This window comes from Megascapheus bottae, chromosome Y, assembly GCF_031878675.1.
Source record: "Megascapheus bottae isolate mThoBot1 chromosome Y, mThoBot2.hap1, whole genome shotgun sequence".
NCBI lineage: Eukaryota > Metazoa > Chordata > Mammalia > Rodentia > Geomyidae > Megascapheus > Megascapheus bottae.
Window position 1 is genome coordinate 6969123 of NC_143548.1, and position 72089 is coordinate 7041211.

At 42.3% G+C, this 72089-nt stretch overlaps 1 protein-coding gene and 2 pseudogenes across 1 annotated transcript; 2 read left to right on the forward strand and 1 right to left on the reverse strand.

Moving 5' to 3' along the window:
- Nucleotides 1–24821: 24821 nt before the first annotated feature.
- LOC150040258 (testis-specific Y-encoded protein 9-like) lies at nucleotides 24822–26419 on the forward strand. The gene is made up of 6 exons (XM_090327334.1): nucleotides 24822–25038; nucleotides 25154–25254; nucleotides 25693–25770; nucleotides 25878–25989; nucleotides 26076–26221; nucleotides 26330–26419. Exons 1-6 carry the CDS (start codon nucleotides 24822–24824, stop codon nucleotides 26417–26419), a joined length of 744 nt encoding a protein of 247 aa, XP_090183460.1.
- A 1301-nt stretch (nucleotides 26420–27720) lies between these two features.
- Nucleotides 27721–45997, forward strand: LOC150040259 (hormonally up-regulated neu tumor-associated kinase pseudogene; annotated as a pseudogene).
- A 21375-nt stretch (nucleotides 45998–67372) lies between these two features.
- On the reverse strand, nucleotides 67373–69387 carry LOC150040260 (pinin pseudogene; annotated as a pseudogene).
- Between the last annotated feature and the right edge of the window lie 2702 nt (nucleotides 69388–72089).

Sequence of the window (72089 nt, forward strand, 5' to 3'; positions counted from 1 at the left end):
CTCTTTTATTGGTATACACATATAACTAGGCTTATAGGTACACACCTGTGTGCATATACATACTGTATAAATGTATTTATATATGCATAGTTCTTCATTACACAGAAATAGGGAAGAAGAAATGGACAAACTAAACACAGAAAGACAAGGACATATACATAAACCAAGTGAGAACTTTATTTCAACTAGCATAGTGTTTTGGTTAGTTAAATTTTTTACATTTATAGTATTCCTGTTAGATAAATATTATCCTGTGACATTTTTGTGGATGGACTTTCCACTGGCATTTTGTCACATCTTGAAGCACCCTCCAATTACATCTCTAATCACTCCAGTAATCTCTAGAGATTACTACTGGGTTCAATGGCTTTTCAGTGCTCTTAGGCCTTTACTGATAAAGGACTTTGAATATAGAAGTGAAAGTATTTGTGGTTAATGTGTAGATTTTTTAATTTGTCAGAAATCCCTGGGTGAATTCCATATGCAACTGGCTCATTAGTCTTGATTTAGGGCCAAAAAATCAAATTCGAAGAAAAAGAATAGCACCCAATGTTTTCTCCTTCTTTGGGCTGAGGAGCGTAGAAAATATCTATATATTTTCTATGATTAGCCATTTGTATTTTTATAATTGTATTCATTTGTACAAGGTTGGACTTGCGAGGGTGAGCGAACTAGGCACAAGCCTGTCCGCAGGTTTTCTCCACATATTGGGTCTGTCCCTTCACCCGTTAGTCAGGCCCCTTGTCGGTTTTTCTCCATTGATCACATAGTGGGTCTGTCCTTCACCCATTAGACAATCAGTTCAAAGTGCAACAGCTCGGCCTACACCGACCAATGACTAGTCACAACCTTCCTCCCGTTTTGTATTGCGCCAATCATTCAATGGAATGATTACTGGGACCTGCCCCCCACAAAAGAATGTATTAAAGGTGCTGTAATTTTGTGCACTTGGCCTCTGGTCTGCACTCGACTATCAGTGCGCAGAGACCCATGCTCAAGCTCCTCAATAAACGACTCATTGCAATTTGCATTGATCTTCGGTCTATGATGTCCTTCCGGGGGGCTTCAAGTTTCTGGGCATTATATTTGGTGCATGGGCCCGGAAGCCCTCCCTGGGATACCCAGTCACCCGGTGACTGAGTCGCAAGGGACAGCCCGTAAGTTGAAAGGCCCTGCTAATCGGTATTGGTTATAACCACTCTGTATGATTTTGGGTTGCTTGCAAGCTCTGTATCTGTGCAAGCAAAAGCCTTGGCAGATGCGCTAAAAGGCAGCTGGCGGGGCCAGTGGGAGACGTCCCCTGCGACTCCTCTGTTTGGTGAGGTTTGCCGGGGGACAGAAGAGCCCCTCTGTCTGCGGCCTCTGTCTGTGTCTGTTTGGTGAGGTTTGCCCGGGGACGGAAGAGCCCCTCCGATTGCTGCCTCTGCCTGTGTTTGTTGTTTAGCTATGGCCTAGGACTGCTCATTGGGGGTGGCAGCCTCATCGAGTGGTCTTTTAGACTGTTTGTCTGGTTGTTGTGAGTCTCAAAGGGACTGAGCTCCCTGTTTCAATTCCTGTTGCAGACTCTCGCAGTCTTATCATTAGATATCTGTTTCTGTGTGGATTGCGGCTCAGTTTCCTTTTTGTGTGCTCCGGATACTTGTTTAATTTTACTCTTTCACCCTGGAAGCAGCAGGTGACTCCACCAACCTCCTGGGGGGGAAGACTCCCACCCTTCTCCTAAACGCCCGGTATTTCAACCTTTCGGAATAATTGACCCCCCTTACAGGTCCAGTCAATCCACCCCCGCCCCCCGCCTCCCCGCGCAGACTCTGCGGTCCAGTGTCCCTACGAGTACATTTTCAATCCACACTGACGCTGGTGGTGCAGGAATTTAACCTATTTTTTCTCCTTCCTGTATATTGGTGTGATTGGGTGCTATATTATACAGACATGGGTCAGAAACAGAGCTCTCCATTGGCCCTCCTGACCAGTCATTTTAGGGATGTAAAAGAAAGAGGACATAATTTAAGCCTGAACCTCAAGCGAGGCAAACATTACTTTTTGCCAATCCGAGTGGCCTACTTTTAATGTTGGTTGGCCACCTGAGGGAACTTTCCACCTCCCTTTGATTCGAAAGGTAAAAGAACAGATTTTCCTCCCAGGGAAGGCGGGCACCCCGACCAGATACCGTACATTTTGGCAAGACCTGGTGGAGGACATCCCGCCTGGTTGTTGCCATTCCTTCCCCCCCCCCCCCCCCGGGGAGCCCGCCAAGGTATTAGTCCTTAAGAAGAATGAGACCGCTCATCCAACTGTCCCTTTACAACCCGTTCTACAGGACGGAGGAGCGGATTCTCTCCTCTTTGACCCTCCTGCCTACCCATCCCTGCACCCGCCCCTTCCCCAGGAGGGAGAGGTGGGAGCAGGAACAGTGGAGGTGGGGCGGGCGGGAGCAGCAGAGGCGGCAGCGCCAGAAAGGGGAGATGCTGCTGTGGCTAGGGGAGGGCCAGGACTTCTAGCATGACCCGCCAGGGGAACCCGAAGCCGAACACAGCGAGCCGCGAGCCGCCCCACCCCCCGCCCCGGGAAGGCCGCAGGCTGCTGGGCCCTGCGCTGACCCCACATCCCAGACACCACGGTGGCCCTTCCCCTCCGGGAGATCGGATTTCTCGGCGATACTGGGGACCCCAGGTCCACTACTGGCCCTTTTCCACCGCCGACCTGTATAACTGGCGTAGCCAGAATGCTAAATTTTCTGACAACCCCGAGATTTGATTTCTTTGCTAGCCAGTGTGATGAACGAGACAGAGGCAGGAAAGCTGGTTCTGGGCAATGTTGGTCTCCCAACTAATAATGTTGAAATGATTAATGCTATCTTTCCCCTTGCTAGACCCTCTGACGCCAGATGGGACTATAACACTGAAGGGGGTCGGGGTAGGCTACTAGTCTATCGCCAGACTCTGATGGCGGGTCTCCACGCAGCAGCCAACTAATTTAGCTAAAGTATATTCAGTGATACAGGATAAAGAAGAAACTCCTACAGCATACTTAGAAATGTTGATGGAAGCCTTTAGGCAGTACACCCCTATGAATCCTGAGGACAGGAAGAACCAGTCGGCAGTTGCTATGTCCTTCCCGGCCCCCGATATAAAAAAAGAAGTTACAGAAATTGGAGGACTGGGAGGAAAAAATATTTCTGATTTATTGAGGATTGATCAAAAAGTGTTTAGTAAAAGGGACCCCCCCTTCTGGGTTTCTTGTTGGTAACAGGGCTTGTCTGAGAGTCCCACCAGCAAGATATGTCTGAATCTAAATAAGCTGTTTGGTGAGAACATTCTTCTGAGTTCATGTTTTTGTTAAGTGCATCTAATTGAGTCCAATTTTCTTGTTTAAGTCAATGTCTGGTTTTGTTTGAGAGCCTTTTGTAGGTGGGTTAGAATGACTTCTGCCTGCCGGTCACCAGGGAATGGAAAGCTTCAAGGGGAGGCACCCCCTGAGAAGTTTCATCGCCCCAAGTGCCTTCCTCCCTGTGACTGTTGCCAGGCATGCCATCAAAATTTGGGGGTACTTAAAGTCTCTGCTTCTGTCTTGCTTTGTGAGGTGTTTTTTGTGTTGTCTGGTTTTGTTTTAGAAATTGGTACTAATCCTAAATATGGATCCTTGGGATTTTTGTGTGTATGTCATTGTTATTTATTTGAACATTTCTAGGCCTGGTATGGCCGCTCTGGTGTGTCTGCAGTTGTAAAAAGCCCTGGAAAAATAAATTCCAGCTAAGTTGCCTTGCAAAAAGTTTTGTTTTGAACCTGGTTCTCATCTGCAAGAGTAAAATTGGCAAAGCTCTCTTGACACAAACTTCCGGAAAAATGAACGGCCCATATTAATTTTGCATGCTTTTAGATCTTTGAGTATGAATGTGTGTGAACGGAGTGAGTGAACATGTTCAAGGTTAAATTGTCAGCATGCTGTATAAAACAATGGATTAATTTATGCTTGAAACAAAAAGGCAATTGGGTGAATCTAATTTTAAACTTCAAGAAAAGTATTAGTGTTAAATGTTTCCAATGTCTCAATGGATTACTGCATTGTTTTAAAGAGAAACTGGTAAGAAGTATTTTTCTAAAGTAGAAAAAGTATTTTCTAAATAAAATTTGCATTTAAAATAAGGTTGATATTGTAATGCATAGAGCTGTTTACATTGTAAACATTGTATCCTGTTTAGTACAGAAAAATAAGGAATTTGAAATTTATTTCCTTAAGTTAAAGTTTGGAGACTTTTAAAACAGTTTGGTAATCAAATGCAAAGAGAAAGGACGGGAAAACTTAGGATAGTCCTGTGTGACCATCTTTTGGGGCGAGAGGTGAACTGGCAAAGGCGCAGCTCTAGATTCCCATGGTGGAAAAGGCCCTAAGGGAGGGTCCACGCTGTTGAAAGAAAATAAGCTGGCATGAAGGCCGTTCACTTAACCTGGTCAGATGGACTGAGTGGATCATCTTCGTCCTTTTTCCTTGCAGACTGACATTGAAAATCTGATGGTAAAATAATAATATTTCTTAAACTGCTACTTAAAATGTATTACATTTGGGGGAAAAAAAGAGTTTTCAAAAGGAATGTTTAAAGGTTTATCTCTGTATGATTTGGTTTCATGCTACTGGATTGTAATTGGACATATTTTAGAAAAAAAAGGAAACTAAGTCCAGACTTAGACTTTGTACTGATGATGTTTGTAGTTCTTGCATTAAGGAAAAACTTATTTGGGTTTAAACTATGGGAGTTCTAGGCAGTAATTTTAACTGAAGGAAAGAAAGAAAGAAAAAAAACTGCCTCTTCTAAAAGGAGTCGTGAAGGCAAAGGGTGTTCCTTGAGCCCAAGGAAACCTGGAGAAAAGGGAGTGCCATGGGCCCTTAAAGGTTTTTCAAATGCAAATAAAGACTAAAATATTAAGTGTTTAAGTTAAAAAGTGTAAAAGTTTTAAAGAACATTAGAAATGGGTTTCTGAACAAAATTTAAAAGTGAAGTTGTCATAAATGTTTGTTTCAAAAAAGAGCAAAAAGGAAAATTAGGACTACCAAAATGGTTGCTTAAGTGCTATTTCAGCTTACTCTTGTAAATTATTTTATAGCAATCTCCTGCAGGCCCATGGAGAAGGACAGCAGATCCTCATTCAGGTGTAATTTTGGCCCTCACCAAGTTCCAGGTAAGATCATGCTTAGAGACTATTTCTGAGTTGACCACCTTGTTGCTTCTAATTGGAGTAAAGTGGCCTTTTGTAGGGCTCATTGATCTAAAAGCCGCAGTTTTGAGCCAGCCCGGGCAAAGCAAAGTCCCTGTGAGATTGTGGTGTCTAATCTGGCAGCAGAGTGTTATTAAGGCAGAGTTGCTTTGGAGCTCGAAGTGGCAGAGTGCTAGCTCTGAGCTAAAAGCTGGGGGACAGCACTCAAGCACCAAGCTCAGGACTCACAGTGGCAGAGTGCAAGCCTTGAGCTGCAGAGCTGAGGTGCGGCACTCAGGTCCTGAGTTTGGGACTCAAAAGTGGCAGGGTGCTAGCCTTGAGCTGGAGAGCTGAGGGGCAGTGCCCAGGCCCTGAGTTGAAGTCTAGCAACTAAGCAAGTGAAATGCCAATGGGACATTTATCCCTGTGTGGAGAAACACTACTGGGACACGATGCAGAAAGCCTCTGCTTGGATGGCAGAGATGGTGTCAGATCCTAGAGTCATTTGTGCTTGGCCATTCAATATTAATCAGAGCCGGGAGGTCATAGAATAGTTTGTAAGCATGCCTTACTAATGCCCATGCTTTTCATAACTGGGCAGGAACTTGTCAATCATCTGTGATAGTGGGTAGTTTAAAGCCCTATCTGAGCAAATTCAGGAAAGTTTGTGGACCCAAAGCTATGTCTCTATTGATCTGTTTAGGCCAACACTGGTAACTGAAGCTTTGTTAGGGTCACAGAGATTAAGATCCCCAGACAATCAAGAAAATGCCTTTGCAAATGGATGCTAAGTAAGCTAAACTATTGTTGCCAAAGAAGGTTTGTGCAGTTGTTAAATATTGAATATGATCTCTAGTTCAGAGCAAATCATTGTTCCTGATAGCTAATCCTGGCAACCTCTTGGTAAAATAGGCTAAGCTTTTTAAGGTCCCTGGTCAAGTACAGAGACAACGCCCCTGAGTCAGCTTGAAAAAGTTATAGAAGATGGATCTTCGCCCATCAACTCCCCTTAAGATGAAGGGACCAGAGTCATTTTTGGAAAGTGAGACAGGATAAATTGGAGATATGGAAAAGAGTAGTAACAGATGTGCAAGAGTGGAAACTGCACTTGTGGGGAATGGCTACAGGTTCAAGTAATCCATACTTGTCTAGAGAATCCTAGCCTCATTTAAAGGAAATCTGGTTACTGAAAGTTGTCATCCTGGTATTCTTTTGGAAAAACTAATGGGGTGCCAGTCTGAAAAAATGAGTATGCTCAGGAAAAGCAACCAGGAAATCATTGGGAGACTTCACCAAAGTCAGGCCTTAGGGCAAGCTTCTCTAACCAGTCCATGCAGAAATTTGCAGGCGACCCAGCAGGAGGCGTCACATTCCATTGGAGCTGCTGAGAGACAAGGTTGATGCCACACATCCTGTCCTGCCTGATTCCACCACTCCAAAGCTGCTTCCTGAGAGGACTGGAACTAAACCCTTGGTGGTGGGACATTCTATCTGTGCTAAGTTCAAAGTCCTCTAGGTTTTACAGCCATTATGGTTACTCTGATGAGTGAAGGGAATTTTCCATCCAGTGCTGAACAGCTTAGAGGTGAGAGGTGCAAATGTAAATGATGGCTCAAATGAAAAAAGAGAGAAAGGTTAGCAAAGGTTTTGAGAGAGGAGTTGAAAAAAATGATTTATGGAGGATAAGAAAGGATGTGTTCATGTGAATTATAGAAGGTTGGAGTATGTAGCCAATGGTATGAGTATGTCTTGAGTAAAGCTGGTATGCAGTTAATGCAATAATCTAAATATAGTGCACTGAGGTGAAGGGTTGCTATGCTTGGATGTATATTTCCTAGCTCTGAGGGCTTTCTTGGGTGCAGAACTGGGAGGGCACGCTCTATGCCCTCCAAACCAGAGAATGCTGTCTGCCCCAGTCTGATAACAATTGTTATCCCCCCCCCCATCCATGCATTATCTCAGCTGGCATTGTTAACCAAGATTCAATCCAGTCCTTACAGGCCTTACAAGTTGATCTGGGGACTTGTCCTTCGTCTGGTTTCCAGTACCCTGGCACTCAAGTGAACCTGCGCTGTGATTCCCAGCACTCGGTCCACAGTGAAGGTAGCAGGAAAGAGCTACTGGGTTTATCACTCCTAGGTGAAGATGGCTTGTAAGAATCCTGGACTTTCAGACTCCCAGAAAAATGGACTTTGACATTCTTGGATCCCAAACAGATGCTCACCTGAGATGTGTGCATAAGTCAGTCAATAAGCTCATTTGACTCACTGAGGTCCCTAGCTAAAGTTGTCCTCCAGAACAGAAGATGACTAGATATTGTTCCTAGAGACTGAGTGTCACCCTGGGGAAAAAAATTGTTGCTTTTGAGCAAACCACACCGGGGTAATAAAAGATAGCCTGGCAGCTGTAAAGAGGTGATTAGATGAACAAGAAAGGGAGAGACAGAGGTCCTGAGGATGAGATGAGAGACTGTACAACTGGTCTCCCTGGGCAACTTCTCTAATCTCAGCCATTATTGGCCCTCTGGTGATTATTTTAGTGTTACTGTTGATTGGCCCATGTGTAATTAATGAAATGATGTCTTTAGTAAAAAAAAAGGGGGGGGGTGATCAGAATAATAAAACTGATGATCCTACACCCCATTTGTACTAAGTTATATAGTCAAAGATTTGACTAGGCTAAAAAAAAGGTGGGGGGAATGAGGAGCATAGAAAATATCTATATATTTTCTATAAACCTATGATTAGCCATTTGTATTTTTATAATTGTATTCATTTGTACAAGGTCGGACTTGCGAGGGCCAGTGAACTAGGCACAAGCCTGTTAGCCTGTCCGCAGGTTTTCTCTACATATTAGGTCTGTCCCTTCACCCGTTAGTCAGGCCCCTTGTCAGTTTTTCTCCGCTGATCACATAGTGGGTCTGTCTTTCACCCATTAGACAATCAGTTCAAAGTGCAACAGCTCGCTAAACCGACCAATGACTAGTCACAACCTTCCTCCCGTTTTGTATTGCGCCAATCATTCAATGGAATGATTACTGGGACCTGCCCCCTACCAAAGAATGTATTAAAGGTGCTGTAATTTTGTGCACGTGGCCTCTGGTCTGCACTCGACTATCAGTGTGCAGAGACCCGTGCTCGAGCTTGTCAATAAACGACTTATTGCAATTTGCATTGATCTTCGATCTCTGGAGATCCTTCCGGGGGGCTTCAAGTTTCTGGGCATTATAGGGCCATGTATCACTGTAGGACCCAAAAGAATTTCTGTTTTTAAGCTCAGATGCTTTATGGAGAGAGCATCTACACCCATAATCTCAGTTTGTCGACAAGGGTCACAGGAAGTAAAGAACGTGTCTTCCCATAATTCTCTGCTGGGTAGCCTGGAACGCTGTCTCTCTATTTGACTTGCACACTGTTTGATTAATGTTGTAGAACAAGGAATAGAGCCCTAGCTTCTGGATAGTGATCTGAAAAGAAAGCTGGCAAGGATACACTCGGGTTCTCACTTACTGTATGTTCCATAAATAGTGAAACCAAATATAGGACAATTATTCAACCATTCAATAGAAACTGGCTATATGTGGACAGGTAGGTAGCCAGTTGAAGAAACTCTGGGCATTTGATTGTTGAAGTCCTGCCAGCAACTAAAGACCTTGCATACATACATTTCACAAACCATTGCACTCAGTAGATCCAGCCTCTTCTAACTGTGAGCATTGATATATTCATTGTATTTATGGCAGTAAGACAGGGTTTGGTGTCGAGTAGCAAAGACAAATATGCCTAAGTCTTCCCTACTCTATGGAAAGCACACTGATGGGGGGCAGATTGTCTCTGGACTCCCTGTCCCCTGTGCTCCAGGTATGGCATGAGTTGATAATGCAGACAGGCCTTGGGCTTCTGCCCTTATGTTACCACTGGCAGCTGTAAAGGGATGCCAGGAAAACATTACAACCAAATAAATCTAGACAAATACTAATTTTCTGATACTACCTAGCACAATGTACTTATCTGAGAGCTGTCACTTGACACAAGTGGATATTACCTGGCTACCTAATAGATATGGTGGTTTATGAAAGGGTAGGCACTCACCTTGGGGAAAATGATCTCAAAGGATTTTCTTTTGTGCACTCATGGTCCTAAGTAAACTGGTAGAAATGCAGGCAAGCACACAAGGGAAAGACGCCATGCAGGCAGTATTGTAAGAGGATTGTTTAGCTTTTCACGGAGAGTCCTGGCTCTTCCCAGAGTCAGGAGAGTAAGAGTACTTTGATGGTTTCTCAGAATTGGTGATGGTCTGGATGTGGAAGTGAACCTGTTTCACACTTGAGTATTGTGCATGTACCTTCTTTACACAGATGGCTTTCCCAAGGAAATCCCTAAGGTGCAAAGGACTAAACAAAATATGTGTGAATAGTGCAGGGATGAACATGGCTGAGCAGGTGTCCTTATCATATACTTTGTTATGATGATCAGGATAGATGCCCAAGATGGTATAGTGGGATCGTAGTGGAGGTCTATTTTCAGTTCTGTAAGCAACTTCCAAACTATCTTCCAGAGTGGCTGTACTAGTTTACAATCCCACCAGCAGTGCAGTGGGGTTCCTCTTTCTTCACAATCCCGCTAGCATTTGTCATTGTCCAAGTTCATAATATTGGCCATTTCAATTGGGGCAAGATGGTATCTTAGGGTTTATTTATTTGCATTTCCTTTACAACCATGGATGACGAGCATTTTCTCTTTTTTTGTTGTTTTTGCCATTTTAACCTCCTCTTTTGATACGTCTCTCTTTAGTTCCCTTGGCCATTTAGTGATTGGAATGTTGAGTTTGGAGGGGATTTTTTTCTTGAGTTCCCTGTAGATACTGGATCTTAAGCATTTGTCTGATATATTATGGGTCTTTCCCAGTTGGATGGTGGTCTTTCTACTTTAGTAGCTATGCTTTTAACGGCGCACAAACTTCTTATTTTTAGGTAGTCCCATTTGTCAAGTCGCTCTCCAATCTGTTGTGACACTGGGACTCTGTTCAGGAAGTTTTTGCCTGTTCCTATGAGTTCCAGTGTCTCTCCTACTTTATCGTGTAACAGTTTCAGGGTTTCAGGTCTGATGCATTTTGAGTTAATGTTTGTACATGGCAAAAGGCTAGGGTCAATTTTTCGTATTCTGCATGTGGCTACCCAGTTTTCCCAGAACCAGTAATTGAATAGGCTGTGTTTGTTCTATTGTATATATCTGGCTCCTTCGTTGAATATAAGTTGACTAGAGTATGGTGGTTTTATTTCTGTTCCATTGATTTCTGGTCTATTTTTGTGCTAATACCATGCAGTTTTTGTTTTTATGGCTCTATTGTAGATTTTGAAGTCTAGAAATGTAATACCATCTGCATGGCTCTTTTTGCCTAGAATTGTTTTGTCTGTTCCAGGCCTTTTGTTGGTCCATATGAATCTTTGGATGACACTTCTATTTCAGTAAAGAATATCATTGGGATTTTGATGGGGATTGCATTGAATTTGTAGATCAATCTTGCCTTTCTATTTCCTGATGGCCGTTTTAATTTATTTCTTTAGGCTTTTATAGTTTTCATTAAATAATTGTTTTACCTCTTTGGTTAAGTTAATTCTTATTTTATTCCTCGTGAGGCTATTGAAAATGGGATCCTTTTCTTGATTTCTCTTTCTGTTTGTGTATTGTTGCCATACACAAAAGCAACTGACTTTTGAAGGTTGACTTTGTATCCTGCCACTTTGCTAAAGTGTTTTATTAATTGTAGGAGTTTATTGGGTCATTTAGCCATAGGATCATATCATCTGCGAATAGGGATAGTTTAATTTCTTCTTTTCCTATGTGGATCCCTTTGATATCTTTCTCTTGCCTTATTGCTCTGGCTAAGGGTTTTAGCAGTATACTGAAGAGAAGTGGTCATCCCTGTTTTGTTTCTGATTTTAAGGTAAATGGTTCTAGTCTTTCTCCATTTATTATGATACTGGCTGTAGGTCTGTCATAAATGGCTTTCATATTTTAAACAATATACCTCCTATGCTTTCAACATGAATGGATGCTATATTTTGTCAAATTCCTCCTCAGCATCCAGAGAAATTATCATATGATTCTTAATCTTAGCTCTATTGATGTGATGTATTTACATAAATTGATTTGCTACCGTTAAACCAGCCTCGCAACTGTGGGATGAAGCCTACTTGATCATAGTGTACAATATATTTGTTTCTGGATTTTATTGGCTGGTATTTTATTGAGGAGCTTTGTGTTTGTGTTCAGTAGAGAGATAGGTCTATAGTTTCCTCTTTTTCTGTTGGATCTTTCCCTGGTTTTAGGGATGATTGTAATATTAGCTTCAAAAAATTAGTTTGGTAAGACGTGCTTCTGTTTCTTTGGAAGAGTTTCAAGAGTATACATATTAATTCATCTTTAAAAGTCTTGCAGAATTCTGCAGTGAAACCGTGTGGACCTGGGCTCTTTTGGGTTAGGATGTCTGTGATTGCTTACACTATCTCATTGTATGATATTAGTTTTTAAGATGACTTATCTCTTTTTGATTCAATAGGGGTAGCCTATATTTATTTTCTAAAATCATCCATTTCTACTAAATTTTCCTGTTTCTTTGAAAATAGGAAGTACTTATTGATAAGGGACTCAATTGAGATTGTCCCTGTAGCATCTCTAATCTTGTTTATTTGAGTCTCCCCTCTCCATTTTTTGATTAATCTTGCTGGGGATCTATCGATTTTGTTGATCCTTTCAAAAACCAATTTTTATATATTAATTTTATGTATAGTAGATCTTATTTCATTCTGTTATTTCTGATTTTGTTTTATTTCTTTTCTCCTATTTTAGAGTTAACTGGTTCTTGTTCCTCTAGGTGCTTCAATTGCTTCTTTAGGTTGTTTACATGAGCTTCTTCTGTCTTTTTAATATGGGCTCTTAGTGTGATAAATTCACCCATTAAAACTGCTTTTTCTGTGTCCCATATGTTCCTTGATTTTCATTACATCTTGATTTTCATTACATTTGAGAATGTTTTGAATTGCTTTTTGATTTGTTCTGTAACCCAGGAGTTATTCAGAAGTGTGTTGTTCAGCTCCCAAGTATTTGAATAAATTTTACCCTTTATTATGATGTTTAGAGATATTCTGATTCCACTGTGATCAGCTAGCATGCAGGGGATTTCAACAGTCCTCTTGTATCTACTTAAGATTTTGGTGTGAACTACTATCTGATCTATTTTGGAATGTGTTCCAGTTCTGCTGAGCTAAATGTATAGCATTTTGTTGTTGGGTAGAAGACTCTGTTTCTGTTTATTAAGCCCAGCTAGGTTATGGTGTCATTTAGCTCAGAGAAGTCTTATCTTTTGCTGAGTTGATCTGTCTTTTGGTGAGAGTGGCATGTTGAAGTTTCCCACTATGATTGTGTTTAAGTCTGTCTTATCAAGTAACTCCAAGATAGTCTGCTTGATATACTAAGGTGTTCCCATGTTGGGGTAGTAAACGTTAATAACTGTAATATTCTGGGTATGAATTGACCTCTTTATTAATATATAGTTTCAGTGAGGTGGGTGTTTTGGAGACAGCTTATTGGTGGATCTTGCTTCTTAAGCCAATCTGCTGTTATGTGTCTTTTGATTGGATTGTTCAGCGTGTTCACACTTAGGAAAATTAGGGAGAAGTAGTTAGCGTCCTCTGTCATTATTTATCTTTCCTTCTGTGTTTCTCTCTCTCTCTCTCTCTCTCTCTCTCTCTCTCTCTCTGTCTCTCTCTCTCCCCTTGGTGCCTATTCATTTATAGGTGATAGCTTTTTCAATGCATTTTATTATAATTAATAGAAGGGTTATATTATATTCACCAGATAGAAGGTACATTACTTCACAAACATTGCTACCCTTTCTCATGTCTTGGTCCCCATTTCCTTCTCCTCACCGCATCCCCTCATCTTGTTTTTTCCCCTTCCCTGTCCTATTTCAAATAAACAAACATATATACAATATATCAGATAACAAGGTGAGATAGTTTAACAGTATGAGATAACCATATGACAACAAAAGAGTTGAGAAATAATATGTAACTAGGTTTTGTCCTATTCTAGACCTCAACTAGGAGAGCCCAAGGTTTACACTAATTATTACAAATGAGGGAAACTACTGAGCCTAGGTTCCTTTGAATCTGGCTTATTTCGTTTCATGAGATTTTTTTCTAAGTCTTTGGTGATAGCTTCTTGATAGGACTTCTTGCTCTTCAGAAATTTGTTCTTGATTATTTAATGTTTTTAATGCTAGTTTAGTGTGAATATATTCACATAGCTTCTCTTTCAATAGATGACAACAAGCAAAGTACTATTGCCAAAATTTATGTAATTCCCTGCAAGAGAAAAACAGCTATGTCCCATCATCAGTAGGATTTCTTAAGTTTGAAAGTGGACTCGGGAGCATGATTTTCTGAGAAAGGATAAATGGGAAGGCACTCACCTCTGTGGAAAAGTTCCCATAGCATTTTCTTTTGTGTACCATGCAGTAAAAACAGGCACACAAAAGAAATGCCATGCAGACAATATTCTAACAAGAATCTTTTTTTTGCCAGTCCTGGGCTTGGGCTCAGGGCTTGAGCACTGTCCTTGGATTTTCTTAAGGCTAGTACTCTACCACTTGAGCCTCAGCACCACTTCCAGCTTTTTGCTATGTATGTGGTACTGAGGAATTGAACCCGAGTCTTCATGCATGCTAGGCAAGCACTCTACCACTAGGCCAAACTCCCGGCCCACTAACAAGGATCTTTTCCCTTTCCACAGAGATTCTCCTGGCCATTCACAGAATCAGGATAGTCTGAGTACTTTGATGGTTTCTCAAGGATTAGTGAACCTGTTCCACACATAAGCATTGTGCTTCCACCTCTCCTCACAGATGCCTTTGTCAAGAAGATACCTGAGGTTCATATGACTACACAAATTATTTGATGTATGATGGCCTTCGTACCCATTTTCCATCAAGAAATACCAAATCATTTTATTTGATTTCACAAAACGTATCACAGAAATTCCAGAAATCTATTCCATTACTCAGTCACTGAGAAATCATTCCATATTCTTTCCCTGTACTTTATATAATGCATTGTTAAATATAGTGTATAACTTCACACAATTGCAAGTATTTATGGAGTTTGCATTTCCACTCATCAGAAAATATACCTGTGTGTTCGCGTATGTGCGTGCACACACACACATACACACAGCATTGAGAACATCCCAAATAGCAGGTACTGAGTTAGGTTATAGTCCTGTGTAGTCAGTACTGTGAGACTAAGCTGAGTAGCATCATGTGAGTCTTCCTAAGTGGAGGGCAGAGAAGAAAGAGAGCTATCTAAAACAGGGTTACCTCAGGTTTTAAACACAACCAAGACCCCAACCTAAGAGCTCTATGGAAATATTTGCAATGTTTAGGTTATCTGTCTTTATAAGCTTCTGTCTGTCTCTGACTCTCCCTGCCCCCCTCCAGCCAAAAATAAGTACAAGTTCTCTAGAAGTTGCTGTCCTGGACAGAACCTTTCTCACTTCACTGAGTGGCTTGTGCAGTGGTCACTTTGGCTGGTATAAGAAAGTCCTTTCCAGTTCTAAGCTGCAGCTTGATTCTGGATGCTGCAGGTTGGAAGTAGCTTCCAGGCGGTGGAAGGGCTGATACACGAGGTCTGGCAGGGTTCCTCAGGGAGGTGTTGGAAGATTCTGTAGCCCTTTTGAATGCAGGCCACTTATAGTCTTCTCTGTGAGGTTTCCTGAGCACCCACTGATCTCAAGGTTCAAGTTATTTGCAAGAACCCAGGTGGACCTTTTGCTCACCTGTGACTTTGAATTTCCTTGAGCCTTTGATTTAGGTGTAAACCAGCTTCTCATTAGATTGCATAACTAGTGAACTGCCTTCACTCTCATTACCCTAATCAAGGACAGAATACTGAGCACAGGGCTCTCTCCTGTGTTGCTAATCTCAAACGAAGGCAGAACAAGAACATAGAGGAGCTAAAGAAAATTAGGAAATGCAGAGACAGATGTAGTAGTAGGGTGTGAGGGATCACAGGATTATAGGCACTTGGGCCCTGAGTCTCCAGCATGCAGATTTACTTGCAGGTTCACACAGGGAAGATTACCATGGAAACATACAAAAACCATAGTATTTACATTCATATGACAATTAAAGAAAAAATAGCATTTGCAAGAGACATTTTTTTTAAAATATCAGACTGCGGCTCAGCAACAGTCCAGACACAGGTCTTCTTATCTTGTCCCAGGGCTAAGCTATCAAGATCTCCAGTACTCAAAGCTAAAGTACTCGCCTTTCCAGTAGGGGGTACAGCATTCCAGTTTCATAACCCTCTCCAGAGTGGTCTGAATTAACCCTGGATGGACAGCTTTTCAGCAATCCAAGTGCTATATAGAGGGCAGTCAGCCTCTCCAAACGTTTCCAGGGTTCACAGCTCAGCATCAGTGTTCCTTTACCCTTACCCTTACTGGCTTTACAGCCAAAAATAACATTGAGAATGTCTGAGTAGCTTCTAATCCTGTCTGGGTGTGCACCCTATAATATAGCACCAGAGCCAGAGGAAATCATGCACATGTAGCCTTATCATGTTTCCCAAGGAGCACATGTGATTCAAATCTATTACCATTCCTCTTTCAATGTCAGCCAGAATTAGCTGCCTGATCACATCAAAACCAGGCCACAAACATACATCAGTGGGAAGCAGGGGACACTGCTGCTTCTTTAGCCTTATGTCTAATCTGGCAGATCATGGATTCAGTTTATGCCACAGCCTAGAGCATTGCTGGCTACAATTCCAGCAATGATGTAACCCAGGGTTGTCCATGTGTAGAGATTCTGACCACTGGTAGATGTGATGCTGAAGGCCAGTTCTGGGGTATGGGACTGCTGACATGACGCTGGGACACAGAGTATACTTTTGAGATACTCCGTTTCTTCTTCCTGAGAAATGGTTTGTGATTTTTGGTGAGAACCTCTGGAAGTTAGACCTTCTAGTGTTGAAACAGGGAAAACATTCCAAGCACTCACTCACACATAAATCTAGATCCAGGTGGCACCCAGAAATAATGAATGTGATCTGGAAGTAGGCATAGAAGACCACTCCAAACTGCATAATTATATAATAATAACTGAATGGCAGGTACGGTCACATGGTACAATGCTCTATGAGTTTTAGAAAAGCCAAGCATGGTGCTGGTTACTATTTGTGATACGAGCATTAGGAAGGTTCAGAAAGGACAATCTACAGTTCAAGGACAGAATGAAGCTACATACTAGACCCTGACCCCCCCTCTCCATACACACATGCACACCAATAAAACAGTATAGTTTTCCTTAGTTCCCAATAAAACAGCATAGTTTTCCTTAGTTCCCCAGTAAGGGTCCAATTCCTGGCTCAGCTTCTCAACTTAGTCAAGAGGCTTTCTATTTCAAGGGACCCTTGGAATATGCACATGGGCTTCAAGAGACCCACCTGAGTCAGCTGGCATAGTCACATCAGCAGGGCCACGCAAATCAGCATGCAACAGGCAGACATGTAGGACAGTTGGCATAGGGAAGTGCAATAAAACTGAGAAGCCTACATGCATTTGCTGGCACAGGGACAGGAGCAGGTGAACTAGCATCAGTAGTTGCAACTCTGTGCCTGCATGCCACCACCAGATGTAACCTTTGCCATCCATTTCCCATGGACACAATGGCATGCTTACTCTCATATAGGAACCACAGCATATTGTAGGCAAAGCCCACATGGTGGCCGGGTGAGCAGAAACCTCTGCCCAGTGGTTCTGCTAGGGCCATGCCCATGCTACACAAACACCCTAGGACAGACATAGGACATAGGAGCTTGAGTACGCTCTAATAAAGCACAAAAGAACAAAAAAAACCCAGAAACAAGAAACAGAAGCACACACCAGCATACACAGAGCCCTGCATGTGCGCACGTGCACGCGCACGTGGGCGCACACACACACACACACACACACACACACACACACACAGGACAGGAAATATCAAATATGTATATCGTTACAAACAAGCTCATTTGCAGGCCTCTGTGCCATACCAGGAGGCCCACTCGCAACAGAAACTCCACCTGTACTTAGGCATGCCTAAGTTCACAAACAGACTGCACATACTAGCACAGGCTCTCTTGGATAGGAAGTGCACCTTACTGTTGGCATCCTATCAGACAACACCAACAGAGAGAAAATGTGAACTCAGCTTAACCTATGGGCTTCCTCTCCTGGGGACACTGAGAGGTTGGTCTCTACAATCTTCAACTGCACATAGGCTCCAATAGAGTGCTTGCAGGTAAAATGACCATCTTGATAAGGACTCTACCTGTGCTCTGTGGCACCATAGAAGTGGACAGGGAAAGTCCAGTGAGACCTAGGACTCTGTACCCTGCTGTGACACAGAGCAAGCACTTCCCCTCTCCTGGAAGTAAACTCCTTCTCAAGGAGCCCAGCACTTCCTACAAGACTGCAGCAGTACAGGTTATGCAAGAGGAGGTCAGGAGCTGAGCCTGGGAAACACCTGCCCACAATCCAGTGCCTGTAGTAGCTGCAAGAAGGCAGGCCCATGCAGACTGTGCAGCTGTCCATACACCAAGAGTGAGATGCTCACATCCTGGAACCTGTGGGAGTCTGCATCCCTTTCCGTGGGGCTGCTTGGCCCTGCCCTGGCAAAGCCTGGCCTACTGGAGTCATGGATGATCTGGCTGGGATTAGAGGAGTGGCTCTTGGCACTGTAAAACTACAAGTGGCTAGAAGGGTGGATAGCACCTGCTTCAAATGCCACTAGGCATCAGTACGTGATGCTTGACAAAAGGAGAAGGAGGAGATGCAGAGAGGAGAGTTTTTCCCACACCCAGACACCTAGTCACCCACCCACTTGGTATTGGGATTCCTCCTCATGTTTCCACACTCATGGAGATCAGGCTAAGGTTGATGTCTTCACTTCACTAACACACACACACACCTCCCAACTGAAGCTGGGGTCTGTCCATAAGTGCATGTCTCCTGAAGTGGGCAGGCCAGACCTGCTCTCAGTCACTCTGTGATATGAACTATAGATGGAACTGCATTCTCTTCACCTTATGGAGAGACTGCTTGAATCTGATTCTTGCTCATGGGTCCTCTTCCTCCATCCCCCTGCTCAACCCCACCAAAAGATTCCTGTTGAAATAAAGGATGTCTCCTGAATATAAACCTCCTGACAAGGGGACTCTGCCATAGCCCTAGCAAACTGCTGGCTAGGCAAGCCCTCTTGCAGAGGTGAGGAATGCCTCCTGCTCTGGTTTCCTTTATAGTTTAGAAATATGGATGCTCTTCCCTACTGTATATTATGCCAAGTGAATTCCTCCACTTCATTTACTCTGGCATCCACCCCCATAGAAACTGTGTGTAACAAATGAGAGACAGAGGGCTGGGAGTTTTGGCCTAGGGCTAGAGTGTTTGCCTAGAATGTACAAAGACCTGGGTTCCATTTCTCAGTACCACATACATAGAAAAAGCTGGAAGTGGTGCTATGGCTCAAGTGGCAGAGTTCTTAGCCTTGAGAAAAAGCCAAAGGACAGTGCTCAGGCCTTGAGTTCAAGACCCACGACTTGCAAAAAAAAGAAAGAAATGGGAGACAGAGAACCAACACAGGCTCAAGGCATTATTAGATGTCAGATAAACTGAGATATTCCAAGCAGGAAAGGAGGCAGCAGAGATTCACACATATTGGCAAAATTTAAGCAAAACTGTGGGAGCAGTCACTGGGTACATTACATGGGTTGTAGGAATTAGAGGAGAGTGATGTTCTGAGAAATGGAACATGACTGATGTAACTGGGCTGGGGTGGGCCTGGATGTGAGGGAAGGAGAGGGGAGATGTTTCATTGAAGAAATGCAAACTTAATAGACTTTTTTCAAGAGGAAAGTATGTGAGGTAGAGGATTAAGTAACCAGAAAGCTGATTCTGAGAACTTTGACTATGTTTCATTAAATTAAAAAAAGGAATTTCTTTAACATACAACTGCATTCTCTCATTCTCTAATGGACCATGATATGAAATTTATATTTGAACAAGATGGAAAGAGGCTTGAGGTGGTAACAATTTTGTAGGTAAAGGAAAAATAAATTACCTCCCCTTCAATTGGCCAGGAACAGTTCTTTTTAATTTGTATATTGTAGACGCTCTAGAAAGGAATAACATTGACCCTTAAGGTTTTACAGTAAGTACTCATATAATACATTCATTAAAGTATATGAGGCTATTTAGTTTGTAATGAATTCAGTATGTATTTATTGCCTACAGCTATTCTGTACATATAAATATAAATACCAATTAAATTACATTATTCCCACATGAACTACTGATTCATTATATAATGTCTATAACTTATTCAAATGGCATCAAATGGGATACAGAGACAATTCATCTCAGAATTTTGCTTCCTTTAAGGGTGTGATTTTTCAGTTAGAATGATATAGTATCATTTGTAAAGGAATGGAACACAGGACCTAGAAAAATTTTGTTAAGTGAAGTAAAAGCCATGTTAGAGAGAATAGATGGCTGATTTCCCTCATCTGTGAAAGCTACAATTAGCTCATACATTTGGAAGTAAATACTTTGGTTGGTATGCCAGTGAATACAAGTCTATTAACAGAAATATGGTAGCTTCAAAGAAATGCTCAAAAAGATAATTCCATAGAAAGGCAAAGATAAAGTTCAACAGAATACACAATGGGGAATGGGATTTGAAAGAGGGACATTGGGATACGGGAGATAGGAGGAGATGAATAAAGAGCAGAAGGTAAAGGAGAATGCAGTCAAGAATTCAGTACATTTCTTACAAACTTAAGAGAAGTAAAGGAAGGGGTGGGTTAGAAATGAAGGGTGAGAATGTTGAAAGTGGTGACAGTGATCAAGATGCGTTGTATTTATCAAGTCCTTTGTCAAAAGATAACTACCGTTTCTATGACCTACAAACCCTTAGCCAAATTTGGATTAAGTTCTAAAAACTAAGTCCCAGTGATTGTATATAGAGATTCCCTTCCTGATCACTTGTTTGTTAAACTTGTCATTTGAAATATCATGTAAAAATCAATGTTAATAAATTCTTTAACAACAAAAAAGGCAACTACCCTGATCAACTTCAAGACAGGAAGGAATGTATGTGTGTGGGCGGGTGGGGGAATGTATTTTCAGAACACGTAAATCTAGCTAAGTGGCTTTCATCAGATGGTGATTATATGCAGTTTGGGGATATTTGCAATGCTTTGAAGACATTGCTGATGTTTGCCACTGGGCTTGATGGACAGGGACAGGAATGCTAAGATACCCTACACACCCAGGACACACCCCGAAAGCTTAGGGTAGGTAGGCCCCAAATATCCAATGACAAATAATGGAATCAATTAAATAGAAGACTCTCCTGTCTTCCTCCTTCTCCTCTTGTTCCTCTTCCTTCTCCTCCCGTTGTTTCTCCACTTCCTCTTTCTCTTCCTATTTTTCATTTTTAGCTTTTGCAACGTTGAGGACTATCACTGAAGAGTGCTCTGTCACTGATCTAAACCACCAGCCCTCGAGTTCTGGACATAGGATAGCACTTTTATCCTAAGCTTCTCCATCCTCCTGCCTCAGCCTCTTCCTCATGTCCATATTGGTATGCAGAGATTTTCTTAATGATAAAGAAAGACAAGAAGACACTGTAACAAATCAAACTGCATATCTTTATTAACTGCTAAAATAAAGCCAATTCTATAACAACCTAGATTACAAAAATGGAAGAACCTTTTTCCTGTAAGTCTGGCCTTTCATTGAATCAGATTTTCAGAGAAGGCCAGAAAGGTCTTACACTGGAATGCACCAGTCATCTCTAGAAACATGGAAAACCTAAGAAAAGCCAAATCACACTGTGTGTGTGTGTGTGTGTGTGTGTGTGTGTGTGTGTGCGCGCGCGCGCGTGCTCATGCGCACACATGTATTTACATTCAAAAATCCACCATTCCTTTTGTGCTAATATCCCTGCTTCAGGAGGCAGAAACTTCTGGATATGAGTCTGAGGGCACCCCAAGTAGTACTAGGCTACTACTAGTCCCAGGCTAGTCCATGGAGCAGGAGCTTGTGAGCTGCAGTGGGGGGTGGAGCTACACACATGCCTCATTCCAGGCTAGGCTGGGTTACACAGGCAAGTCTTTCTTTGCCAGGGCCTACCGGCAGCAAATTGGGGTTCCTGAAATAGGGGGCAGGGACTGGAAAGAATAGAAGAAAGACAAACACATCGGGTTCGGTAGGTCTGTAGCCCAGGCAAAAACTGCCGCGCTGTTTATTGTCAACTGCAGGCTTATATTCCTTCTTGAAACCAGGGAACTTCCAGCTGTTACATTCATATGGTAAATCTCAGGTCATTTAAACAGAATAAGGCCATAAAACAATAAGACAATAAAGCCATTGTCTGATGCAAATCAAGGTACAATTTGATTCCACTCTGGCTCCCACCATTTCTTAAAATACAAAATCAGAGTTAGTGGTTTGGTTCCAGTGGTAGAATTCCTGCTCAGCAGTTAAAGCCCTAAGTCAAGCTTTGGGATGGGGGTAGAGATTGTAAACTGTCTGAGTTCAAATATTATTTGAGATCTGAAAACCATCACCTTACCAAACAAACCATTTCCTCTAAAGCTGAAAATTCAAAATACACAAGAAGGTAAATAGAGATCATATGGTAATGCTCATTGTCCTAAGAATAATGGAGAAATACTTCTCAAGTATGACCCCTAGATTTTTCTTAGTAGAAAGGAATAAAGAGTTATACAGATTTCCAAGCACAGTCATAAAAGAAAAAATTGGACTTACATATAATATAGCTTAATTGAAAGTCACTTAAAAAAAAGAAGAAGAATCTATTGGAGCAGTAACCCTGATTATCTAGAATGCTGAGGGCTGAGGATTATGGATAGAAGACAGCCCATGGAGACTCACCTGTGCAATATTCTAGGAAGCAGCTGTTCATAGATATGTGATCCTTCTGGTAACATATCAGTCATGAGTGAACTAGTGAAGTGTGAACTCCAGAAACAGAGTCAAAGCCTCAGAACCAGAGTGACTCACGACAATAACCCTAGATACTTTGAATGCTGACATGTGAAGATCAAGGTTTGAAGTTAGCTGAAGCAGAAAAATCTGAGACTCAAAAATAACATCTGAGACTCAAGAAAAAAACAGAAGTAGAACTGTATGTCAAAGGTGACACTTTAAGCATGAAAAACTCAAAAGAAAGCTTATGCAGGCTCATGCCTGCAATCCTAGTCAGGAGGCTGAGATCTGAGGATCAAGGTTCAAAGCCAGCTGGAGACCAGAAGGACCTGAGACTGTCCAATTAATCTCTAGAAAAAGGGAAGTGGGGTTTGGCTCAAGGATAGGGTGGTGTCCTTCAGCTGAAGAGCTCAGGGAGCACGCCCAGGCCCAGGGGTAGGGTGGTAGCCTTGACCTGCCGACTAGGGACCGTGCCCAGCCCAGGGGGAGGGTGATAGCCTTGAGGTGAAGAGCTCAGGGGCAACCCCCAGGCCCATGTTCAAGCCCTATGACCCACAAAGCAAAAGAAAACAAAGCACTCAAGAGAAAGTACTTAGATCCTGGGTTCAAACTGAGGCACAACCCACAAAAACTAATTAAGGTATGTTTAATAGTGCTGCTTGCCAATTCGTGTGTGACTGTGTGCCTTTGTCATTAAAGGTTTACAGAAGGATCATTGTATATATCCATCACAGTGATCTCTAAAATACTTTGTACTTGAGATGTGGGAAGGAGTTTCATGGTCGACCTGGCCAGGAAAGTTCTTGTGACTCTTGTTCCAATAATGGCTGAGGAAAGTGGTGGGTTCCTGTTCTCTCAGTTCCAGGAGAGGGACAACGGCTGGGTGCAGTGGATTGCAGCTGTCGTCCCCAGCCACAGGGAAAGCAGGGAGCACGACCAGCCCGGGGCTGGACGGGCCTACACTGAGAATGACCGCTGTGTTGTTGTTTTCCTCCTTTCTGACTTTGATGTTCTTTACAAAACGAGAAGAAGCAGGATTGTTCTGGGTTGCCAAGGGAGAGAAAGAGGAAGATGTTCCTGGGCCTCTGCTAAGAAGAGACGTGGACACGGCCTGTAGTTCATAGGGTAATGGGATCCCAAAATACGGGAAGACTTGCGTTTAGTATCGTTCAGTCTGAGTTGAGCCCCTCATCCAGCTCCTTGTAATGTCACGTTACACTGCCATGATTGCCGTGTCATCCGACCAAGAAGGTAACGTGGAGTCCGCACTGCTAAGTGACACCCAATCTTTAGACTCTTCCAGTTTCCACGGCAGAGTCTCTGCTTCCGTCTCTCCCGCTGTCTCTGTCTTCGTCCTGCCCTCCTCTCCCTTTTCCTTTGCTTGCCATGTACTTTTTCTTCTTCCTCTGTCTGTGCGGGGCTTGGACTGAGGGCCGGGTGGACTCCCTGCGTGTCTCTGGGGTCAAAGCTGGTCCTGACGGGCATCAGGGGTCGTTTACCGGGGATCGTCTCAGGAACGGACTTTCCTTCCAGGACCAGGCTTCAGTCGCCCATCCTCAGGCCCAGGCTTCCTGAGTAGCTAGGATTGCAGGCTGTGGCCCCTGCGCCCGGCCTCCTTGCAGCTTCTGCTTCTAAAGGGAGGAAAGCGGAACTAGGTTCCATCAGCCTCAGGGGAGGGAGGCAGAGGGAGGCGGAAGTATCCGATTGCCTTCCTGTGAGGCTACTCGGGCCCCGCCCCCGGCAGAGAGCCTCTGGGCAGGCGAGTTGCCTGCAGGCCCTGCTTCATTTCACCAGCTGCTGGTGAGGACCCGCAGGCCTGCATGGCGACTGGAGGGGAATTGGGGACTTCCCAGGAACAGGTAATACAGCAGGGTCACCCCTGTGTGGAGGGGTGGCGGTGCGCCAGTGGGGGGGGATGGGCGTCGGAGAGGGAGAGGGCACGCGGTAGCGGGGAAGGTGGGGCGTGAGGCAGAGCAGGGAGGCGGGCAGGGCAGCAAGGGTCAGCTGAGGTGGCCACAGCCACTAGGGGTTGGGGAGGGAAGCGAGCACTCTGGCAGGGAAATGGGCGTGGGAGGGTCGGCAGGGAGGAGGAAAGAGGCATGTTGCACCTGATGACGGAGGTGGTGCACGGGAAGGGGCAGGGAAGGCGGCAGGCATGGAGAAGGAGGACCTGTGTCTTAGGGTGAAGAGAGAAAGCGTGTCAGGAGGAAGATGCTCAACAGCACACACGGAGGGAAAGATGAGGGTGGCGGCACATGGAGGGAAAGAAAGAGAGGGGGCCAATGCCTGAGGGTAAGGGGGCAGTTGGCAATGGGAAGGGGTGGACAGAGGGAGGCACAGCAGGGCCAGCCGACGTGACTCAGGTGCCAGCCTCCAAGAACTCCTCACCATACACTGCTGGTACGGCAGGCCCAGGATCCCCTGTACAAACTCCTGGCCATGATGAGGCCTGGGTGCAGACAGCACCACCCAAGGGGGTGGAGGTTGTGCTGCTTCTGCTGCTGGATAGCATGCAATGGTGGAAATATTTACTGAGGAGTCTGTGCGGTAGTTGCAGCAGCAAGAGGACAACATGGCTGAAGAGGAGACAGAAGAGCAGAGGGGACTGATGCAGGGCCACCTCTTGGAGAACTTGGACCAGAAGCAGGAAGAGAGGAAGCCAGAGTCATCCAAGCCCACACCTACAACTTTCCAGAACCCACTGGAGCAATTGCAGGCTCTTCAGTTAGATCTGGGACCAGTGAATAGCCAAGCCACCAGGGCCTATGACCGCCTGAAGCAGAATCTCAGCAAGAGGTGAAAGCCTCTCCTGGATTGCAGAAGTATCAGCATCCAGGACATCCCTCACTTCTGGGCCCAAACTGTATCCTTGGGCATATTTACTCCTTACTTACTGTCTGGCAGTCTGTGATCTAAAGGGAAAAGGCCTGGTGTTTGAGATTGAGGATGTGGAACATCACACTGCTGTGGGCCCTAGACAAAAGGATTATGGGTATCACAAGCCGGTATGTGGCACAGGGATGGATTGTGGGGACAATGAGTACTGGAAGCTATAAGGATCCTGAGTAGCTCAAGGAAGTTGTCACAGAGACTGCTACTTGGAGTACATGTTTCTTTGCAGTCATGCTATGTGAAGGGGGTGTGAGTGACCACTGTCATCAGTCAGTGCTGGGCTAGAAGACATTTAGGCAGAAGCGGATCCTAAAATCTGGCCCTCTCCACACAGAGACCAGAGTCCATGACAGCTCAGTGCAGGCAGTCCCCAAATTGCCCAGTCCTGGCTTACCTTCTCCTTTAGGAGAGCCCTAGCTATAGGAAGAGGAGCTACGGTAGAGTGCAGTTCCTACGAGATCATTAGCCTCACAGGTCCCTTGCTGTTTACTATATGCCAAGTATTATGCCAAGTAATTCCACAGCATATAAAGGCTCCTTGACCTGGGCAGTTTGTGAACCATCCCCATCTGTCTGTGATGATCAGTAATCAAGATGAAGACATGCTTAGGTACATGACCAGTTTGGAGGTGAGTCCTCAAGGATGTACACTGTCAGGGAAGAGAATTCTCTACAAAATAGGGACTTGGAGGTTACATAGAAAAGTGCCTTTAATTTATGCCTTTTGTTCTGTTAGGTTCTCGAAGTCAGACATCCCAGGAGCTCCTGCAAGATCACCTTCATCTTTAGGAATAACCCATACTTCCAGAATGGAGTGATTGTTAAGGAATACCTAGTGGAGATCACCGGTAAGAAGTGGCTCCCAGGCTGTGTGGTAGAGAAGGTGAATTGATAGTATCCAACATGACATGGATAGTCTTATCATGTATTGCAGGATATAGGACAAGCCATTCCACTCCCATTCAATGGCATCAGGAGTACAGAATTGAAGCTGATAGTCGGAGACACCACAACACCAGCCCAAATTTCTTCAACTGGTTTACTGATCATAATTTTGCCGGCTCAGACAGGATCACCGAGGTGCATCCGAGAAAGACTAAATCAAGCCATCGGTGACCTTGGTTGGTTCACTGGCTTGCTGGGGTGTTGGGGCTCATTCCTGATGTGACATCCCTGTTTCATTGCCAGATCATCAGAAGAGACCTGTGGCTCAAACCTTTGTACTACTACAAGAGATTGAAGACACCTGAAGAGGAAGCAGAAAGAAAGGATGAATAGTTGGGTAGTTAAGATATGCAGTCCATCTTGTCCGGTAATTACAAGCTAACTTCACACCTGTATATCTGAGGGCTATGGCCAAATGGGAATGCCCACAGCCAGTCTATCCAGGGCCTCTACAGGAAACAGGAATTTGGAAGAACAGCAGTGAAACAGTAGTTTAAGGCGGAGCTGATTCTACTTGAAGCATGCTGAAGATCCAGAGACACTCAGGCAGAAGCCAGGCTGAATCTTTAATACCCTCTCCCTGCACATGATTCCACAAGAGAAAACTCCATTTCCAATCTTCCTTCCATCTTCCTGAGTTTTTGCTCTTAGAGATTTCTTTCTACCAGTATCTAGGAATAACATTGATTGAGGTAAACCATGTCTTGTAAGTTTTCTTATCTAGTCCTCTGCATGGTAGTTGGGAAGGAATGATCAAGAATTGTTCTTATGTCAAGGAACTGGAAACTTAAGAGATCATAAATCTGGAAAGGAGTTAGCATGTTTTAGCCAATGTCCTAAAAACCAAAGCAACTTTAAAGTTTACAGTTATAATGTATATGTATTTTTCATGTGTTTTAGGGTACATTAGACAGTGACCAGAAGATGATGGAGCATTAAATTATATCTGAATCCACAAGTAAATACATTCTTCAAAAGCCCTTCTTCAGATTCAGATTCTGTAGCAGTCAGAAAATTCATCGAGCACACATGAGGTGGTGAGACAAGCCAAAGAAAGCCAGAGGGCTGGAGAAATGGGAACTGATACTTCAGGACAATCCAGTACTGTCATTTTGTCTGTGACTCTGTGCAAATATATTTAGGACTTGATTGAGTAAAAAAGCAAGCCAGTGCCTCCTGTGAGTATATGGATTTTTTCTAAAAGTCAGTCATAGACTCTGCCTATACCATTCAAGTGGAAGAAGGAGACATAATTCTAGCTGAGGTCCTGTTTGGGGACACAAATTGGCCCCTTTCAGGCCCAGAACAAGGGAGGGTGGAGACAGAAAAGAATGCAGTTAGATTGGAGGCTTGTTGTAATTGAAGGGAAGTTGAGCAGGACCCAGATTCCACCTATAGAATTTAGTCCTAAAATATATGCAGCTTTTCCAACTGATGACCCTGAGTGTATGAAGCCTGACCCACGTCTATGCTAGGAGTAAGTAAGCCAAGTTGAAACCCTGACATCTACCTGTATACACGCATAGCTAGATACTGTGGTCTGGAGCATTAGCTTCCATCCCAACTGTGCTTTCTCCATATTCTCTGAATTTCATATATAAGTCCTAAAACATTTCAGGGGTACCTAGAGGACCATGTCCCTGCTGTCTGGATGGCCAACAGCAGCCAGAGGAGCGACAGAAACCTTCCGCAAAGACTTGGATTATCACTTTGGGGATAAGGAAGAACTGCTTACAATGTAAGCACCTGTGTGGGGTGAGAAAAGCCTAGATGACACCAGCAAGAGGGGTAGGGGAACTGGCAGAATGGGTAAAAGCCATGGAATGGCAGTAAAGTTGAAGTCCATGAAGGCTTGGCTTTTTCCCTCTCCCAATACCAGACTCCTTCCTCAGCGTGGCCAATGATTCCTCATGCCTGCCCTGTCGCTTCATGTTACCATGCTTGGTGTTCAAGGCTCTTCTTTCTCTCAGCTGTCCTGATACCCCCTGCTTCTCTGAGCAGCCAGCTGGTCATCCCCCACCTCTGGCCTTTTCCACAGCTCTGTCCCCTGTACATGCTTTCTTCCCTAGTTTATTATGGCAGGGGAGTGAACACATGCCCTTAGTGATGATCTCAGGTGAATATCCAGGACAGGTCAGGGAAGCTTTACACCCCATCCCCCACTGGTAAGGAATGAATAGCAAGTTCTTTAGGGATGATTCTCAGAGAGATCCAGCCTCAAAAATTCTGTCCCCACGAGTTGTGTCAAGAACAACCTTGGAAGATCAGATTGATGGTGCAAATGTGCTCATCTGGTGGCTTCACTCTCGAGCTCCCAGGAGAAACAGGCATGACAGCATCAACACATCACCATCTTGAAGGATGTACATACACTTGGTTGGATCACAAGTCAACCAAAGCACACTTCAGGACCAAGGAATCACATTTTGGATGTGAGGTTGAGCTTGTTTTCCTTAGGGATCACTTTTTTCTGTAAGTTTGGGACCCTGGTAAAGGGAAAATATATAAACCTTGTCCTGGAGAGATGGGTGATTGAGCTAGTACTCGACATTCCAGTCTGGTGAAGAGGAACAGGAGAAATCTTTCCTAGGAATCAGAGGAAACTCCCATGCTTGGATGCAGCATGAACTTCTAGATGGGGACTCTGTAAAAAATTGACTCTTTCTCTTAAGTCTAGTCAGACACTTAGCCAATGAAGCTTGGTAAAGAGATTTCCCTAGTCACAGATGCCAGGAAAGGAGGATCTACAAACAGCCTTCAGAGCAAAGATAGTGTGCCAGGAGTATGAGCAGATGGCCAGAGCTGCCTACTTCCCTCTATTGTGATCCTAGGCTCTTGGTCTTTCTTAAGGCCAGAATTCCACCACTTGACCACTACTTCTGGCTTTTTTCTATGTATGTGATACCAAGGAATTGAACCCATGTCTTCATGAATGCTAGGCAAGCCCTCTACCACTAGGTCAAACTCACAGCCCAGGGGAACTTCTTCAAGGAAGAAACATACATCACCATATACAGCTGAAGATCATATTTAACAGCCACCCCTATAGAGATAAATAGCTTAAAGTGAATATAATGGAGCTGATGGAAGCCATGAAGAGGACATTCAGCAACAGAAAGCAAAGCAAGACGCCCCACAAATGTTTTGTCCATGTATTGGTGATAATGGCCACATCACACCATTTGATCTTCAAGGCCATGGTCCCCCTGCTTTCTGGCATCCTGAAATATACATCTAGGTATGTCTTGCCACAGATCCCAGAAATTGCTCCCATATCCACTGAGGTCCAGATGCAATGTGGACCTCCATGCCAGCTTTAACTGTAGACATAGCTACTCATAGAAACCTAAGTGTGTCATTGAGTCAAATGAGCTTCCATTCAGGGAGTTTCAGGCACCTGCTTGGAACAACCTTTAGGCAACTCATTGACATGGTCTGCTTTCCCCACTGCATGTCCCCTTCATGTGCTCTGGCAATTCCATTATATTTCATTTCAGCTATGTATCTTTCTGGCCAATGGTTCCCTCTTTCTTGTCTGCCTAAACCTTGAGGTGGCAGCTGAATATGATCCTGCAAGATCAGCACCACCCAGGACACAATATCACCAGCTTATGGTGTTTGCTTCATCATTAAAGAAAGCTCACCTGGGCTGGGAGTTTGACCTGGGGGTAGAAGGCTTGCCTAGCATATATGAAGCCGGGGTTTGATTCTTCAGTACCACAATATGCTGAAAATTCCTTAGGATTTACAAATGTATGCTTGATTTCCCTCAGAAATGTTTTTTTTTCTACAAAAAGCACAGAGTCAGGTGTGCAGTGGCTGTACCAGCCACTGTGCTGTTTGTTTTGTCTGTGATTGCCCAACCCTGTGTTATTGATGTCCTAATATGGCCTGATGTATACAGAAATTACACTGGTTGATGGTTGAAGACTCTTCAGGTTCAGGTTTCTAAGTGGTTTTCTGATCCTGTTTCTGTTTTATGGTTTTAATTTTATTATCAGTGTCATATTCAGTGAGGTTACAGTTACACAAGTAAGGTAGTGAATACATCTCTTCTTGAGCTTTTATAATGTTCATGCACATTATCCCTGAATAGATGTAGGAATGTTGTCTGATGAAATTCAGTATGCGTTTATGAGTTTTAAAAAATAAATAACTTGAGTGGTAAAATGGGCCTAGTTGTATTAAACTATAAGCTAGCCTGTAATAAGGAAAAGAGAAGAAAACTTTTACTCACTGTCAATCATTCCCACTTTCACATCTTCATTCAATATTTTCAAAAATATCCTGGCCTGAACCACTAGAGAAAATAAAGAAATTTCATCATGATATAGAAACAAGTTGTCAAGTTCTCAGTGACTGCAGATTCTGACCTGATCTTATATGCAGCCACCTGAAAGTCTCCTGACCAATTTCAGAACATTAAATATAAATACAATAAATAAGCAGACACAATTCCACACAAATTTCTTAGTAATTATCAGGAGAAACAGCTGGGAAAGTTCCTATCTTGAATTTTTTGGTCAAGAGAAAATCACCATTGTCCTGAAGCTGACTACACAGCATGTCACGGGTGAATGGAATATCGAATGTGTATATGCATATGTATATGTATATGTATATGCATATGTATATATATGTGATTCACTATCATCATTTTTTATACAATTGTGCTGAATATGAACATTATGTGGAAGCTCTTGGTCAAGAAAAATGTTGTTTTAGTCTGCAAGCAAATGTACAGGGGGCAGGGAGACACAGGAAGAGAGAGACAGAGTGAGTGAGAGAGAGAAAGAGAGAGAGGGAGAGAGAGAAAGGGAGAGAGAGAGAAAGAGAGAGAGAGAGAGAGAGAGAGAGAGAGTGAGAGAGAGAGAGAGTGAGAGAGAGACCACATGTTGTGTGCATGCATGGGAATGTTTTTATGTGGCTAATCAAGAAATTCATATCCCCTTAAGGGCATACCTCCAATCAAACATGTCTTTCAGTTAAACCCCAACATCTAGTTTCTATAACATTCTAATAGTACATTTAGTTAAAACTATATGGAAATATTAATTCATATATAAAGCTAGAGCCCTCATGATTCATGGTGAAGCTGAGATGAACAAAACGGGAAGGTGCACACATACACAGCAGGTGAGAGAGGAGGAAGGAGTGGAAAGGAACAAATTGGAAGCATGATTGAGAAGAAAGACAAGCAGGCAAACTGACTTAGATAAGGGCACACAGTAGCTGAAAACTGAAGACAGTAAACATCACCCATGGAAAACAAACAGCACAAAACAAAGAAATAAGAAAACACAGATGTTGTTCAGGTTGCCTTGTTACCGGTTGATATTTAGGTATCCAGGAAAATTAATGAGTGAGAGGACAGGGGTAGGAGATGAAATGGGTTAAGGTAGGAGATTCATTAGTATGTGGGGAAGGTGAACAATGAGGGAGCAATGAGAAAGGGGTAAAAAGGATCCATAGAAGAGGGTAAAATGGTAGGTTCTAAAGGTCAGTTAAGGATGATTTCAGATGGAGGAAAACTAGGGAACACCAGATTAAGTGGAGCAGGTTCCATGGAAATCAATGGCAAGTAGTTTTATTTTATTTTATTTTTCTTATTTAGTCTTAGAAGAAGCCAGAATTAAATACAGATTAAATACAAAGGCACAAAAGTCTTTTCAGTGGAATAACAAATCCCTTTATTTTCATCTAAGCCGGCAGCTCGACTTCTGTCACTGTTGTGACTTGCCTGGTCCTTAGGAAAAAGAGAGGGATAGTGAGTTCACTCCTGTTTCTGGGGACTCAGATGGCACCGCACTGGCTTCCAAGGGCCTCAGTCTGCATGGCAGGTGACATGCAGACAAGTGAGCAGATCGCACAGTAGGCATCAGGGAAAAACTGAGCTGATCCCTACAGCAGCCATCCTGGGAGAAATTGAAAGGCCATGATCAGGCCTTAACCACTGCCCCGTGCTGGACTCTTAATGGCCTGTGGACCTTTCACTGGTCTGCCTGCACCTCTCCAGGCTTCAAAGCACCATCAAGAGCTTGGGCATCCAATCATGCAAAGAACTATCAACCCACACCCAAACCCTGGAACAACATTCACACCGAATCTTACAAATGCCACCTGGCTCCAGTCCTGTAGAACTGAATTGCCAGCTTTCTAATTTATTACAGAATTTGCAATTAATCTATTTTCCTAGAATTTTAGTCATTATTAATATATTAATTGACCATTGTACTTCCTTCTTTCATATAAACTAGTGAAAAAAATAGGTCACGACTTAGTACTCAGACTAAGGAACTAAGTTTAAAGTAAAAATAGGTAAAGGTGATTTTTATTCAGTTCCTTCAAAATGAACGTATAATTTTGTTTATGGAATTACTAGAGAGTTATATGGAGTAAATATATTGTTGAATAAAAAAAGAATTGTAGATGACTATTTCCTCTGCACCTAGTGTAAGCATGACATTCTAATGAGGGCTGAATTCTCCAATACCCAGTGGCTTTGGGTAATGGAGAACTACTGCTCTTTGATAAAGAAACTCATTAATCCATTATGTTGCTAATTTAAAATGTAATGTATGTAAGGCTTGCATTGCAAGTGTTGGTGCCTCATTGTGTGGTATCACCTAGCGATCACATTGTATTTTCCTAATATTTGGATATCTCCTGGGCACAGATCATACCTACATATTGCCCGTTGTTCTCCACATGGAACCACATACTTTTAATGAGGACTAAACATTGAAGTGAGAATCTCATAGGGTAGCCACCACTCTGAACTTAATTGTTAAAATTAACTTGTCTTAATATCTTTAAATAGTTGTACACCGTAGTGGTTATTTAGCAAATAGTTTACAAATACAGTGCATCTGGCTCCATGTCACCCTATCCACTCTACCCACCCCTTCCCTTATTCTTGATTTTGTAGTATGTATATCGAATGCATTCTTTTCCCCAACTCCACTTTCTCCTCTTCATTCTTCTACCCCTGCTCCCTTAACCCCATCCCACCTCTTGCAAGTACCCATTAGTTGGCATTTAGTTCTTGGGCTTTCTCTTTAATTTCTAAGTACCTGAACTTTTGAGGTCTCCCTTGAGTCTATCATATTTCAGCTTATAACTGAAATATGGTTTTTGTGAATACTTGTGTACCTTCCAACACATTTACTCATAAGTTTATAAGCTAACTCTAGCCAGCTTCCACCCATGCATCTTTTGTCTCTCTGGGCCTGGACTTACTTCACTCAACCCAATTTTCCCCCCCAATCTTTCCATTTTTTTACAAATGGTACAATAGGAATGCCTTCCAATAGATGAGTAAATTTCTGCTGTGTACACATACCATCTTTTCTGATCTGTTGAATAGCCTCTGGGTTGATTTTATAACTTGGCTATGGTGACAAGTGCTACAGTAAACACAGTTCTGCTAATGACTACTGTATCCTGGTTTGCAATTTGTTTTGGGGTAAATGCCTAGGAGTGGAACTGCTGGATCCCACAATTTAGTTCCTTTGGGGAAATCTCCACACTGCTTTCAGAATAGTTGAACAAGTTTGTATTCCCAAACTAGGGTTTCCTTCTGGCTGCGTATCTTCACCAGCATCTCTTATTGTTTGTTTTCTTGATTATGGCTATTCAGATGTGGTTGAAATATAATCTGAGTGGTGTTTTGATTTGCATTTTCTTTCTGGTGAGAGATGTTGATCACTTCTTCAGGTGTCTACTGGCAATTATTATTATTTTGTCAGTCATGGGTCTTGAACTCTGTACCTAGGCTCTATCCCCAAGCTCTGCAGTGCTCTACCACTTGAGCCACAGGGCCACTCCTGGTGCTAAGAGTCTCACAGTCTCACAGAGTATGTCTAGTATCATTCATGGTGCTGGACTGTGTGGACCTTGTTATGCCCCTTGCTTTATCTGTATTACTACTAGCAATTAAAAGCATTCTTTCTCCTCTTTCTGTTCTAACTCTTCTTGTTCATTATTTCAGAAATATAAAATACCCATTGCTTCAAACTACCAATGCCTCTGTGTGCAAGGATTTCTGGATTTGCACCTAAGTGGCCTCTCCATTACCTGAGACACCTACAGTAATGGACAGTCCTTTCTGTGTGTTCCCCCAAACTTGGCCCTCAATCCTGATGCTTTATTCTTGCCAAAGGCCTTCCCAGTTGGTGTCACAAATACCTTTCGATTCACTCCTTAAAGATTCCATGTATATCTAGAGATCCATTTTTCAAGAAATCTAGACAGGCCTCAGCAATGTCAAAACTTAAGGTATCCCAGTATGTAGCGTATTTTATATCATCCTCCTTTTCTGGTACAACTTCATAACCAAGGTATTTTGGTGGTAAAGGCAATAAACTGGGTACTTGGGCTCACAAGTGAAAGCCTATTTACTGAGATCTGAGGATCACCATTTGAAATCAACACAAGTGGATAAGTTTGAGAGACTACTGTCTCCTATTAGCCAGCCAAAGGTTGGAAATAGAGATGTGGTTCAAGTGGTAGAACCCTGTCTTTTAGTGAAAATCCACACAAGATCAAGAACCTCTGGATTTAAACCCAAATATTGACATACACACAAAGTGACAGTAGCAGAATTCTACCTAAACCCTTCTGTCAAATGGAATAAAACAAAAAATCATACTTTGAGCTCTCCAGTGACAGAAGATTCCCACATGTCAACAGATTCCTATCTCACATAGATAGATAGATTCCTTCTTCTCCTTCACCCTGTTCTCTTCCCTTCAATCTCTGTTCTGTGCTAATGAGGACTGAAATCACAATTTTGTGGTTCCATGCCTAGCAATCATGATTGCTTGGTACCCTCGGTGCCCCAATCCTTGAGCCACACCTCCAGCCCTTTCACTTCTTAATCTGCCTTCTCCATCCACTCCATCATATTCAATGGGGGAAAGACTAATACAATTTTTGACATAACAAAAACATCATCATACATTCCATTGCTCAAACTACATAGCATCCCTTAAAGTTCTTGTAGGAATCTCTTCATCTTAACCTTGTTACCCATACAAATGATTCCTCTCTTCTTGCTTCACATTACTTTGCATTTTTGTATTCCTCCCTTCCTGTGGAGAATACAAGGACAGGATCCTGTGGATCATCAGCTTTTCTTTCCAAGACACCTGACTGGACTGACTGGAAAGCAACCTGTGCTTTACTATACCTGTCATGTCACACTTCAATTCTCTTCTCCCTGAAGATGATCTGTCTACGTGAACAAACCAGAGCTTCTCAGTGCTGCAGCTTGACTCTCTTCTTATCCTTATCAACTTCTTATTGGAGTTGATATTGAGCAGGGTTTGTTGACTACTAAATATATGAAGTTACAAATGGTAAGAAATAGTGAGGAAACTAGGAGGTTGTATTCAGACTCCTAGCAAGAGTTCCTCCTGCAACAGGGGAGCTCTTGGTCTCTCCTGCACATGGACGCATGCATACAAGGCTAAAATTAAGCTTCTGGTTTTACTAATCTATCACTTACAACTGATTTCCTTAGACTCATATAAAGTAATATAAATGAGCTATTGAAACAGACCAGGATTCAAATAAAATTGCATTCATAAATTGCAGTCTCAGTTTGCTTGGAAAACTTGCTTTCTAGAACCTTTGACTTCCCATTTTAAGACCCTTTGTCACTGTCTTCAAAACTGTATGACCTAATTACTGAAATGCCTGCATACTCCTGAAACCAACCTTCCCTTACAAACTGTACAACTCCATCCCTCCCCCGGCAGTTCACACAAGCCCTCAAGGTCAACTCTGTGGCCCTACTTAGCAGAAGAAAGCAGGCTTTCCTGCTTCAGCTACCCTAGAGCAGTGGTCTCACCAAGTTAGCCCCCAAGGATCCATTCTTTAGAGGACTCCTACATGAAATTCATCTAGTGTACTCCATTTTTGTGGTGGTGGTGTTGTTGGCCGTGGGGCTTGAACTCTAGGGAAGAGTGTTGTCCTATCTGCATAGCTAGGATTATAAGTATGAGTGCCCAGTGCCCAGTGCCATTTTTTAACAGACTCCATCTCTTGGAAGAAGCTCATCTTCCCTTCTTCAATGGAAATGATACTTCTAAACTCAAGGACAAGCTACCTGACTCCTCTTTTGATTGCACATTCCTGCAAAGTATTATTTAAGCTAAAATAGATAACAACCTTGGCCAAAATGTTTACACTGAACACATGACCACTCTAACAGCTTCCTGGAAAACTAGGTGAAACCAAAGTAGAAAGCCATTATCAGGGCATTCTTTGAACCTCTCGACTTCTTGCAATTGAGGAATATAAACTCAGCCCTAGATAGGCCCATGTCAACACTCTCTAACATGTCTAGCTCCTTTAGTCTCTTGGAAAGTGGACAATAAATCCATGTCTCATTGCTTGCTACTCCAACTCATATTTGGCAACCCACACACTGGCTAAAGCCCTCAGACAGGCATCTTTATGGACTGCATTTGTTGATCATATAAAAAAAAGTAAGTGGGGAAATCTCTGAAAACTAGGAAGGCATTTCCAAGAACCTTCTCATCCGAAGAACCATCTGTTAAGCACTTTTCTTTCACAACCATATGGCCTAAATAAAGAGCTCATGAGTTCCTGCAAACAGTCTGTCTGACTCTATGGTGCTCTGCCTAACCTTTCAGGAGTGCTTCTTTCTGTAGTGTCCTCAGAGCTGAGATGGTGATCGGAGGGGAGATGTGTGCATGAAAGTACACCAGTAGTCACATGTGAGGTCTTAGACTAATCTCTAGGGTTGGGGATGTTTCTTTGGAATCCTCTCTGACTATGTGAGCCTCCACACCAAGAAGTAGCCTTAGCCAGGAAGTGTGGCTCACACATAATCCTGAACCACCTGAAACTAGAGGGTCCCATCTTGCCTGGTCACAGTGTCTGGGTCTCTTGTGTTACTGTTTATTCTTCCTACTTACCCCAGACCACCATATGGTGCTGGTTCTAAAGGACAAAAAGAAAAGAAAAGTCCAGAAGAAGTAGGCAAAAAGAAAGTGCAAGGATTCACCATACCAGTGTCAGCTGCTGTTTGCCAAAGAGTTCTTTGTTAGTGAGTTTTTCTTCCTTCTGAATTTACCTCAGTCCCAGGTGTGCCCATAGAAGCTGCACAGGATATATACGTTCAATATTCTACTGTCAGTACTGATATACGCTGCCCATTTGCTTTGTGTGTCATCATGAATCCACTTGTTTCCCTTTTTCACAGCAGCACATCAGCCCTTCCTCAAGTCCCCTCTCCACACACAGATGTCTCTGAGGATCAAAGATTTCAGGATCTTCCCTGCCAGATGGAGTTGCATCCTGTGTATGCTCTGGGTTCTTCTTGAATTGGGTCCAGAGAACTGAAATATGATTTCACAGCATACCCTCTACGTGGCAGTGAGAAACGTAGTGTCCTGTCACTCTGTTTCCCCTCACTCGCTTTGTGACAGCCTGACACATGAGCACAGACATAGATATTCCTTATGTTTTGAAGTTATTGGGACAAATTCAGAAAGGAGTAAATGCTTAATATGAGGCACCAGGGAAGGTACCACAGAAGATCGGTTCGTCAGACATAGTCCATCTGTGCACAGCCCAGTTGAAATTAAAGAAGGATCGGGTCCCCACCAATGGAGGCATCAAGTCAGTCAGGTAAGGGAACACTCCTGCAGGGCAGTCAGGTGTGGAAGCTTTATGTCTAGGCTCCAAAGGACTGAGAAGGAGAAGTTATAGCTTTGCAGCTGGAGAGACCAGGTTTCCTATGAAAGAACACCCTCACCAATAATAACACACACCCTTTGAACACGTGCCCCTTGATGCTGCATCCGAGTCTCCACCAATATTATCCTTGGGACTGTCATAACAGCCTACAAAGAGATCCCAACTGCACAGGTGGACAGGAGGCTCTTGGATTGGATAAGTTCTTCAAAGTACTTAAAACAAATGGCATAGATAGGATTATAATCCTCGCCTCCTGCTCAGGATATGCAAGCACAATTACTATCTAAGAGACCTTAAACAAGTGCAAACCACCTTGAATCTCAGTTATCTGCCCTCCGTATCCTTATGAAGGTTGTGTGTAAAATCAGAAAACATGAAGCCTTTGACAGCTTTTACTTTAGCGACCCAAGAGGGTTTCATTGCATTTGAAATCTCAGGTTTCCCATCTAATGTTCCTGGAGAAAATCATTAGCATCAGAGGTGGATGTGCTCAAAGATTTCTGAATGTTAAAAATAGCAGAGGAAGCTGAGAACAAAAACGCCAAATAGTAGGAAACCCTGAGGCAGCATAACTCTTGTTTCTTTTTTTACATCTTTTTCCTTTTTTTCCACAGAAAGCAGAGTTCTGTTTTCCTTAAGTAGGAAAGTGGTAAATTGCTGATAACTTGTCCCTGTTCTCTTGGCAGACATAGGAGAAGGCTCAGCCTTGCTTTCAGTATGCCATTAAACAGTGATCACCTGCCCTTTCCAGAAGCCTGCAAAACATTGCACTTTGCTCAAACATTCACCTGGAGTGGGTTGGGGTCTTCAGGAGCTAGCAGACATTGGAGAAGGACTGTAGGGGATTGTGTAAGTTTTCAGACCAAGTGATGGTACTGCTCATGAATGAAGTAGAGCCATGGACAATAACAGGCATCTCACATTCCGTTCAGCAAAAAGCAGCCACAACAAAAGACACACAAACCCACAAAGCCTAAGAGCCTGGAAGCTTCTGGTTGACCCCTAGCTCATGTCCACCACAGCTTTGGTCACCAGGTTAGGCACCACGTGATACCAGAAATGGTTGTTCCAACCTCTAGGAGCCAGAATGCTCCAAGTCTGAGCTTCTGACCCAAGGGTCTATACTGTTCTGCATTCCAAGAATTTCTGAAAGTTCAGTTAAGGGAAATTGAAGTGGACAGTCAAAGAATCCTTCTGGAGCCAAGTGTCACTTGGCCAGGGGAAGAGACTAAGAGTATCAGAGTGAAGAGCACTGGTCTTCTCTACTGAGAGAGAAAGCCCTCACACCTGAGGGCTGGTTCTCTCCTGCACGGCCTGCATTATTGGGTACTTGAGTCCAAGATAGGGAGTTGTGGATCTCTCAAGCACAGCATTCTGGTTTCATAGGCTTCTGTCTGGACTCAGGTCTCAGAGTCCTAGAGACCATCTTACATGGAATCCTCTGTATCCCAGCAGGAAAATCACATGATAGCCTGGTCTGAAACATATGCTAGGATATCTTGGTCTGTGAATCCACCCTTGCTTGAACTCATGCTCAAATAAAACAGATTCCTGTAGTTCACACTATTTCTAATAATTCTCAGAAAACTAATACTTACCTATAAGAATGGTTATCAAATAAATAATTTTTCCCACAAAGCTCCATGAGCACATACGTTGCCACTGCTCCAAAAAAAAGGGCAGAAGCTATCTGTGCTATGTCATCCTGTTCACTCTCATAGCCAACCAGGGTGGTTGTGCAGATGATTTGCAAACCACAATGTCCAGCTAAAACAGGGGAACCTGTTCTTGCTAATGGAATCCCTTTCCTCATTCTGTTCAGGAGTTTGGACTCTCCCTATCCAAAACCTTTTCCAGGCTTAGAAGGAGAGTTGTCCCAGTCCATGTGTGGCCAAGTTTCTATTGCTATCTCTCACTGTTGGGATGAAAGTCTCCTGGGCCTCATCTGGTAAGATTTTCTAGAACCATTTGTCTCTGCTCAACACTCTTCAGACCCATCACTTACCTATGGCCTCTCTATATTATTGCTGTGCTATTGTGATCCTGTGTGAGACACCAAGCTGCTGCCTCCTCTATTCCTACCACAGAGTAGGAGCTCTGATGGCTGTGCCTGGCAGTGGAAGGCATTTGGCCCTCAAGTCTTGATGTCCTGGACCCATTCAGAAGGACCAGAACAATACACCCAATGGGCATCAGACTACAACTGTCTAGGCAGTTCATAAAGAATATCAGGAATCTCTAGTCTGCCTATGAAAATGTTTCTATTCACAGATGACCTGTCTAGGAAGCCCCTGGTGCTTAGGATCAGTGGTTTCAAGGTTGACTTGTTGAATAAGAGAAGACCCTGGGTTCTTGTCATCACACACAAAAACCATTTAATGAAGACGTGTGAACACACAGAAAGCAAAAGTGCAAGGTTTTAAAATAAAGTATGCAATTATAAAGGTGTATACAATGAACATCCTACACAGTATAACAATAATTCTATCACTTCTATTGTCTGTGTAACTGCACATTATGTGTCCATACATAAGGACTGGGGAAAATTCTTTGAGAAAAATCAAATGTATACACACTGATCCTCAAATTAAATTTACTTCTCAAGATTAATTTAATGGAGAAGAAAAATCTAAATCTATGTATCTTAGCTTACAACAAACGCTGTAATACTTTACAGAGGTGTCTGCAATTAATAACTAGAACTAACAGCTATATTCTTGGTACCTTCATGAATTAAATAAATGAAATGTTCAGTACATACTTCATAATTTCCTTTTTAAGGGCAAACTATTCTTTTAAAAGTGAAATAGTGGGGCCGGGAATTTGACCTAGTGGTGTTGTGCTTGTCTACACTGCATGAAGGTCTGGGTTCCGTTCCTTCGTACCACATACATGGAGAAAAAGTTGAAATTTTTGCAGAGGCTCAAATGGTAAAGTTATCCTTGAGAAAGTCCAAGGACAGGGCTCAGGCCCTGAGATCAAAGCCAGGACTGGAAAAAGTGAAATAGTAAGGACACACTTTTCCAAACACAAGAAAAGAAATACCTGGAAATCTTATGGAACATCTTTTTTATGGCTCATTCTCTTCTGGTCATACAACACAACAAAGACATACAACATGAGTTTTCTATGTCTTTCACAAACCAAAGGCACATTTGAGAATGGAAGGCTCTAGTTAGGTCACAAAGTAAATTGAAATTTCAGGCTGTTGCTCAAGCTGTAAACAGAATCACAAAAGAGCACATTTATATGACTTTTAACAAAAACAAACCAATTGTAAGACTAACCCTTCAACTTTATATATTCATCAGAGAATAGTGATCCTCCCCACCCCTCTCTGTCTTTCTCTCCCTCCCTCCCCCTCCTCTCTCTCTCTCTCTCCCTCCCTCTCTCTCTCTCTCTCTCTCTCTCTCTCTCTCTCTCTCTCTCTCTCTCTCTCTCTCTCTCTCTCTCTCTCTCTCTCCCCACCAATGCCTTCATTCCAGGGTCAGGGGAGGGGTGGATTGTGGGACTTGAGCTCTATGCCTAGTTGCTGCTCCAGACCTCTACAGCTCAAGGCTATTGCTCTATAACTTAAGCTACAACACTGCTTCAGTGTGGGGGCATTATAAATGATTTTTTCTTTTGCCAGTCCTGGGACTTGAACTCAGAGCCTGATCAATGACCCTGAACTTTTCTCAAGGCTAGAGCTCTACCACGTGAGCCACAGCTCCACTTCCAGCTTTTTTCTATGTATGTGGTACCCAGGAATGGAAGCAGGGCCTTTGTGCATGCTAAGCAAGCACTTCTACCACTAGGCTGCTCCCAGCACCTGATGACTTTTAAGAGAGAAAACTTGTTGAATGAGTAAAGACAAAATTTTACTTTTTGTGCTATTTCTATAATGGTCTGGCAACACCACAGTGAATTTAAAAGTATTTTATGAAGTCAATCTTACTTATTAAAATGCTTAGAAGTAGTTTTCTTTTTCTTTTTAATTTTCTGTTTTTTTTGTTTTATTACAAAATAAAGATCTTATTTTCTATAATTTAGATTTTGGTGCTTTCATAAATATTCAGTACATTTTAAAGGTATAACAATTTTTTGGTAAGTTTTATAAAGAACATTAACTTAAGTTTGCATATCATAACACAAGTAACAAGGCAGGCACTTTAGTCTTTGTGTAGTACTGGGGTTTGGACTTGCTGTGTAGATACTAGAGCCTCTCCCCTAGCCTTTTCATTCTGGTTTTCAGATAGGATCTCACACGGACTTTTCCTGGAATGCTCAAACCTCCTACCTCCAGCCCCTAAGGAGACAGTATTCCATGTCCTGCAATACAGTTTTGTGTTGTTGTTGTTGTTATTTGTTTATTTTTGTCAGTCATGGGGCTTGAACTCTGGGTGTTGGCATTGTCCCTGAGCTCTTCAGCTCAAGGCTACTGCCCTACCCCTTGAGCTACAGCTCGACTTCCAGTTTTCTGGTAGTTAATTAGAGAGCCAGCCCCGGCACTAAAGACTTGGGCAATATGTTTTTAAAAAGGAACAATCATGGGGCTGGGAATGTGCCTTAGCGGTAGAGTGCTTGCCTAACATGCATGAAATCCTGAGTTCGATTCCTTAGTACTGTGGAAAACAAAAAGCCAGAAGTGGCACTGCAGCTCAAGTGGTAGAGTGGTAGCCTTGAGCAAAAGAAGCTCAAGGACTGGGCCCAGGCCCTGAGTTGAAGCCATAGGATTAGGGAAAAGAAGGAAAAAGAAAAGGAAAGATGGAAGGAAGGAAGGAAGGAAGGAAGGAAGGAAGGAAGGAAGGAGAAAGGAAAGGAAAGAGGGAAAGAAGGAGGAAGGGAAAGGTGGGAGGCAGTCAGGCAGGCAAGGGAGGCAGGCAAGCCAAGCACTGATGGCTCAGACCTGTAATCCTAGCTACTCAGAAGGCTAAGACCTGAAAATCATTGATCAAAGAGAGCTCAGAGAGGAAAGTCAGTGAAACTCTTACCTCCAATTAAACACCAAAAACTAGCTTTCTTTTAGCAGTAAATTTAAGTTCTGCTCATGAGGAAGTGAGTGAGAATTAATTCTGTCTCTACAAACTTCCTGGCTTTCAATCCTATGTGTGTATGTTTCTCTTTTAAAACATTACCAAAGTTCCCTTCAGCCGAAGAATGGCCACAGTTTCCTCCTCTTCCATAGATCAGACTTCTTTGAGTCACTCTAGTTCTTGAAACAGGTAGTCCTCTGTCTCTACCATGACTGGCATGAGATGGTTTGCCATAACATGGCTCTACTTTAATTACTTGCCCATCCAACAACTGAAAAACTAAAAATAAAGAATGTGACCAGTAATGCAATCTAATTTGCTTTGAGTTTTTTGTTGGCACTTCATGATTTCTTGCAAAACTGAGAAAAGGAAGGAACACTAGAAACTAAACCACAACTACTGAATCCTGTGTTATCCCAATTCCAAAAGCAGTCCAGGGCACAATGAAAAACAGAATTTTTATACATTAATTTCTTCCATGAACACAGAGGCAAAAAAATGTCCTTAAAAACAAGCTTACAGGGCCTGCAGTTTGGCTTAGTGGTAGAGGGCTTGCCTAGGATGCACAAAGACCGGGGTCCATTTCTCCAGTACGACATACACAGAAAAAGTGGAAGGGCTGCTGTGGCTCAGCTGGTAGAGCTCTAGCTTTGAGAAAGTCCAAGGACAGTGCTCAGGCCCTGAGCTCAAGGCCCACTCCTGGCAAAAAACAAACAAACAAACGAACAAAACCAACAACAACAAAAACTGTTTGTATTACCCCAACCCTCCTGCCCCAATGGTGGTACTGGGGTTGAACTCAGGACCGTTTACTTTTAAGGAAGGAACTCTTATTGCTTTCCGAGGTTTCTACTCGCTCCCCACTCATCTTCAACCACAGTGCTGGAATTCCTAGCGAGAGCAGTAAGACAAGAGAAACATATAAAGGGTATCCAAATAGGAAGAGAAGAAAATCTATTCCTTTTTGTAGACAACATGATCCTGTATTTAAAGAACCCTATAGATTTCCTCATCCTAGCTACGTGAGTTGGTTTGGAAGTTTGGCAAAGTAGCAGGTCATAAAATCAACCCACAAAAGCAATATCCGCAGTTGGGGCACTGGACCCCGAGGAGCTTAAGAGCTGCGAGTGCCATGACAGCGAAGTTGGGGACCGGCTCCTGGGCGAGTCGGCAGCGTCCGGGGCAGCCTGAGCTCGGAGGACGCGGGCCCGGCAGGAAGTGGCCTTCCAAGGGCTTGCAAGGGAAGTTTCTTGCCAGCCTGGGTAGTGGTGTGCTCTGTGAGCTGCTCTGCAGCTTCCAGCACCACAAGCAAGTGGGTAACTATCTCATGGCAGCAGAAAGCTGGGCGAGAGCAAGGGGCTGCATGGACTGACCGAAGAGATGGTAACAATAAAAGTCATGAATAAGAAGGGAGCCAAGAAGGACACTTATGTCATCCAAAATCTGAGGGGAGAGGAGCAGATCTAACAGATGATCCGTCACGCCAACATCACACAGCTGCTGGGTATTATCTCGTGTTGGAGCTGTGTCCGGTGGCAACTTAACACCAAACAAGTGACTTGTGACAAGAGGCTGGAGGAGTCGCAAGCCCCAAGATGCATCTGGCAGCTCGTCTCCGTAGCGGAATGTCCGCGCGGGGCTGGGGTGGTGCACGGAGACCTGAAAATACAAAATTTGGTACTGGATGAAGACAATATCAAGCTCATTGACGTCGCATTGACCAACGGTGCAGCGATTCTGCATTATTCGGACCCCTTCAGCACCCAGTGTGGGGGTCCTGCCTGTGCTGCGCCCAAACTGCTGGCCAGGAAGAAATATGACCCCCAATTCGATGTCTACTCCATTGGCGTGAACCTGGACTTCATGTTGGCTAGGATCCTCCCTTTCACTGTGGAGCCTTTCAGCCCGAAGGCTTTATACCAGAAGATGCTGGGCAAAGAATTGAAGCCCCTCCCCATCGAGCTCTTCACAGGGGCCATCAATTTCCTTCCCTCTCTCCTGACCCCGTGAAGAGGACCAATATCCACCAGGCACTGGCAAATTGCAGCTGAATGAGAATTACACTGGGAAAGTGCCCTATAATGTCACCTTATCTCTGCAGGATTTCTCTGGAAGGCCTGAGTCCCCGGCATGGTGCTGCACATGTCTGAGAAGCCGCGCTGCAAAAACAGCGATGTCATGAATACAAAAGCTGTCCAACCATGCCTGCCACGTCCTTGCCATCGACTCCCTCCTAAACAAGAAACGCGATCTCTACTTGTCAGGAAACTCTGAAATCCAGGACACCGTGTGCTCCATTTACAAGACCCAGCTCTACCAGACACAGGAGCCCTACCAAGAGGCAGTGGACACCCGGAAAAGACTTGGAAAGCCATGCTGCTGTGCAGGATAAGAAGCCCAAAGAACAAGAAAAGAGGGCATTTTCTTCATCAGATTTCCCAGTAAGTTGGACAGGAACCTGCCCTCACACAAAGCACCCTCGCTGTCCCTCCTCTCGCAGATTCAGAACATCAAAGCCCTGCTGAAGGACCTGAAGGCCTCGAGGTCTGCCATCCCTGACAACGATTCCTGTCGCTGCCACAATGTTTTCCACAAAACCTCTGATTCCAGTTGGGTGGCACCATCTTCCGTGGAGTTCATCCCTGTCTCATCTCCCAGGAGATGAAGAAAGCACAGCCCCAGCAGCTAGGGCCTGGCAGGGCTGGCATCCTTCCCGAGGTAGACCCCCACTCCACAGGGTTCGCTTCTTTGAGGCTGTCAATCGCGACGAACACATAGAACTGTTGTCTCCCCAACACTACAGGATCCTGAACACACCTGTGAGGAATCCCAGCGACAGGACACTCCAGGGCTCTTGTTGGGAAGTAGGTCACCTCTCCAGACCCCGTTTCACCCTACCCTGGTCTCATGAAGGTAAGAGCAGCCTCCCAAAAGAGGAATGGGTGTGTTCCCCACCTGCTGTTCCCCGAAGTGGCCCCGTGCAGTCCCTGAGGTGCCCCATCTGTGTGAAGAGCCGAGGCAGGTTCTCCATGATGGGCACTGGCTATATGTGAGCAAGCGACACCAGAGCCTGAAGGCCTCTGCGGAGGGGTCCCTGGAGCCCAGCATGCCCCTGCTGCAACCCACCGGACCCAGCAGCCTTTCCTTTGACACTGCTGTGTTTTGAGAAGCAAAAGGAAGGCTTGCAAAACAAAACAACACCACATCTAAAAGGACATATGTAATGATCAAGTTGATTTCATTCCAGGATGCAGGGAATAATCCAGATTATAAAAATCAGTAAATTAATTATAACAAATAAGCAGATTAAACAAAAAAAGAAAGGCACAAAATCATCTCAAGTAATTCAACATCCCTGGGGCTAGGAGTTTGGCCTAGTTGTAGAGTGCTTGCCTAGCATGCACGGAGACCCGAGTTCAGTTCTTTGGTGCCTCATATATAGGAAAAAGCCAGAAGTGGTGCTGTGGCTCAAGTGGTAGAGTTCTAGCCTTGAGAAAGTCCAAGGACAGTGCTCAGGCCCAGGACTGGCAAAAAAAATTCAACATCACTTCACGATAACAGTTTGGAGGAAAGTAGGACTAGGAGAAATATACTTAAACATAATAAAAGGTATGCATGGCAAACCCAAAGCCAATATCATGCTAATCAAGGAAATAAAAACATTTTTCTAATCTCGAGAATAAACAAATGTTATTATCAATTCAGTGCTTGAATTCCTAGATAGGGGGAGGGTAATAGCCTTGTGCTGGCACAGCCTCAGGCTGAGTTCAAGCCTTATGACCAACAAAATCAATAAACAAACAGATAGATAGATAGATGATAGATAGATAGATAGATAGATAGATCGATAGATAGATAGATGTGAATCCTTGGACTATGGATATTCCCTGCTTTGCACTATATTTTAATGGAATTTTAGGTAATGTCTTATTCTATGATTTTTTTTGAGACAAAGTGTGAGACATAGTACTCAGGCTGTCCTCAAATGTGTGATCTAAGTGCTAAAGTTAAAAGCATAAACCAATTTGCCTGGCATAGATAAAATATAATTTTTATATATGCATTCCCTGACATCCGACAAAATTTATATTCATATTACAGAAGGCATCATTATATGGGGCTGAAATTTGAAATTTGAGGTTGAAAAATCAACTGCCTGTTTTTTTTTCCACTTGGTAGTACTGATGTTTGAAATTGATGTCTTCAAGTGCTCTACCACCTGAGTGCTTTTTGATACTGGATCTTTCCTGCCTTTCCACTGGGGACTGCCTTAGATCACAAGCTTTCTTGGACTAATAGCTTCCAACAATTGGTCTATGTTTTCGTTCCAGCTGGTACATTACAATGTGACAGCTATGCCTCCAGCTTGCATCCCCACAATATCTAGGCTTTTATCAAGATAGGATCTTACATTTTTTTTTCTTTCAGCATGATGGGTAGAGGGATTAGAGGTATGTTCGTAAGGTGGTGAGTACATTACTTTGTGAACATTGTTACACCTTCCCATATTTTCCTTCCACTTTCCCTTCTCCCAACCCTCCCAAGTTGTGAAGTTCATTTCTATCATATCTTGTAACCATCTCTGTTTCACTGGTTCATCCCTTGTCCTTTGTTTCATCATCTCTTTTTCTCCTTCAATTCCCTGACTTAAATGAACAAATGAATATATGTACAATACACCAGGGATGAAAGTCAGTTGCAGCAACAACAGAAGATAAATGATAAGGAGGAAAAAAAGAGAAATAACTTGTGTTAGAGTGCTTGCCTAGCATGCACTGGGTTCGATTCCTCAGTACCACATATACAGAAAAAGCTGGAAGTGGTATTGTGGCTCAAGTAGCAGGGCACTAGGCCTGTATCTGAGGACAGTGCCCAGGCCCTGAGTTCAAGTCCCAAGACTGCCAAAAAAACCCAAATTTAAAACATTAAAAACCACAAAACGATTTGAGAAGTTCATTTGGGTTAATCCTATATGGTCATATACCCATAGCTTTTGAATACATACTTATAGCTTTTGAACAATTTCTCTGCTAAGAAAATCCTAGACACATACTAATTATTAACAATGAAGAAAACCATGGATCCAGTGTATCTTTGGGCCTCGCTTACTTCATTTACTGTGATTTTTTCTAAGTCTTTTCCATTTTCTTACAAATGGGGCAATGTCATTCTTTCTGATGGCAGTATTGAATTGCATTGTGCCATAATGAACACAGCTGTACTGTAGGTTTAGTATGCCCTTGTTTCTGGATATTTGAGTAGATGCCCAGGAGTGGAATTGCTGGGTCATAGGGGAGCTCTCCCAAAGTGGCTGAAGAACTTTGGATCCCTTTTAGTGACATCCCCACCAGCATATGTTGCTATTAGATTTCTTGATAATGGCCATACAAACTGGATTGAGGTGGAATCCCAAAGTTTTTTTGACTTGCATTTCTTTTATGCCAAGCGTTGCGGAGCATTTCTTTATATGTTTATTGGTCAGTCTGATTTCCTCTTCAGAGAACTCTCTTTAAGCCTTTAGTCCACATTCAAATGAGATGGTTGTTTCTGGAATTGATCCATGCCAAGGATCACAATTGTATCTCTTATTCCTTCCTATAAACATTTCAGGACATCTGCTTTTGCCTCAAGGTTTTTGATCCATCTAGAGTTGATTCTGGTGCAGGGAGACAAAGAAGGATCTAAGTCTGGTTTCCTACATGTGCTAACCAATTCTGCCAGCACCATTAGTTGAACAGGCTACTTTTCTTCCATCCTAGTTTTTTGGCTTCCTTATCAAACATTAGGTGGCCATAGGTCTGCCGCTTATTTTCTGGGTCTCTGGCTCAATTCCATTGGTCTTCAGGCTGGCTCTTGTGTCCCTGCTAAGCTGTTTTTATTTCTATAGCTCTGTAATAGAGTTTAAGGATTGGGATTTATATTCCTCCAGTGCTATTTTCCTTCTAACGATTGTTCTTACTATTAGGTGTCTCTTATTATTCCATTTGAAGTTTTCGATTGCTTTCTGTTTCACAAAAGAATGTTGCTGTGGCAATATCGACATTTTCACAATGTTAATTCTCCCAACCAGGAACATGGGAGGTTTGGTCCACTCCCTTACTTCCACTTTAATTTCCCTTTTTACGTTTTTAAAGTTTTCATCATAGAGGGCCTTCATTTCTTTTGAAATTGCAATTAATAGAGGGTACATTATATTCAATACTTCAAAACATTGTTGCACTTTCTCATGTTTTTGTCCTATTTCTCTCCCCCAGACCACTCCCCTCATCTAGTTTACCCCCTTCTCTGTTCTATTTCAAATAAATAGCTAAACATATACACTGTATATCAGATGAAAAGGTAAGATACTGTAACAATATGAGAAAACCAAGGGACAACACAAGAGAGGAGAAATAACATAGTACACTATATGGCTCTCATTTCCAAATCCTGGAGGTTCTTTCATTTAGCCTGATCCTATATGGCCTTATGAATCCAGATTTTGCCCTATTGTAATCCTCTGCTGGGAGAGTCTGAGGTTTATATTAACTATAACAAATGAGGGAAACCACTGCATCTGTGTTCTTTTGATTCTGGCATACTTCCCTTAGTATGATTTTTTCCAAGTCTTTCCATTTCCTTGCAAATGGGCAATGTTGTTCTTTCTGATGGCCACACAGAATTCCATTGTGTATAAATACCACATCTTGTTGATCCACTTAGGGACATCTGGGTTGGTTCCATATCTTTGCTATGATAAACAGTGCTGCAATGAACATCATTGTGCTGGTGGATTTAGTATGTCCTTGTTTCTGGACAATTGGGTAAATGCCAGGTAATGGAATTGCTGGGTCATAGGGAAGCTCTGTGTTTACAATCCCACCCACAGAGAAGTAATGAACCCTCCAAAATCAGCTTTTATTAGATTTCTTGATCATGGCCATTCTAATTGGAATGAGTTGGAACCTCAGAGTTGTTTTGATTTGCATTGCTTTTATGGCCAGACATGCCTAGTATTTCTTCATGTGTGTGCCTACAGGCCATTCTTCTTTCTTCTTCAGAGAAGACGCTCTTTAAATCTTTGGACCATCTTTTAATGGTATGGTTGTTTTTTAGAGATTGTTTCGGAGTGATTCAATTTTTTGAGCTGTTGATATATTTTAGATATGAGGCCTTTGTCTATTGTGTGGTTAGTGAAGATCTTCTTTCCCTCTCTGAGCTTTCTATTTTGCTTGCTAGTTATCTCCATTGACATACAGAATCTCTGCAGCTTAATGCAGTCCCATTTATATGGCCTTCTTTCACTTGTTGTGTTTCTGGGTCTTTATTAAGAAAATTTCGACCTGTGCCAAGGAGAGCTACTGTATCTTCTGTTCCTTCTTGTAAAGTTTTCAGTGTATCTGCTTTTATCTCCAGGTCTTTGACCAGTGGATCAACTCCAAATGTGGAGTTAATCCTGGTACAGGGTGACAAAGAAGCATCGAACTTTAGTTTTCTACAGGTGCTTAACTAGTTCTGCCAGCAATTTTTTTTATTTTGGCTCAATTATCAAAGGTCAGGTGGCCGTAGGTTTGTGGGTTGTTTTCTGGGTCTTCAGTTCTATTCCATTGGTCCTCAAGTCTGTTCTTGTGCCAGTACCAAACTAGTTTTGGTTATTATAGCTGTGTTCTAGAGTCAAAAGTTTAGTATTGAATTTCCCCCAGCCCTGTTTTTCTGCTAAGAATTGTTTTTACTACATAGTATCTTTAATTATTCCATATGAAATTTTGGATTGCCTCTTCTATTTCTTTAAAAAAAATAACAATTGGGATATTGATGGGTATTGCATTGAATTTGTAGATAGGCATTGGCATGATTGCTATTTTTATGATGTTAATTCTTCCAATCCAGGAGTATGGGAGGTTTTCCCTTTCCTCAGCTCTGCTTTAATTTCCTTTTCCAGGATTTTAAAGTTTTAATCATAAAGATCTTTTACAGATTCAGTTAATTCCTAGGTACTTTATTTTATTTGCAAAAGGAGTTGCTTTCCTATTTTTTGCCTCATTCCTCTCATTATTGGCATATATAGGAAAGCGGTTGATTTTGCAGACTAATTTTATACCCTGCTACCTTGCCACAATTTCAAGTCAGCTCAAGCAATTTGGGACTGGAGCCTGTAGGGTTCTTTAAATACAGAATCATGTCATCTGGGCACAGGGAAAGTTTCACTTCCTCTTTCCGGATTTGGGTCCCGTTTATGCTTGCTTCTTGCTTTATTGCTCTGGCTAGGAATTCTAGTACTATGTTAAAGAGGAGTGGAGAGAGGAGAGAGTAGGCATCCTTGTCTCATTCCTAATTTTAGAGGACGTGGCTTTAGCGTTTGGCCATTAAGTATAATGCTAGCTATGGGTTTTGTCATACACAGCCTTTATTATATGGAGGCATGTTCCATGGATTCCCAGTTTCTCCAGAGCTTTTAGCCTAAAGGGGTGTTGGATATTGTCAAATGTCATTTCTACATCTATTCAGACAATCATGTGGTTCTTGTCCTTGCTACTGTAGATATGATAAAGTGTATTAATTGACTTGCATATATTGAACCAGTTTTGCAACCATGTGATGAATCCTGTTTTATCATAGTGTATAATATTTTTGATGAGTTGAAGATGTTTGGCCAGTATTTTTTTGAGCAGTTTTGCATCAATATTCACCAAAGAAATGGGTTTATAGTCCTCTTTTTTTTTTAATGAGTCTGGTTTTGGGAAGAGTGGCTGTATAGAACAACTTTGGCACATAGCCTTCACTTTCAGTTTCATTGAAGATCTTGAGGGATATTGATGTGAACTCAGAATTCAGCTGTGAATCCATCTGGCTCTGGGCTTTTCTTGGATGAGAGATCTCTTATTGCCATTTCTTGAAATAGTGCTTGAAATAGATCTGTTTAGTTGGATTAAGTCTTCTTGGTTCAGTGTCAGAATGTTAATCTTAGCTAGTAATTCATCCATCTCTTCTAGATTCTCAAATTTGTTGGAATAAATGTTTGAAAAGTATTCCCTTATGCTTCCATGTATCTTGTTAATTTCTGTCTTGATATTTCCATTCTATTTGTGCTTTTGTTTATTGGGTGTGTTCGCTTCTTTTTTGGGTAAGATTTGTTAAGGTTCTGTCAGTTTTGTTAACTTTTTTCTATAGTTTCTATGGACTGCAATTCATTTAATTCTGCTTTGACTTTTAATAATTTGCCTTCTTTTACTGAATGGGGGTGATGTCTTGCCCTTTCCCAAGTATTTAAGGTGCACCATTAAATTGTTGGATTGTGACTTTTTAAATTTGTTAATGTAAAGACTCAGAGCTATAGATTTTCCTCTGAGAACTGCCTTTGCTGCTTCCCAAAGGAGCTGTTATTTTATGTTTCTTTTTGTTAATTTTCATAAACTGTTGATTTTCTGTTCTGATGTCTTCAATGAACCACTGGTGATTCAAACCACTCGTTCATGTATATCTTTCTGTATGTTTTCATACTTCATTCATCATGTTTACCAACTGCTCCCCTAGGTTTGCCATTGACTGCTCTATTGCCTGCTTATATTGGGTGGGAAGATGCTGTTCCTTGATTTGCCATTTTTCTTGAGTTTCTTGTTCTGCCTATTTGAAAATGGGAGCAAGACAAAGACCACACAAACAATTACAATTTTAAGATATAACCAACCTGGAGCTCTTTAGCTGGCCAGATAATTAAAGTTCACAATTTCCGGCTGGTATTATTATTCTCTATTCTCTCTCTCTCTCTCTCTCTCTCTCTCTCTCTCTCTCTCTCTCTCTCTCTCTCTCTCTCTCTCTCTCCTCCTTCCCTCTCTCTCTCTCTTTCTCTCTCTCTTTCTCTGTTTTTCTCTTACACACAATTCTGACTCCCCCACAGAACACAGTTTTATGACCAAAAAAACCCAATCCAATTTCTATGATATTTCAGTCACTCTGGATCTGCAGTGTAATTGAATACATGCATATACAGTTTTGGTCACCAACAATCTACTGTAGATTCATGCATTATAAAATTTGAAGAAGTAACAAAGGACCAGAGATAGCAAAATAGTATGAAAGACAAGAGGGGAGATAAGAAAAGAGTAATGTAGAAGTGTAAGAATAATTTAGTAATGAAGGAAAGGAATAGAGTGTGAATAACTGCCCTAAGGAGATAGAAAGGTATAATAATTGAATACAAAATTTGGAAAACAATAAGATAAAATTTATTACTAAAAAAGAGGGATAAAAATAATATATAAATAAAGAGGAAAGTACATATGTGAGAGATCAAAGATAAAACTTTAAAAAATTAAAAAAGAAAGGGATGTCATCTCACAATTGTGAGTTCTTAAACAAGAAATACTAAGGTTAAGAACTGACAGATTAAAAAGCAGGGAACTGTATCAATAAAAATAAAAAGTCCCTTGTTTGTCTGAGTCCATGAAATTGGCAGGTCTGCATTGTGGATGGGTGATGGCTCACAGCTCTGTCAGGCTCTGTCTGTAGCTGGCAGGTCCACACTGCCGAGAAGTGCTTCCCACTCAGGTTCCAGTGGGAGGCTTTGTTTCCACGGCTGTTTGTTTGGGGACAGGACCCATTCACTCCAAACTTCCTTGTTGAGCTGGCTGCCTGATTTATTTCCTCTCTGACTGAGATCTCTGTGATGCTAAAGTTACTTAGAATTGATCTTTAGGTATGAACGTTCTGCTAGGATGCTAGAAGTGGTATCTTGGTGAGAGCTCAGAAAGGCCTGAACCACTGCCACTTTCTGCCTTCTTTTGTTAAGCTAATTCCTAAGTTTTTACATTTTATTTATTTATTTTTTTCATCATGGGGCTTAGACTCTGGGCCTGGGAGCTGTCCCTGTGCTCATCAGCTTAAGGATCTAGCACTGTACTATGTTGAGCCACAGCTCCACTTTTGGATTTCCAGTTGTTATTTGGAGGGAAGAGTCTCATGGATCTCTATGCTTGGACAGGTATTGAAGCACAACATTTAGATCTCAGCCTCCTGAATAGTGTTTATTTCATGTTATTTAAATCTTAGAGGCTGTATTACAATGGAGTTGCTTTCTGATTTTAGTCTCATTCTGCTCATGGTTGGCATACAGAAAAGCAGTTGATTTTTGTGGTAATTTTATAGCCTGCTACTTTGTCAAAGTTTTGTATCAGATTGAGTTACTTAGTAGTGGGGTCTACAAGGTTCTTTAAATACATAATCTTGTCATCTGCAAAGAGGGAAAACGTTAGTTCATCTTTCCCTATGGATCCCATTTATGCGTGCTTCTTACCTTATTGCCCTAGCTAGGAATTCTAATACTATATTGAAGAAGAGTAGAGAGAGTGGGAATCCTTGGCTCATTCCTAATTTTAGGAAATCGTTTTAACATTTTGCCATTAAAATATAATGCTAGCTGTAGGTTTATCACATTCTTATGTTGAGAAATGTCCTGTGCATTCCCAGTTTCTCCACAGCTATTATCAGATCTTAATCAAATGCTTTTTCTGCATCTGTTGAGATGATTGTGTGTTTCTTGTCCTTGCTCCTGTTTATGTGATTAATTATATTATTTGACTTGTGTGTATTGAACCAGCTCTGTGTTGTCAATGTGATGTATCCTGTTTGATCGTGGTGTATGATGGTGTTTGGATGAATTGTTGAGTATTTCGTTGAGAATTTTTACATCAGTGTTCATCAAAGAAATGGGTGTGTAGTTCTCTTTCTTTGATGAATCCCTGTCTGGCTTTTGAATGGTGATTGTGCTGGCATTCTGAGTCTGGTAGAGAACTTCCATTTTCAATGTCATTGAAGGGTTTGAAGAGTATTAGAGTGAGATCTGTTTTGAAGCTCTTATAGAATTCAGCTGTAAATCCATCAAGTCCTGGGCTTTTTCATTGTGGTCTGAGAAAACGCAGGGAATAATTTCAGTATTTTTAAATTTTGCGCAAATTTCTTCGTGCCCTAAAATGTGATCTACATTGGAAGATGTTCTATGTGATGCTGCATAGAAGGCATATTCTGGTGTTTTGGGGTGGAATAATCTGCAGATATATCTGTTGTGTCTATTTGGTCTATTCAGTTGTTCAGTTCTAAGGTTTCTCTGATCAGTGTTTGCCTTGTCCAGAGGTGACACCAGTCTGTCAGTCACCAACAATCACTGTGTTTGGATCTGTGTGTGTTTTAGTGTGAATACAGTTTGTTTGATGAAGTAGGGTGCTCCCAAATTATGTGTGTAGATATTTAGAATGGTTATATCCTCCTGAAGGGGAGATCCCTTTATTAATATGTAATATCCTTCTTTGTCTCTTCTCACTAATATTAGTTTGAAGTCTTTATTTCATAGCAGCATGACGACTCTAGCCATGGGGGGCCATTTGTGTGCTATGTTTTCCTATAGCCTTTCATTTGTGTCTATGTTGAAGGTTAGAATTGAAAGTTGCTTATTCCTGTTGGTTTTCATTGTGTAGAACATCTTTGAGTATTTTCTATAATGCTGGTGTGGTCAAAATATACTGTTTCAATTTTTCTTTGGTGTGGAAAATTTTTATTTTTCCCATAGCTGAGAAAGCTGACTGGTCACACTATTCTTGTTTGGTAGTTATGTATTTTTAGGCCCTGACATTCATTATTTCAGGCTAGTTTTGCTTACATGATCCCTGCTGGGGAATCTGTGGTATTCTTTAATTGTAATGTATAGAAGGGTTACAGCTATATTCACCAGATAGCATATGCATTACTTCTCACACATGGATAGCTTCGCTCATGTTTTTGTCCCCATTTCTCTCCCCAAGTCCCTCCCAAACATGTTTGCCCCGCTTGTGTTCTCTTCTTTTTTGTTGCCCTTTGGCTAACCTCATATTGTTAACAGTATCTGACTTTGTTACCTGGCATATTGTATATACCTTCATTTGTTTATTTCAAACAGCATAGGGAATTTGTGGTTATATTGATTGATTTGCCTTTATAGTGTGCTTTTCAGGATTCCTTAGTCTCTATTGATTCTATATGGATCAGAATGTAGTGAAGGGATGCTTGGTTCTGATGTTTGGGGTTCTAAAACTTTCTTATATCTAGATGGGTCTGTCCTTTTGGGTATTTGGAAAATTGTTAGTGATGATTCTCTTTAATGTATATACAACTCCATTTTCTTCCTTTTCCAGGCTTTTCTCAATATTGATTAGGCTTCCCAATTGTACCTTGGAGCTACCAAAGGGTTCTGTCATTTTTCTTGGACTTGTTTTGAATAATTTTCTGGTCTTTATATAATATAGACATATATATTTACATAACTTCCATTTACATAACCTTCCTTTCTGGATAGTGCCTCTTCTGCATCACCTACCCTGCTTTCAATACTTTCTCGTTTGTTTTAAATCTCCCTTCCTCGTAGTTAGTCATTTTTTGATGGTTTGCATTTTTTGTTTTATGCCTTGCATGGACTTCTTTATCTGGTTTATTTGGGTCTGACCACTCTCAAATTCTATACCATTTTGGAATTCCTCACATATGGTCTTATTCATGTTTTCCATCTTTCCATTCATTTTGAGGGTTCAAACCTCTAGGATTATCATCTGTTGCCTATTCATTTTGAGCGGGAGATGGGATTCCTTGACTTGCCCTTTTTCTTGAGTTCCTATGTCTTCTTCTTCCCATTTGGAAGTGAGAGCAGACTAAAACTACACCAGATAATAATTTTAAGATAAGAACCAACCCAGAGCTCTATAGTCACACAAACTTTACAAGGTTGCAATCTTAGACTTGTATTTTCACACCCCCCCCTCTTTTGGTCAATTTCAAAACAGATCCAATGCCACCAGAGTTTTAAGTCAAAAACCAACCTGATCCTTGTGGTATTGAGTCAGTCTAGACAGAAAGGTACAGTCTGTGTCAACAACAAATAATTGTAAATCAACAAGCTAAGGAATTAGAATAAGGGCCAGAAAAAAGCGTAATGAAAAGTAAGAGAAGAAGAGAGAGGAGGAACTCAGGGAAGGAAAATATTAGAGGGAAGATAAATCAAACCTTAAATCAGTTAAAGGAAAAAATGAACAATAATAAAAAGAAAAATATACAGAAATCAATAATAAAACCTTAAAAATTATGCAAATAAAAGAAGTAATCTTAAATGTAAAATCACTAAGATTAAAAGACATTAAAAACATAAAGAGGGGGCTGGGAGAATGGCCTAGTGGATAAAGTGCTTGCCTAGCATGCATGAAGACTGGGTTCGATTCCTTGATACCACATATATAGAAAAAGCTGGAAGTGGTGCTGAGGCTCAAGTGGTAGAGCTCTAGTCTTGAGAAAGTCCAAGGACAGTGCTCAGACCCTGAGCTGAAGCCCACGACTGGCAAAAAGAATGAATAAAAACCTCACAAGGCTAAACATAGAACTCCCCTATGACCCAGCAATTCCACTACTTGGCATTTACCCAACCATCCAGAAACAAGGACATACTAAATCCATTAGCACAACAATGTTCATTGCAGCACTATTCACCATAGCAAAGATATGGAACCAACCTAGATGTCCCTCAGTTGATGAGTGGATCAACAAGTTGTGGTATTTGTACACAATGGAATTCTATGCTGCTGTCAGAAAGAATGACATCGCCCCATTTGTTAGGAAATAGAAAGACTTAGAAAAAATCATATTAAGTGAAGTAAGCCAGACTCAAAGGAACTTACGCTCAATAGTTTCCCTCATTTGTCATAATCAGTAGAAACCTTGGGCTCTACTTGCAGGGATCTGCAATAGAGCAAAATCTTGAGACATAAGGCCAGATAATGTGAAGCTAATTGAAAGGACCTCCACATATTGAAACAAAAGCCATATAATGAATGATTGTTGTCCTTAATGTACTATGTTGTCTCTCATCTCCTTTGCTGTCCCTTGGTTATCTCATATTGGTATAATATCTCACTTTGTTTTCTGATATATTGAATTTATTTGTATTTGGATATTTGAAATTTGATACGGAAGGGGGGAAAACCAAGACAGGTGGGAGGTGTGGGGGGCGAGGGAAATGGGTACCAAGACATGTGAAAGGGTATCAATGTATGTGAATTAATGCACCTTCTATCTGGCAAATATCATGTAACCATTTTACTAATTACAATAAAAAAGAATGAATAAAAATAAAAAAATAAAGATTAAAATATATGGGACTGGGGATTCAAAATAATAGTTTGAATAATGGAAAAAGTCTAGTAGTTACTTTTGGGTATTTTTCTCGGATTGACCTGAATGGGGATGAAGTATTAAAGGAAAAAAAATGGACAAAAAATTGAAATAAAATTAATGGGAACGTAGTAAAAATTGAGAACTGTAATTAGAAAAAAGGAATTCTTCAGTTTATTGGGAGGGTCTTGATCTTGAGTGTCCCCTGTGTCCAGTATCCAATCTCTTAATGGAGCCTCTGATTTCATTGTGATGCTCGGGTGGCTTGCTGTTGCTGAGCAAGTGGGTGGATTCTCGGCAGGGTAAGCACATTCTCCTGTACTGGTCTGCATTCCCCAGTTTGGACTGTGCCATTGGGCCTGATGGCAAGGGAAAATGGGGAGTTGAGATCTGTAGTTACTTTAGCGAGGGGCTGCGAACATGGGTTTTCCCAGGCCTTGGAAAATCTAGGAAGGGCATCTGGGCCAGCGCGCCCCTTGAGTTCACTCCTCTACTACATGGTGGGAGCTCTTGTCTGGGGAATTTAGGTTACTCACGAGGATGGAGCTGGTGTTCCACTGGATTCCTGAGTCACCCTGAGGGTGTCTGTTGGCTGGTACCAATTGTGTTTTCTGTACAATCCAAGCACTGTGCCCACCATTCTAGGGTGTGATGAATGGGTGGGCCTTCTCTCTTGTTTGGAAAGTTCTTCTGTCTGGTCCCAAGTACCTTCCAGGGTCTCACTTTTTGACTCAATCTTCCTTGCTCTATTTCCCAGATGTGAACCACTGTGCCTAGCACTACAGCGTATTAATAGCTATTGCACTACATAGTCTTAGAGACCACAACCTAATTCTAGGTTCTACAGTTACAGATTACAATTTAAAACAATGTAAAAATTATGACAGCTACTATGCAAGCAATGTAACACTGATTTTTAGAGAAGACTCCTCATACTTGCAACATTGCCTCATGTTCTCACATTTGCAGTGGTTTCAGACAAATTATACTTAAGCCTTCAGGTACAATACAGGTGGTAAAGTGCAGCTAGATGAGAGAGTAACATCCAATAGCAGCAAAAAAGACAAAAGGCAAAGAAAAAAGAAAAAGAAAAGACACAAAAATGGAAATAAAAGGGGAAGAAAGGAAAGATTGTAAAATAGAAGATTATAATAAGACTGTTCAATAAAAGAACTGAAAGGCTGAGAAAAAGAAATGTGGCAAGAGCGGAAACTAAAAACTAAACAAACTAAAAAAGAAAGGTAATGATCAGAAACAAGAGAAAGACATGACAATAGTGAGAACTCCATCCTGTACTCACTCATTGTAACATCGTGGGATGGTAGAGAAACTCCCGGCTTCAATCTGGACTTCTCAATGATGCCGTGTCTGCTTATTGTGACTTGTTCATCCTCATTATAGCCTAGACCAATCATGGTAACTCGTGGTCACCAGAGAGGGATACATTAGGGAGAAATTAAGGGGATGTATTGGTCTTTTCCTCCATGTGCAGAAAATGGAAGAGAGATGTAACTAGGGTGCAATAAACACACAAGAAGCAGGACCAACCCCTAGAAAGAAAGGGTTGCCAGAGGTCAGAAGAGATTAACTACGTCCTTCATATGTCAGTAAATATTTCTGCCAAGTCCCAAATGGCTACATAGGGCAATTTCATCCAGATTTCCCTAATGGTTTGCCAGTGCAGCTTGAACATTCACAGCTTGTGCTAGGGCCACCAGTTCTGCTGCATCCTCCTGGTGGGTCAGGAAGACCAACAGAGACCCCCTCATATTACCATGGCAGTCGCAGTAGGGAGGAAGAGCAGAGGGAAGCACAAGCATGACAGAGCTTCAAGCCAGGGAGCCTGAATGGCTCTCCTACCCACCCGCCTACCTCATTGTGGGGCCGAGGTGCCCTGCTGTGTTGAGCACAGAACTGATGGACAGCCTGGAAGCCAATGTTCCGTTGAGCAGGGCGAGAACACTTAGCAAAGTCGGTTACCACAAAGTCTGGATCTGCCAGTGAGGCTTCTATGGACTTCTGTGGAAAGTGAGGTATCCAGACAGATGTTACATGTAAACAAAAAAAGAAATGCCTGAAATACCAGCCTAATTTCCTGTCCTCACACCCTGTTCCATCATCTCCAGTCCCTTAAACTCAAAAGACTTTATCTCCTGAGATACCTTGACTTGAATGATGATGCCTTCACAGAGAAGTGAGCTGGAGGTACCACAGACATTAAAATGGCAGGGTCCTTAGATAATTAAACAAACATATCAATAAAAATAATATGGAGAGTAACCTGTCAACTCATATATTATCCTTCCTAACCTCCAAAATCAAAATGAGAATTAAAACTCAGATGGTCCTAGCTCAGACACTGCAGCCCTTTGGCCTAAACTCTGCTCAGACATCAGAAATCATCTCCCACACTTATAGTCAATAAGGATTCTGGAGTTTAAGCACAGCTGGGTATATGCAGTGAGGTCTTGTATCCCAGAAAAGAAAAACAAACCATCCATCTCATTTTTGCATGGACCTTAATAGGGACCCACTCTGTTAAATGGAGCACCTTCTATTTCTCAAGCTCCTTACCTTTCTAATTCACTTGTATAACCTGCTAGAATTGTGAGCAAGGTATATTCCTTTGGCCAGAAGAATAAGATCTAATTTTGCTCCCAAGGATCAGCTACTGAGACTGAGCAAATGGAAGATATGAACTGTAGTGACTCCAGAGAAATGCCACATTTCAGTGCAAAACACAGACATTTGAAAGTCTGCCTGCTGCTAGCCTGTATCAAGGACAACAAACTTCTGAGATCCGTCACTTGTTTCATTTCCAACACAGCTTTTAAAGACATAAACTCATATCTTTTATCAAGATCTGTTCCTTCAAACCCCTTTAACACCTATCCTAGTGGGGTCCAGTCCCCAGAATTCCCAGTCTAATCCCAACCCTAATCCCAACATTTAAATCCCTACATAAGCTCACATAACACCATACTGTGAGCTGGGAGTCTGGCCTCATGGTAGGGTGCTTATCTAAGGTGTATGAATCTCTGGGTTCGATTCCTTTGTACCACATAGACAGAAAAAACCAGAAGTGATGCTGTGGCTCAAGTGGTAGAGTGCTATCCTGAAGAAAGCTCAAGGATAGGTCTCAGGACTGTGAAAAAAACCCCAAAACACCAAAAAGACATACTGTGACAATAAAATAAATTCATAGTTTACTTCAAACAGGAAGAAGCTTGATTCAGAACTTCTCCATTTGGTCACATGTATCTTTCTTTCTGAGCAAAACTAAGACACTAAACAAATGATGCTAGTTTAAAAACAAGCAAGTGACAAGCAGTCCTGCAAGAATATTAACAACTGGAATGAGTTCTCTACTACATTCTGATTATCGTTGCGGGGCAGAAAAAAAAAAGGACTTGAAAGCTGAGTACAAGGCCTGAGTCTAAGCATTCAGATATTGTATGTATCAGCTGGAGTCCAGGACACATCACCAGAGAATAAAAAGAGAAAGGAACCTTAAGAGCTCTGCTGAAGATTTTCTCTTAAGAGAACGAGCATGCACATGCAACAAAACAATCCAATGCCAGCAATAAATAAGCCCCACAACCCTGCAGAAACAAAATAAAATGATACAGAAAGCACTCCTTTCTCGTGGTTTTAGTCAATGGTGTGGGGGAGGACAAATTGCACAATTCGGCTGTTCCAAAGGCAAGCACAGTCCTTAATTATTGTTAGTAATTAATTTTATTAGATATTTACAGTTAATTATTGTCAACTTGTTGTGTGGTCAATTGTTTCCCTGCTCTTAATATTGTGAAAAAACATGCCCCCCTTGAAGCAAATGGCAAGGGAGAAGTTCCATTAATCTTCCCAAGTGAAAAAGAGCTCACACTGTGCTTAGCAGTCCAAATGAATCAAGCAAAGTTTTGAGGGCTGTTGCAAGACTACATGCCTATACCAGAAGTTGGACAATGTATGGGAAAAAGGCAATCAGACATTTTAAGAATTTGTGATAAATAGCATAAAGTAAGATGGAGTGTGAATAGGCAGTATTAAACTTTAGGTCAGCAAAGCTCCAGGATCTCCTAGGAAAACACAGACCAAAGTCCCTTGATTTATATAAAGCAAATTGTAGCCGAGGACGTGGCTCTGCTGGTAAGCACTCTTCGAATTGCATTCCTGGAAATAAAAGGTAACAATCAAGGTAAGAGAAACTAGTTGAGTAATTTAAATGTATAAAAAAGCAAGTAATGAACAACAAAAGAGAGGTATTTTTGGTAAGGTCCTTTAAAATATAAAGCAGTCATTGATACCAAGAACACACTTTAAAGAGACTGATACATTACTATTTTTAAAAGCAAATACTCAAGGAGAGGGATCCAAAGTGTGCAGCCCCAAAAGCTAGGAGAATTTGAAAGACTGGCATTCCTTTGACAATTTTGAGAAAGATCTGAAACAGTGGAGCTAGAAACCACTCTTGCAAAGGATTGCCTTCCCTTCTGGGAAGGAGGAAATCAGGCTGGGCAAGGCATAGCAGCAGAATCTGAGGGACCCCTTGAAATGTAACATTCCTGGTCATTTGCAGGAAGTTTGTGTAAGTACCTGCTTTCTGCAGGACGGGCTCCTGGGCTTGGCCAAAACAGGTTGCCAGACAGCTCTGTTCCTTCTCTGTTGGCTGAACTGTGCAGGGGTTCAGAAATACCTTCTAGGGTTCTTTCCTGACCACCTTTGGACAAGCAGGCCTCTATCCTCCTTTATCCTGCACTATTACTTCACCCTGCAGAATTACTCGGAAAGCCAAGCAGTATCCCATGTGTTTAGTCCGTGTGAGGAAAAGCAGTAACAAAACCATCAGTTTCCGTCTGACCTCAATGGTCACAGGAACGCTGTCTGTGTACCCTCGTCCTTCTTGCACCCAGTCCTAGTTCCCATGAGGCTATAGGGTTCGCACCCCAGGGTCTTGTCTGCTGCAAGTCTGATCATTCAGCTTCGCCTGAGATGGAGGGCTCAGGCCGGAAGGGAAGAAGAGGACCTAAGTGACCACAGGACTCTGAAAGGGAGGGAGGCTTGGATGTAGGCCCCACAGGCACAGCGTGCAAGCGGAATGCCTTCAGGGTTGGCAGCGGGAGAAAGAGTGGGTTGGGGAAGCGGGAAGTCGGCCCCATCTTGGGACGGTAGAAGAAGGGTGGAGAAGGGGAGGCGCTGGGAGGCACAGGGGGAAGGGAGGGGAGAGGAAGTGGAAGCTCAGAGCCACCTTGGGTGGGGAGGGCAGGGGAGGCTAGGGGCCACCCGGGGAAGGACGACGGGAGAAGAGAAGAAAGCTGGAAACCACCGTGGGAAGGGAGGGGAGGAGAGGTGCAAGTTCTGAGCCAGCTTGGATGGGTAAGTGAGCAGGGGAAGGGGAAGGAGAGGGCTGTGTGTTATCCTGGGAAGGGAGGGGAGGAGAGGAGGAACCCGGGAGCCACCTTGGGAAGGGAGGGGCTGACAGGGGAGCCCGGGGCCCTTCCCTCCCCTGTGGGGCTGGTAGAAGGCAGCAAAGGTGGAAATCCTGGTGCGGAGCGGATAAACTTGGAGGAGTCCCGGGAGGGAAGAGCTGGAGCAGGATTGGCTGTGGAGGCCGGAGAGGGGTCGGGGCGGGAATGGGCACTGGAGGTCGTGGGCAAGGGGGTGGGAAAGGTGGGCTGGGGAGGGGCGGGGCCTTGTGAACCTGGCCTGGCATGAGGACTGAGTTGCGCATGCGCAGGAGCAGGGTCATGACCCCCAGGCAGCGGAAGCCAGGCCAACTGCCACTGTTGCTCCCGTGTCTCTTAAGCTTGCCGCCCACCACAGAGTTCCAGGAACCGGTGTTCGTGTTGGGAGCTCGTGGCCACCTGCCGAGAGCGCTTCCACTCTCCCCCACCCACCATGCCGAAAAATAAAGGTAATGCGGCTAGTTCCGGGCCGGCTCGTCCGTCTCGTGTGCGGGCCTTGAACCTCCTTAGGCCCGAGACAGCCAGTTCTCCTTCCGGCTTGACTGCTGCTTCTGACTGGGCTTGGGCGGAGGCCCCGGGACGATTGGCCCATTTCCGAGTGTGGTCGTTTGGGTGCAGCCGGCGTCCTCCTGTGTAGGTCTCCTGGGCAAGAATGCAGGATTTTGCCTCCGACTGAGGGCGGACTGCACCTCAGGCTCGCTGGGAGCCGTCCGGGCCTGGCCCGTGGGGCGCCGGGCCTTCCGGGAACTCTCTGGAAGTCGTTCTCAACCTGAAGGCCTGCTTGGCGTCTGTGCCTCAGACGCATAGATGGTTAGCAATATGGCAGGAAACTTCCAGCCGAGCCCTGGGTGGGGCCTTGACCCACCCTCGCCCGACACCCATCCTGTGTGGGTTTATCTCTAGCAAAGTTTTCTGAGGTCAGCCCTTCATACAGTACAGTAAGATTTTCACATTCGGAGCACTGTGGCATACTTAGCCAGGTTTTTCCTGCCTTTCCCAGCACTGGATAGTGTGCGACTAAGACCAGCAGGGTCCTTTGTTTTCTCCACCGAAACGCCCACAAATTCGATTTAAGCACTGCCAACACGTGGGCATCGACTGAACTTCCTCTTGTAGACAGACCTAACGCGTGCGGTCCTGTGAATTATCCCGATCGTTTCGTGAACATTTAAATACCAAAAAGGGTGATTTTTTATGTGTGTGTTTATTTTTAACGGGACAGATCCATCCTTCATAACCCTGAACAAGTCTTCCATGTTCATGCTCTTGAGCCCAGAGCTCTGTACGCTCTTGATGTTTGACAGCTGGCTGCAGAAATGCCACTTCATTTCTCCCTAGACCTGTTAAGACGTGCCGTGTTCCACCACTTCCTAATAAGGCCCCCAGTCCTATGCGTCCTGATTCAGTGCAGTATCCCAAAGGCATGCCATTGCCACTCTGCTGTTTCCAAACCAGTGGGCAGATCACAAATTAGGTTTTTATTTAAGGTACACTAAAAACATGCATGCAATAAAAGGAACTCCTGGAACTCCCAATCACAGAAAAGGATAAATTACACCGGAGCCATTGTGTACCCGTGCCACATCCCTTCCCTTTTCCTCTCTGTATGTACAGCCATCCGGAGTACTTGTAATGACGCTTAAAAAGTAGGTAGAGTGCGACCGTTAATTCTCTCATTTACTTTTATAATCTGGTAAAGGAGGTAAAAACAGGCGCAGAGGTAAGAATGAGAATGAATCTCAGAAAAGAGAGTTGGTCTTTAAAGAGGCTGGACAAGGTAAGTAAGTCTTTTAAAGTTAGGCTTCTCTTATTAATGATACCTTTGTAGATGTTTAGCCTCAAAGGATCTTCTTTAAAACATAGCAAACTTGGAGTAGTGACATTCAAACTGTGTGATAGTCCTTTGTTCAGGCGGGTGGGAATCTTTTCATTAGTGATCCTCTATTTCCTGGATAGTAGGGTAATAAGGAGTAGCAACACAGTGTATTTTCTTGAGATGGAAGGGATCTTACTGTATTTTTGTTTAATTTGTATTATCTGCAGCAGCACCATGATTATCACGTGCTCCTCCTCCTTATTGCCTTCTGTGTAATGGAGAGGCACCTGTTTGTCTTGAGCGGGAAAGGACTTGCTAAATTTTTTGTCCAGGCTGGACTCAAAACTTTACATCTGTGATCCTGCTGATATCCACCTCTTTGGCAGCTGATTTATGGACAAATTCCTACTGCAGCCCGGTATGAAACTGTTTACAAACCGAATGTAGATGAGATCTGAATTGAGTGACTGTGCTTGATGAGAGGCACTGTAGCCATATCCCTAGCCCTTTACTTTCAGTAAGGTAGAATCTTTCTGTAATTTTTTCTCTCTCATTTGTTGTTTTTCTCTTATTACTATCATTGTCATTATATTACTATTGTTATTGTTGTCAAGGCTCCTCCTTCTTCTTATTGCCTCCTGTGTAATTGGGTCGTAAGGAGAAGTACCCATTTTTCTTGAGATGGAAGGAGGCTTGCTGACACTTCACCACTCTCTGCTCCAACTAATGTCCGTCTCTTTGCTGGCTTGTTTATGGGGAAATTCTTACCACACCAGGCATGAAACAGATATTAATCCCAATTTCTGATCAGTTGTCCAGATTTACATTTTGTATTTTTTCAGTATTCATCCAGAAATTTTATATAAAACTTCGGTACAGAGTGTAAAGTTTGGTATGCAAATTCCTCCTGCGCTGTTCTTTCTGCTAAGAAGCATTTTTGCTATATGGGGTCTTTTATTACTCCATATGAAATTTTGGATTGCCTCTTCTATTTCTGAAAGAGGTTTTAGGAGTTGGTTTAACATACTCCCACTTATACAAGTTGCACAGAGAACAAAAAAACTAAGTCTGGAAACCATTAACTTGAATATACAAAGCTATAGTGTTCTTAAGAACTAAAAACAGGCCATTTTGCAATGTATGCCCATATCAAAACACAAGTACTAATCCTAAGAAGTCACACAAGACTTAAGCCACATTTATTTGCACATGTATTGTAATGGCAACAAATACTCCATACAGATTTATAAAACTCCAAAGTTATCACTTGGTACGCTTGCGTGTTATTTTGCTTACTTACATAGTCAAGCCTTCCATACAGTGGTTCCTTGAACAAAACTTCTCTAAAACACATATTGGCATGTTTCATTTAGAGCCAACAGAAATGTTAAGACAAGACCACAAATTCAAAATCCAAGTTTAGAAGATTTCTTAGAAAAAAGTGACCATTAGTTTAACAGATTGCATATACTGTTAGCACAGAGGTAACATCAAAGACAGATGTATGATGCTCCCATCATCAGGAAAATGACAACCAAGATAGGAAAATGCTTAGATGAACAAGTGAGATCAGAAAATAGTAAATGATTATTAAGCTGCAAAGACCTGAGAGCTAAAGCCAAGTAAGTGAGGAAGTCTCCAGAAACACCCTAAGCCTATTCAGTATGCAGTGGTAAAAACTGAAAATGATTATACAAGGGTCAAAAAGGCATCTCAAAGTAATGAAATGAACATTTATTCCTAAAAAGTAATGTACGATACAGAATTAGAAGGGAACAGACTTAATAGATTTACCTATTAAGATATACAGATTCTCACTGAAGCCTATAGGATATTTAGAAAAGATGACAAGAGATGTTAATCTTTTTATTATTATTTTTACATATTCCGGAACATCGCATAATTTTCATAAATAACTCTTACAAAATTATGCAAAAAGTACAAGAATGTCTGGTAAACAAACAGTCTGTGTTTTCCAAAAAGATTTTTTACAACCTGCAATTCTCAAGGCAGCATCCTCCATACAAGGAAAGGTAATCCTTTAACTCAAGAAATCTTCTGCTGCAAAGAATAGGCTAGGAAAGCCTGGCTTCTTCCGTTAACACCTTTTGTCTTTCCCATCTGATTTTCGGTCTCTCTCACTTCTTGAAATCTTTTGCCTGGTCGACTACCCTCTGATATAGATCTCTTTCTGTCAGACTTGGAATTCTTATCCTTCAATCTTCTTGTGCCTGTGCCACTACCACCTTTGGAAGATTTGTGACTTCTCTCTAATCCTGACGTATCCATTCGCTTCGGATCCATGCTCCTACCGTGCTTTCTGTCTCTATTGTGTCCCCGGCCCCTACTTTGACTTCTACTCTCATTACTACTAGTAGTACTGCTGCTCCTATCTTGGCTACTACTACCACTTGTGCTGGAGCTACTACCAGAACTGCTTTGACTACTACGCTGCCACTGCTAGAACTGTTTCTGCTGCTGCTACTGGTTGAGCTGCTACTAGAACTGCTACTATTGCTGTTGCTTCAGCTTGTACTGTGGAGTGCGCTGTTAAACTGGTTCCACTACTGGCACTTCAGTGAGTTGTACAGGCTCAACAGCAAACACTTTCCTCTCAGGTAGTTGATTCTTTTGTTCCTGAATAACCTGAGCTGAAACAGCTAATGTCAAAGTCTCGGGCTGAGAAAGAGGCTGGGGTTGATGAACTTGATGGGGCTGAGACTGCACCTGGGTTAGAGGCTGAGCCACAGGCTCACGTTGGGGTTCAGATTCTTTTTCAAATGCTTTTTCCTCAGGTTTCTTCTCCACTTCTATAACACTAACATTGGCTTTTGCAGGAGAAAGAGACTTATATTCTTTATCTGGCTCAACATCAAATTCCATCTCTGGCTCCAATTCTTTGCTAGTTTTATTTTCTGAAGGCTCTATGCTTTCAACTTGATTAGTTTCCATCACTTTCTGCTCAGCAATTACATTCTGGACATTCTCAACCATCTCTAGCACATCCATAACTTCTTCAGGCTGACTATCCTGTTGTTTGTCACTTTCCTTTGCCTCTGTTTCCTCCTCAAACTTAACCTTCATTTCCTGTTTTTGCTCCTTCTCCTCCTCCTGTTCTTTCTCTGCATCACTATGCACTATGCCTACTTTCTTTGCCTCTTCTGCCTCCTTTATTTCTACATCATTGTGCTGATTACCTGTCTCCTCCAACTTTTCCTCTGGATGTGCCACCTTACCTTCTTCTTGTTCCCGCTTCTGTTCTTCATTATGCACCAGCTGATGCCCTTTTTCTTTCATGGTGTGCCTTCTAGGCCTATTTGTTCTGCAAATTTGAGCGTGTACCTTCAAATAACACATTCATTTTTCTCTGTGATTCTTCTATTGGATTTGGGGTATCTGGACACATTCTTCCAGGAATATAGAACAAATGGAGATCTGTGTTAGTTTGTCTATACTTAATTACCTTGGCATTATGTTCATTGCATTCTTCTTGCAGCTGCGGAAGCCCAACCTTCCAAAAGCCACCGTTCTGTCTGTTTTACATGTCTCTCTTCAGATAGTTCTCTCCTCTCATGTTCAACTTGCTTTCTCTCTTCTTCTGCCTGAACTTCAAGTTTTTGTTCAATTTCCTGACATCTGTAGATTCTTGTTTAAATTTCTGAAGAGTACCCAACAATAAGCCAAATATTCATCGATACCTCTACTTTCCCTTTACATCCATATTTTGATCCTGGATAAGGCGGTCTCTGTGTGTGTGTTCTTCAGAGGTAGCTACAGCTGAAGACTGTAGTGCCAGCTTATTGACATCCTCCTCCTCTGGGTTGCTCTCTTGGTATGATTCTCTTCCTGTCCGATGCTCCCCACCCAGCCTACCGACTGCCCCTTCAAGTCTCTCTGTTTGCCTAGGGGTCCTCCTCCACTATCAGAGAATCCACGCTTCAGCAATAAACTACCACGTCCTCTACCTCCAGAAAGGGCCAGCTGTTCGGCTTGCATGGGTCTCACGTCATTTGGATCTCACCCCGTGAGCTTGCGGATGTTTTCATCTACGTTGTTTAGGCTCTCTTTGGTCTTTTCTAGCTGTTCCTGCAAAGTTCTCACTGTGACCACCATCTTCTGAAATGTTCACATTTTTCAATCACATGAAACATGCTTTTCTATCACCAAAGGCCTTTCTATATTTGCCTTTGAATTTCTTATTTGTATAAGATGTGGAACTTAACAGCAAACTTTCATACTTTTCTTTTTTGTTGCCACATGCTGGAAATGTTTGGAGCACATGTATATTCAGAAGCTATCAGAAAATAATCTCACCGCTGTGTAGACAGCCTTTTCGTGTGTTAGATTTTCTCTGGATTAACTCTGCTATGGAGTGTTGTGTAGGTTCTCTTACATTTTATTTCCCTTTCCTACTCTCCTCTTTATTTTTGCCAGTTCAGAGCTTTGATCTAAAGCCCTGAGCACTTAGGGTTTCTCAAGGCTAAATCTCTACCACTGGAGCCACTGCTCCACTTCTGTGTTTTTCCTATGTATGTGGTACCAAGGACTCAAACCCGGGTCTTTGAGTGTGCAAGCACTCGACCCCTAGGCCAAACACCTAGCCCCTCCTACCCCACTTTTATTCTTTTCCCACAAGATGTCCATGGCTTCTATTCTTAACAGTATCCTTCTTAAGAACATTGGGATGGTTTGAGGAATACTTGAACTCAACATCTGACATTTTACCTCTGAACAGTGTTTTTATCTTATAGACTAGTTGATAGTGTAAATGTAGGACTTACTAATAATGAAGCCGTTTGTTTTAGCTTTCTCTGAGGCAAGGGAGATTTATTTGGCAGAGAGTGATACTAGTATGTATAAATGTATGTACATATATATGTATTACACTGGTCCTGGGTCTTGAACTCAGACCAATGTTGAATTTTATCCCAACTACAGAGTATGCACAAGTTCTCAAAATGTTGGGAAACGGACGATTAGAAGCAATGTGTTTTGATGGCATAAGCAGGCTATGTCATATCAGAGGAAACTTGAGGAAAAAGGTACAGTATGGATTTTTGTTTACTTCATGGATTCGTTTTGTTGTTGAGGGTGGTGGTAGTACTGGCCTTTGAACTCAGGTCCTCTAGCCCATCCCCTTGTTGTGCTGTAATATGGGTTTGCTATAAAAATAATTGGTTTTAAAAGCTAAGTAAGGGGTGATATTGTCCAAAAAGGGAAATGTATTCAATACCTGACTTATACAATGGTAACCTCTCTCTATAGCACCTTCATATTAACAACAAAATAACACAAAAGTAATTTCTTTTAAGGTAAGAGGTTTTTTTGTGGAACTCTCAAAACTCTCTGGAAAATTAGTGATGTGCATTATGATATAGAAAGTAAAATTAGATCCTTGATCTCTCTCATTTTCCCCACCTCTATTGTATTGGCTAGAAAGATTCATTATGCATATAACACTGAGGAAACAAATAAAATGAATCTATAAAACAAGCGGTCTCGATTGAATTAAGTATTGGCTGTAGTAAGGAATAAAAAACATAGGAATTATTTCAGATGGAAAGAGACTACAGGGTGTACTAAAGAAGTCAGTGTTCATTTTGTCAGTTCCGGGAAATGTATGTGGTATTAGGCAATTCTGAGTCAGATATATTAAAAAAATAGATTACAACATTAGACTGGTTTATAAATTACATTGTGTGTAGGAGATGCATATATATATGTGTGTGTGATACATATATACATATCAGCCCTATATATCATAGGTGGACTACATATGTGTATATATATATATACATATATATATGCCACATGATAGATGCCTTTCGTGTAATCATCTATCTGACATACATATGTGATACACACACTCGAGTCTGTGAGTTCCTTCTTCTCCAACTTACTGGCATTTATTTGTACGAGCTATCTTACTTTATTTGTATTGCTGTACCATAGGAGAATAAGCCTGTGTGGGTGGCTTTTAAAGAAAAGCAGTCTTTATTATAGTGTATGAGACTATTACCATTGGTGGTGGAGCATGTATGGTGAAGACTTGCTAACTGAATCTTAGTTGAGTGATGACATGTTGAAAGTGACCAAAGTGTTTTCTGGACCTTTTTTTTTGGAATGGGCACAAATCTTGATTCATCATGATTCACCAGAATTAACCTCCTCCCCATTATGTATTTATTTATTTTTAATTTAATTTTGATGCCAGTATTGGGGCTTGAACCCAGGGCTTTGCTAAAGGCTTAGCATTCTACCACTTGAGTGACAGATCTGTTTCTAGCTTTGTGGTGGTAAATTGGAGCTAAAAGCATCATGGACTTTCCTACTCATGCTGGCTCTGAACTGCAGTCCTCCTAAGTAGCTGGGATTACAGTCACGAGTCACTGACCTTAGGTCGAGGTAAGGATTGTTAATGTAAGCATTTTGCAACACACTGTTCTGCCAATGACAGGACCTACATTTCTGTAGATGGAGGGTAGAGGTTTGGTTTCGATGAGTAATTCTTGTTTATTTGGATAACAAACTATCATCACTAACAGTTGTGGTACTTGGTCTCATTTTTTGTTAAAGAATAATTTTTCTGCCAAGGATTTGAAGTAAATTTGGCATATGTCATGCGAGGCTTCACGTATGACTGTCAGGACACCTTACATTTTTTGCTTTATTATGTCTTCCCCCTTTATTTTCTGCTGATGAGATTTGAGCCCAGGGACTGTGCATAGGAGGAAAGTTATGTTTGCACAATGAGCTACACCTCTAATTTTAGTGGGTTAATTCTTTTTTAAAGCAATTATATACTGTGTGAAAGA

Coding starts and splice junctions, on each gene's coding strand:
- LOC150040258 (XM_090327334.1), top strand. CDS start 24,822: ATGGCTGAAGAGGAGACAGAAGAGCAGAGGGGACTGATGCAGGGCCAC. Junction 25,039..25,153: donor CCGCCTGAAGCAGAATCTCA/GCAAGAGGTGAA, acceptor ACTGTCTGGCAG/TCTGTGATCTAAAGGGAAAA. Junction 25,771..25,877: donor GGTACATGACCAGTTTGGAG/GTGAGTCCTCAA, acceptor TTGTTCTGTTAG/GTTCTCGAAGTCAGACATCC.